At 33.9% G+C, this 72089-nt stretch overlaps 1 long non-coding RNA gene across 1 annotated transcript; it reads left to right on the top strand.

Moving 5' to 3' along the window:
• The first annotated feature begins 12258 nt into the window (after positions 1–12258).
• On the top strand, positions 12259–44867 carry LOC103104940 (uncharacterized). Its single transcript, XR_473296.3, has 2 exons — positions 12259–13352; positions 44362–44867. It is a non-coding gene; the product is annotated as an uncharacterized LOC103104940 (long non-coding RNA).
• Positions 44868–72089: the final 27222 nt, after the last annotated feature.

Here is a 72089-nt window from a genome sequence, read left to right as displayed (position 1 = left end):
AGTAGCTCTTCAATTGTTGCAATCCCTTTGGTAGGTAAGGTATACTCTTTTTATGAAATAGTTTATCGTTGGCTGCTCTCCACATTCAGCTCTCATGAGCTGCAACCCATAAAACAGCTTCATCAATTTCCACTAGTGTAGCGAATTCACAAATTTCCATTGATTTGGTCACTTGTAGCATGGATGTTCACTATCTGTCTTGACTTTGATCTATCTCATGGAATGCTATATTCTCTCAGGAAAGCAAAGGAGGCATTGTGAGACATCTTTGTTGTTTCTGAACTTGAACGGGATATTTAAAGGTAGAAATTGTATTTCTTTTCTCGTTAGTATCTCTTTTAAAGGACTAAATATCTGACAAATTGGAAAAACATATAAAAGTTTTCACACTCCTTTTTGGAAATAATATTACAAAAAGAATTGATGTTATAATCATTAATCATAAATTATTTTTAAATGCATTATTTACTCTTTTAGCATGTGTTAGTTAGATGTTTGACCCAATTAATATATTAAAATTTGATAAAAAGTAACTCATCATTCAATTCAAATTTTCTCTCCAATATTACAAATGATCAATCAATTGCCAAATCTATTTATCTTTTTTTATTCTTAATTCTTCTTGGCCTCTCTTTAGCCTTTGATGATGCTCATCACCTTTTTCCTTCTCGCTAGATTTTTATGATATTGCTCTCTTCTGGTTCTCTTCCTTTCTGTCAGACAATCAGGCTACCCCTTCTGAAAAAAAAAATTGGCTAAATTTTCAACAATATCATGCCCGCCAGTCCTGGCTCCTCTTTTCTTCTTCCTTCATACTATTTAAATTTTTGATAAAATAATTTCTATACAAAAGACCCTTATATCCATTCATCCAGCTCTTTTCTGTCTGCAGACCCTCAGTTTCATATCTACAACAACCTATTAGACATCTCTGATTGAGGGTAACATAGATATGTTAAACTTAACATGTTCAAAACTGAACTCATTATCTTTTACCCCAAAACACTCCCCTCTTCCTGACTTCTCTGTTATTATAAAGGGTACCCTCAACTCCCCACTCTTGCTCTCACCATCACCCCCATATTCAATTAGTTCCCAAGTCCTAAAGCATCATCCTTCATAACATACTTGGGTTTTCCTGCCTGAAATCTCTCCTCACTCCAGTTCATACTCTGTTCAACTGTCAAAATAATCTTCTTTAAGTACAAATCTAATCATATAATATTTCCTTTATATGATCAACACTATTCTAAAATAAAGAGATAACTTTATTTTAATAGGGGAATGTTAGCAGATTTTCAGATGAAATCAAGATTAAAGAATTTCCACTTTACCTGTCACCTTGTAATTTAATACAGTTCTATAATATAATATAGTTCTATGAATGAAAACTATAGATGGGTTTTAAACTGAGGGAATAAAAATAGACAAAATTATTTTTGCACGCAGGTGATAAGGAAGTTTAGAGAATCTTGAAATTCAAAAAATGTAATAAGACAATAAATTTAGTCAAGTTTCAATATAAACAAAAAAATTGTTAGTCCTTATGTATTTTAGATAACATTTATACTGAATTAGAGGATATAGGAAGAAGATGAGGATAGAGAAAAGAAATTAAATTCTAAATTACTATGAAACACATAAATATCAATTTATTTGTTTTCTTATCTGAGAATAAGGAAGATTTTAGTAATTGGGGAGGCAAAACCAAAGGGGGAAGCCCAGAGACCTTAGTTATTGTGTTGGGGAACACTGAAGAGATCAGCCCAATGTGGGTGAGTAAGAAATAGGCAAAACCCACCAACTACCCTCACAATGACCACAGAAGAACAAAAACCATCTCAAAATGAAAATTGGGACTGCAGAAGCTCTACACAGCAGGACAAATAGGTAGTTTCTGCAAAGTCCTCAATCAGGGACTTAGAGAGCTGAGCTGATCCCAGGAACAGTATAAGTGTGGTACAGTACTCTCCCCATTCTGGAAATGGAAGTAAGAAAGAACAAAATAAAGAGAAAAAATAACATCTAAGAAAGCAAAATACAGAGAAAACCCTGGACACTAGAAAACCATCTTAACAAAAGAGATGATCAGAATACAAACTCAGAAAAGAAAAATAAAAAAATGAAAATGCGTTAAGCCTCAAAAGAAAATGCAAAAGATGTCAAGTCCCAAAGGAGCAAATAGAAGAGCTCCAAAGGATAGAAAAACAAATAATAATAAAGCTAGAAGAAAAATAGAATAGGGAATGATAGAAAAAAATCAACAACTTAGAAAAAGTCTTTCTGCAGAAAACAGTCCCCCTCCCCACAAAAAAAAGCACATTACCTTAAAATAAGTAAGGGAACAAAAAACTCCCTGACAAAAGAAGTGCAAAGTCTCAAAGAATAGAATGGCTCACCCTAAATTAGAATGCTGACAAATGGAAGATAACTTCATGAAATAGCAGGAAATAAGAAAAAACGTTTAAAAGAATTAAAAAAGTAGAAGAAAATACTTCTCACTGGAAAAACAATTTCCCCAGCAAATAGATCCAGGAAAGATAATCTAACCAATTCCTTAAATGGCCTGAAATCAATGACAAGAAAGGACCTGTTCACAATATTGAATGAAATTATCAGACAAAACTACTGTGCTGTTTTTTTTGTTTTATTTGCGTTTTTAATTTAATTTTTCAGTTAACTGTAGAAACAATTGCATTCTGACATTCAAGGATTTAGATTTTCTCCTTCCATCCATGTCCCATTCCCAAGAAGGTAGTCTCATAAAGGTTATGCAAATGTTTTCATGCAATACATATTCCCATATTATTGTGAAGGAGGACATATAACAATACACATACAATACAAATATACATATAACAAAAAATTCTGAAGAAAATGAAGTGAAAGATGGCATGCTTTAATCTGCAATCAGACTCAAACAGTTCTTTTTGGCTGTGGATAGCATTTTCCATCAGGAGACCCTGGTTGATTTATTTGAAACTTGCTTTGTTGGCAATAGTTTAGTCCTTTACGATTTATCATCCTATAATATTTCAATTACCATATACAATGCCTGATCATTTTACTTTGCATCAGTTCACATAATAATATTTTGAGTTTTTTTGAACTCATCATGTTCATCAATTCTTACATATAAAGAATAAAATAGTATTCCATAACAACCAAATATCACAACTTATTCAGTCATTCCACAAATGATGGGAAAACTTTCAGTTCCCTATTCTTTGCCACTACAAAAAGAGCTGCTAAAAATATTTTGGTACAGGTAGGTCCTTTTCCCTTATCTCTGATCTCTTTGTGATACAGACCCAATAGTGACATTGCTGGGTTAAAGGGTATGTATAATTTTATGATTCTTTGAACCTGGTTTCTAATTGCTCTCCAGAATGGTTGCATCAGTTCAGTTTCACTCACAGTGTAATAGTGCACCAGTTTTTACCACATCCCCTCCAACATTTATCATTTTCCTTATTGGTCATTTAGATATAAGGTGGAATCTCAAAGTTGTTTTAATTTGTACTTTTCTAAGCCATAGTGATTTAAAACATTTTCATATAACTAAAATAGTTTTAATTTCTTTTTTCTAAAAACTGCCTGCTCATATCCTTTGGCCATTTTTCAATTGGGAAATGCTTATAAATTGGACTCAATTGTTCATGTTTTTGAAAAATGAGATGTTTTTCAATGACTCATATTTTTCCCTTCTAATCTTGGTTGCTTTGGTTTTATTTGTACAAAAGCTTTTTAATTTAATATAATCAAAATTATTTAATTTTTCATAATGTCTCTGATGTCTTATATGGTCATAATTTTTCCCCTTATCCATGAGTCTGACAATTAAACTTTTTCATGTTGCTCTAATTTGTTTATGGTATCACTCTCTATTTCTAGATCAGGTATCCCTTTTAACTTTATCCTGGTACATGGATTGAGATGTTTGTCTATGCCTAATTTCTGCCATAATATTTTCCAGTTTTCTAGCAGTTTTTGTCAGAGAATTTTTTACCCAAAATTTTGGATCTTTGGGTTTTTATCAAACAGTAAGTTGCCATGGATACTAAATATAATCTACCTCCTAATCTTCTCCACTGTATTGCCTCTTATAAGCCTCTGCATGAGACACAATTTACCTACGTCTATTTCTCCTTTTCTCTTTGTCCCATGTGATCTCCTTTCATATTTCTTAATTTTCTTTCTGAATATTACTCTTCTGATTCAGCTTCCTTCCTCCTTTATACACATACACACACACACACACACAATATATATATGTATATATATATATATATATTCCTTTTCATTGCTCTTATATTGATAAAAAATGTAAGTACCTGATATACTTCAGGTATCTTGCACACTTCAAGAACCTTAAGTGTCCCAGGTATCCTGGATATGTCCAATATTCTAATTACCATATTCCCAGGCATGAATATACTTAATTCAATCTTTTGGAAACACTTTAAGTTTTCACTTTATCTTTTTATGTTTCTCTTGACTGTTGAATTTGCTCATCAACTTTTCCTTTTAACTCTGGTTTTTGGTCAGGAAAATCAGAAATTGCTTTATTTCATTAAACATCATTTTTCCCCTCTAGAGGATTATTCTTTATTCTAATTATGTAATTCTTGGTTGTAATCTTAGATCCTTTGCATTTTGGAACATCATATTGTATGCCTTCTGGTCCTTTAACACAGACATTGCTAGGTTCTGTGTAATCTTGAATGTGGTTCCATGATATTTGAATTATTCCCTTCTTGCTGCTTATAGAACCCCTACCCTAGTTATATGATTTCTGGAATCTAGCTATAATAATCCCAAGGTCCTTTATTTTGTGGTCTCTTTCTGAAGGTTATTGATGGATTCTCTCAATTTATATCCTTCTCTCTTTTTCCAGAATAACAGTTTAGTTTTTCCTGATAATTTCCTGTAATAGTGTGTCTAATCTATGGCTAGGTGCTCTGTGCTCTCTCTTTCTCTCTCTCTCTCTCTCTCTCTCTCTCTCTCTCTCTATATATATATATATATATATATATATATATATATATATATATTTACATATCCCCTATATCTCTCTATATATATATATCATGACCTTCAAGAATTTCAGTAATGCTTTGATTATCTCTCCTGAATCTAATTTATAGGACAATAATTTTTCCAGGGAGATAATTTTTATTTCTTCTATTCTCATTTCTTTGGATTTTATCTTATTTTTTCCTGATGTCTTATGCAATCAATACATTTCAGTTTTTAGGAAGTTCATGTCTCTTGACTTTTGTGTTTCCTTTTCTATATGGCCATTATCTTTTTTTTTTTTTTAAATATATTTTATTTGATCATTTCCAAGCATTATTCGTTAAAGACATAGATCATTTTCTTTTCCTCCCCCCACCCCCCATAGCCGACGCTTAAGTCCACTGGGCATTAGATGTTTTCTTGATTTGAACCCATTGCTTTGTTGATAGTATTTGCATTAGAGTGTTCATTTAAAGTCTATCCTCTGTCATGTCCCCTCAACCTCTGTATTCAGGCAGTTGCTTTTTCTCGGTGTTTCCACTCCCATAGTTTATCCTTTGCTTATGAATGGTGTTTTTTTTCTCCTGGATCCCTGAAAGTTGTTCAGGGACATTACACCGCCCCTAATGGAGAAGTCCATTACGTTCGATTATACCACAGTGTATTAGTCTCTGTGTACAATGTTCTCCTGGTTCTGCTCCTCTCGCTCTGCATCACTTCCTGGAGGTTGTTCCAGTCTCCATGGAACTTCTCCACTTTATTATTCCTTTGAGCACAATAGTATTCCATCACCAACATATACCACAGTTTGTTCAGCCATTCCCCAATTGATGGGCATCCCCTCGTTTTCCAGTTTTGGGCCACCACAAAGAGCGCAGCTATGAATATTTTTGTACAAGTCTTTGTGTCCATTATCTCTTTGGGGTACAGACCCAGCAGTGCTATGGCTGGGTCAAAGGGTAGATATTCTTTTGTCGCCCTTTGGGCATAGTTCCAAATTGCCCTCCAGAATGGTTGGATCAGTTCACAACTCCACCAGCAATGAATTAATGTCCCTACTTTGCCACATCCCCTCCAGCATTCATTACTTTCCTTTGCTGTTATGTTAGCCAATCTGCTAGGTGTGAGGTGATACCTCAGAGTTGTTTTGATTTGCATCTCTCTGATTATAAGAGATGTAGAACACTTCTTCATGTGCTTGTTAATAGTTTTGATTTCTTTATCTGAGAACTGCCTATCCATTTCCCTTGCCCATTTATCAATTGGAGAATGGCTTGATTTTTTGTACAATTGATTTAGCTCATTATAAATATGAGTAATTAAACCTTTGTCAGAGGTTTCTATGAAGATTTTTTCCCAATTTGTTGTTTCCCTTCTGATTTTAGTTATATTGGTTTTGTTTGTACAAAAGCTTTTTAGTTTGATGTAGTCAAAATTATTTATTTTACATTTTGTGATTCTTTCTATATCTTGCTTGGTTTTAAAGCCTTTCCGCTCCCAAAGGTCTGACATGTATACTATTCTGTGTTTACCCAATTTACTTATGGTTTCCTTCTTTATGTTTAAGTCACTCACCCATTTTGAATTTATCTTGGTGTAGGGTGTGAGGTGTTGATCTATTCCTAGTCTCTCCCACACTGTCTTCCAATTTTCCCAGCAGTTTTTATCGAATAGTGGATTTTTGTCCCAAAAGCTGGGATCTTTGGGTTTATCGTATACTGTCTTGCTGAGGTCGTTTTCCCCCAGTCTATTCCACTGATCTTCCTTTCTGTTTCTTAGCCAGTACCAAATTGTTTTGATGACTGCTGCTTTGTAATATAGTTTGAGGTCTGGGACTGCAAGGCCCCCATCATATGTGTTTTTTTTCATTATTTCCCTGGATATCCTTGATCTTTTGTTCTTCCAAATGAACTTTGTTATGGTTTTTTCTAAATCAGTGAAGAAGTATTTTGGTAGTTCAATGGGTATGGCACTAAATAGATAAATAAGTTTGGGTAGGATGGTCATTTTTATTATATTGGCTCGTCCTATCCATGAGCAGTTAATGTTTTTCCAATTGTTCAAGTCTAGTTTTAGTTGTGTGGCGAGTGTTTTGTAGTTGTGTTCATATAGTTCCTGTGTTTGTCTTGGGAGATAGATTCCTAGGTATTTTATTTTGTCTAAGGTGATTTTGAATGGGATTTCTCTTTCTAGTTCTTGCTGCTGAGCTGTGTTGGAGATATATAGAAAAGCTGATGATTTATGTGGGTTTATTTTGTATCCTGCAACTTTGCTAAAGTTGTTGATTATTTCAATTAGCTTTTTGGTTGAATCTCTAGGATTCTTTAAGTAGACCATCATGTCATCCGCAAAGAGTGATAACTTGGTCTCCTCCTTGCCTATTCTGATGCCTTCAATTTCTTTTTCTTCTCTAATTGCTACTGCTAGTGTTTCTAGTACAATGTCAAATAGTAGAGGTGATAATGGGCATCCTTGTTTCACTCCTGATCTTATTGGGAATGCATCTAGTTTATCCCCATTGCAGATGATATTAGCTGTTGGTTTTAGATATATACTGTTTATTATTTTTAGGAATGACCCTTCTATTCCTATGCTTTCTAGTGTTTTTAATAGGAATGGGTGTTGTATTTTATCAAAGGCTTTTTCTGCATCTATTGAGATAATCATGTGGTTCTTGCTAGTTTGCTTGTTGATGTGGTCAATTATGTGGATGGTTTTCCTAATGTTGAACCAGCCCTGCATCCCTGGTATGAATCCTACTTGATCATGGTGAATGATCCTTCTGATCACTTGCTGGAGTCTTTTTGCTAGTATCCTATTTAAAATTTTTGCATCTATATTCATTAGGGAGATTGGCCTATAGTTTTCTTTCTCTGTTTTTGACCTGCCTGGTTTTGGAATCAGTACCATGTTTGTGTCGTAAAAGGAGTTTGGTAGAACTCCCTCTTTGCTTATTATGTCAAATAGTTTGTATAGTATTGGGGTTAATTGTTCTCTGAATGTTTGATAGAATTCACAGGTGAATCCATCAGGCCCTGGGGATTTTTTCTTAGGAAGTTCTTTGATGGCTTGATGGATTTCAATTTCTGATATGGGATTATTTAAGAATTCTATTTCCTCTTCTGTTAGTCTAGGCAGTTTGTATTTTTGTATATATTCATCCATTTCTCCTAAATTGGTGTATTTATTGCCATATAATTGGGCAAAGTAATTTCTAATGATTGCCTTAATTTCCTCCTCATTGGAGGTGCTGTCCCCCTTTTCATCTTTAATGCTGTGAATTTGCTTTTCTTCCTTCCTTTTTTTAATTAGATTGACCAGTACTTTGTCTATTTTGTTTGTTTTTTCAAAGTACCAGCTTCTTGTCTTATTTATTAAATCAATAGTTCTATCACTTTCAATTTTATTAATTTCTCCCTTAATTTTTAGGATCTCTACTTTGGTTTTCTGCTGGGGGTTTTTAATTTGATCGCTTTCGAGTTTTTTCAATTGCATTTCCAATTGATTGATCTCTGCTCTCCCTTGTTTGTTAATATGAGCTTTCAGGGATATGAATTTGCCTCTGATTACCGCTTTGGCTGCATCCCAAAAGGTTTGAAAGGATGTTTCGCCATTGTCATTTTCCTTGATGAAATTATTAATTGTTTCTATGATTTCTTCTTTAGCTAAACGGTTTTGGAGTATCATATTGTTTAATTTCCAATTGGTTTTAGATTTGGTTTTCCATGTACCATTACTAATCATTATTTTTATTGCCTTGTGATCTGAGAAGGCTGCATTCATTATTTCTGCTTTTTTGCATTTGTGTGCTATGTTTCTGTGACCTAATGTATGGTCAATTTTTGTGAATGTGCCATGTGGTGCTGAGAAGAAGGTGTATTCCTTTTTATCCCTATTTATTTTTCTCCATATGTCTATTAATTCTAATTTTTCTAAGATTTCATTCACTTCTTTTACCTCTTTCTTATTTATTTTTTGATTTGATTTATCTAAATTTGATAATGGTTGGTTTAAGTCTCCCACTAGTATGGTTTTATTGTCTATTTCTTCCTTCAATTCTCCTAGTTTCTCCATTAGAAATTTGGGTGCTATATTATTTGGTGCATACATGTTGATTAATGATATTTCCTCATTGTCTAGAGTCCCTTTTAACAAAATATAATTACCTTCCCTATCCCTTTTGATCAGGTCTATTTTTGCATTGGCTTTATCAGATATCATGATTACCACTCCTGCCTTCTTTCTATCAGTTGAGGCCCAGAAGGTCTTACTCCATCCTTTAATTCTGACCTTGTGGGTGTCAACCCGCCTCATGTGTGTTTCTTGAAGACAACATATGGTAGGGTTTTGGATTCTAATCCATTCAGCTATTCGTCTACGTTTTATGGGTGAGTTCATCCCATTCACGTTCAAAGTTATGATTGTCATTTGTGGACTCCCTGGCATTTTGATTGCCTTCCCTAATTCTAACCTTTTCTTCTTCGGCTCTACCTTTTAGTCCAGTGATTTACTTTGAATCAGTCCCCCTTGTCCCCTCCCTTGATGTTTCCCTTTTTAGTCCCTCCCTTTTTGTTCCCTCCCCCTCCCCCCTCTCTTTCCCTCCCTTTTTGTTCTCCCTCTCCCCCTCCCCCCCTTGGTTTTCCCTTCTCCTTACCCTTGTTGGGTAAGATAGAATTCAAGATCCCAATGGATCTGGATGTTTTTCCCTCTCAGAGTTGATTTCCCTGAGATTGAGGTTTAAGTAAACCCCCCCCCCTCTCTTCCTCTCCTTCTTATAGGAGTTTTCTTCCCCTCCCCTTCCCCTGTGAATCTTTGTGTGAGAACCATTATTCTATTTGGTCTTTCTTTACCCCCTATTTATACATTACATTTTCCCCACATATTAGTATACATAGGTTGATATAAATGTAGTCCTTATAGAAGAGAGTTTGAGTAAAAGAAGATAACATTTTTCCCCTTTCCTTAATATTTACCTTTTCAGGTATTCCTTGCTCTTTGATTTTCGGTATCAAACTTTCCACAGAGCTCTGGTCTTTTCTTTGCAAAAAGTTGGAAGTCTTCTATTTTGTTGAATGCCCATACTTTCCCTTGGAAGTATATAGTCAGTTTTGCTGGGTAGCTGATTCTTGGTTGGAGACCCAGCTCTCTTGCCTTTCTGAAGATCATGTTCCATGCCTTACGATCATTCAGCGTAGAACTTGCAAGGTCTTGTGTGACCCTGATTGGCATTCCTTTATATCTAAATTGTCTTTTTCTGGCTTCCTGTAGGATTTTTTCTTTTGTTTGATAGCTTTGGAATTTGGCAATTACATTCCTGGGAGTTGTCTTTTGGGGGTTTAGTGTAGAAGGTGTTCTGTGAGCTCTGTCAGTGGATGTATTGCCCCCTTGTTCTATAATCTCTGGGCAATTTTCTTTGATTATATCTTGTATCACCATGTCCAGTTTGGTGTTTATTTCTGGCTTTTCTGGGAGTCCAATTATTCTTAAATTTTCTCTTCTCCCCCTGTTTTCCAGATCTATCACCTTGTCGGTGAGATATTTTATGTTCTCTTCTAATTTCTTGGTGTTTTGGCTTTGCTTTATTAGTTCTTGCTTTAAAGCCTGGTTTTCTTTTACAGTTTGGTCAAACTGGTTTTGTAGATGCGTGAATTTCTTTTGCATCATTTCCCACTTTTCCTCCCAGAGGGCTTCCATCTTTTTGGTCCTTTCTGATTCAAATTCTTCATGGGTTTGTGGAGAGTTTCTATTTCCTTTGGAAGATTTTGGAGAATTTTCTTGTATATCTTCTTCTATCTGCTCTGTATTTTGTATTTTGGCTCCATAGAATGTGTCCAGAGTCGCCCCTTTCTTCTTATTTTTCTTGGTATTTTGGGGCTTCTGTGCTTCTGTGGAATTTGTCATCTCTGAACGTGGAGGATTGGCTTTTCTTGTCTTTGTCTGGTGATCAGAGGCTTTAGTCCTGGGCAGATGTTGGTTCTATGAGCGTTCCCTGGGTTAAACTGAATATGCCTCACTGGAACTGGAATGGAAGGGTCGGACCACGAGGCCACACTCTCCCCCTGGCTCGATTTCCGGAAGTTGCCTTCAGAATCCCTGGCCGTGAGGCTGTTTCGTCGGCCTGCGGGGGGATGGGCTGCCGCTTCCCCAAGCTCCGAGAGCACAGACTTTCACTGAGACTTGGATAGCAGGATCCAGCCCGTGAGGCTGTCTTGCCCGCCCTGAGGGTTGCTGTTGTTTTGACCAGCTCTCTGCAGCGGAGGCCCCAGGCAGTAACTTTCACCCGGACCGACAGGCTCTTTGCAGCGGAGGCCCCAGGCAGTAACTTTCACCCGGACTGGGACTTGGGTAGAAGACCCTGAGGGTTGTTGTTCCTCAGACCCTGCTCTCTGAGCCCGGCGCGGCTGCCGCTTCCGGGAGCCTTGGACTCTGCGCTCCTACCCCTGAGGTCCGAGGGATCTCGGGTTCTGGCTTTTAAGGGGAGCCGTACCTTTTGAACCGGGTCCAGGTCCAGGAGGAGGGTTCCCAGGGTCTGTGCTGTTGATTGTTTTGAATTTCGGCGCCTTAGGAGCTTCTAGTTTGAGATCGGTCGGGAAGGGTTTTCCGGAGATCTGAACTTCAGCTTTCTCTAAGCCGCCATCTTAACCGGAAGTCTACTATATGGCCATTATCACTCTTTAAACATTGTTTACTTCAGTGTGTTTTTTGCTTCTATTTAGATTTAATCCATTGTATTCCTTTGTGAATTGTTTTCTTCAATGCATTTTTGTGCCTCTTATCATATTCTACTTTTTAGGAAGTTGATTTCCCCACTAAATTTTCCCCTAGTTGTTGTGGTTTTCTGTCAGTTCTCTTATTATATGATTTTTTAAATTTCATCTCAAGTTTCCCCAGGTTGGCCTAATATCCATTCACACTTTCTTTTTTTTCCATTTTAGCAGAGTCTTCTTCTGAGTTTGAATTTTGTACTCCCCATCACTAAAGTAACTATATATATATTCAAGATTTTTCTTTGTCTCTTGATCATTTTTCTAGTTATTTTTTCCTATTAGTTTATCTATTTGTTGATGCAATTCTCTGACCCTGGTGTAGAGGGGGCACTGACCCAATTTTTCAGAGTTCTAGCCCTTCTCTGAGGTAAGACCAGATGCCTTTGTCTCTTACAATGTGTTGTCACAGGAGTGGCTTTGATGATTGACTCTGGGGAGACTTACAACTTTTTTTTTTCTTAACTAAATTCACCACTTCAGGTTACTAGTTCCCCTGTTGTTTTGTAGGCTGGACTGGTCCTTGTTCTGTTGATTTTCTGCTTCAGATAAATAGCTTGCAGCTTGGGCTGGGGGAGTCCCTGCCCTGAACTTTGTTGCCTCAGGCACTCTGTTGTTTCAAGGCTTCAGGTACTTTGTTGCCAGGGCCCTCTCCCTTCAATATCCAAGTGGAATGACTTAGGCTGAGCCCATTCTCCCCTCTGGCATTTCATTACTTCAGGCATTTTACTGCCACCTGAGTATAAGTTTCCTGGCTCAACTGACTGGGCTGCCCATGACAAATGGTTTAAGCTGGGTCAGTCTTCCACCCTACCATCTTTGTCTCATATAACTGTATCAAGTGGCTTGCTATGTGCACCTTCTCATTCTGAAGCTTTATTGCCTGTGGCATAGTAACAGAATTTTGGGCTGCTTTGAGTTCTGCCACTACCACTCTCTCCTTTTACCCCAGTGAGAGACATGTTACTCATGCTTCTCTTTATTGTGATGTGTTTTATTTTATTATGTATCTTTGCGTGGGGGAGTTCAAGGAAGTAGAGCATCCTTTAATCCACTATTTTAGGACTCAGTATGCCCTGATGTTCTTCCATAAGAGGATAAAATAGAAATTGAAAGAACCCACTGAAGATCTCCTAAAGGGAATCCCAAATTTAAAAATTATCTGATTCATAGAACAATTTCAGAACTCCTAAGATAAAAAAAAACAACAAGCTGCTAGGGGAAAAAAGTTCAAATGTTATGGAATCACAATCAGGATTACAAAGGATCCAGCAGTTTCTACAATAACAGATCAGATCATGGAATAAGATATTCCATGAGGCAATTGATATTGTCCTACAATCAAAAATCATCTACACAGTGAAACTAAGCATTAAGTAAGAAATTACTCCAGGGGACAAAATGGACATTTAATGAAATGGAGGAATTCCAGGCATTCCTGAGAGATGAAATGACCAACAAGAGAAATGAAGAAGTTTTGATGATCAAATTTAACACTCAAAAGAAGAATAAAAAGATAAGTGAGTCAAAATTTTGAGAATCCAAAGAATATTAACAGGCAATTCTCAGGTAAAAAAAATATTATTTTTAGTCATGGGGGAAATGCTTCAAATCACTATTGATTGGAGGAATTAAATATCAATTTAAAAAACTTTTAAGTACTACCTCAAACCTAAGAGATGATTAATGTAACAAAATCAGAAAATGATAAATTTTGAAGGGGATATGGAAAAATCATGACACTAATATACTGCAGGTGGAGCTGTGAACTAAAATAAACCTTTTAAAGAACAATCTAACATCATGTCCAACGGGTCATAAAACTATGTAGATACTCTGACCCCAATATAACTCAACTGGGTCTATATTCCAAAGAGATTAAGGATAGGCAGAACGAAATTGCTTGTACAAAAAAAATGTTTATAGCAGCTCTTTTTGTAGAGGCAAAGAGCTGAAATATTTAATGGAAATCTAAAAACTGGACAGTGGCTGCACAAATTATAGTAAACAAATATAATGGAATACTATTGTTTCATGAATAAAAATAATGACAAACAAGACAATAACAAAAACCATGGAAACACTTAGGGAAAATACTTAAAAATAAAAACTAATTTTAAAAAAGAAAAAAAAAGACAGGAAATTTTTCAAAGTGAAGTGAGCAGAACTAGAATGTTATAGATAGCAAAAACAAAAAATGTATGATGATCAACTCTGAATGACTTAACTATCAACAGGACAACTATCCATTGCAACTCCAAATTACTCATGACCATGACAAAAAAGGGGAAGAAAGAGATATCCACCTCCATAGAAGGAACAGATAAAATCTGAATATAGGTTGAAACATTCCATTCTTTCTTTCCTTAATGAGTCTGTCTCTATTATAGGCAATGTGTGTCTTCTTTCACAACATGATAAACATGGAAATATATACTAAGTAAAAATATATGTGCAACCTATTAAAAAATGAAATAAACAAAAAATTAATTGGACAGACAACTCAAACTTCAGGTTGTCTAGTAATATAAATTAAAAGCTAATAGTAATTAGAGATTTAGTATAGTACCAACAATATGACAAGGACTTATTTTTTTTTATAGTTCTACACAAAACACTAAAAATCATTGTCTTGAGGAATTAAAGGTTAAGAATCTCAATAAATAAAGAACTACTGAGAATAACTATTATTTTCATATCACTTTAATATTTTAAGCTATCATGTAGTTACATGCAAAATTATTTATGGATGATTAAAAGAATAAAAAAATTATTGGTGCCAATAAATCAGTGCTATAATTTAGATAAACAAATCTCAGAAATAATTAAATATAATCTTCTAGCAATCTATATGCCCAAGTAGAACTACTACTCTTTCTTACAAGTACAGAAAGAACTCTACTAGTTTTATTCACACACACACATACACACAGAAGAGCTTGGAAAAAATAGTTTCCATCAATACCTTTTGCAGTATATGGTAATAAACTCGAGGTGGATAAATGTATCATAAAATTGACACAGAGTTATATAAAATTGACAACTTTTTACTCATGCAAACCCTGACATTATAATGAAAAGACAATGGTTATCTGGGCAAACTATTTGCAGAGGATATTTCTGATAAAGACTGGTCATCCAAGACACAGGAGAAATTGATTTAATTGTGTAAGAACAGGAACCATTCCCCAACTGAAGAGTGTAGAAGGGATATGTAAAAGCAGTTTTATAAGGAGGAAATACCTGCTCTTCAAATCTATCTGAAAGCTCTCCAAATCATTAAGAATGAAAAATTCCTAATAAAAACAAATATGATTTTTCACTGTATACTCAAACTAGCAAAGATGACAAAGAACATAAATAGTAAATTCTAGGAAAACTATAGCAAGACTGTATAGTTAGCTGCTATAGATGAAGCTTAAACTGATGCAACTACTTTAGAAAATAATTTCTATTCATACTAAAAAGAGCAGTAAGAACAACTATAAAACATTTTTAACCTAGAAATATCACTAATGCACATATAGCACAATTTGGTAAAGGAGGGAAAGGATGAGATCACTCAGGGCATTAGTAAAATGTGTAGTTCCTTGGCTTGAGACTCCTCTAGAATCTATGAAGTAAAAAGCACTCAATATCAAGGTTCATAGCAGAGAGACTGCAGATAGTACAGAACAGAGATATACAAGGTTCCAATATTCTCACTACAAATGCATAGAGACTATGTCTATAAGAAAAGGAAAATTCAGGGAATAAGTTGGAAAAAAGTGAATGCTCACAGTGAATTGAATTAGAATTAAAATAAATAGTGCAAAATCTGTCCTATGTAAGCTAAGCTAAAAGAAAATCAGGGGTAGTAATCAGGATCTCTGACAATGGGGCAGAAAAATAAATTTGATTAAAAAAGATAAATGAGGAAAATCTATTATTTTAAATAAAACTATAGATAATTAAAAATAGCAAACCTTAACATATACATACCAAAATGAATGGTTATCTAAATACTTAAAGGAAAAGTTGAATAAGTTATGAGAAGAAATAGCAAAAACTATTATCAGGGTGGAACTTAAATACACTCCTCTTGATCACAGAAAAATCAAGCTAAAAATAATAATAGATCATTGTGTTTTCCTCCTTGTCTGAGCTTACAAGTTTAATGTTCTTATTTTATAGCTATATGTAAAATTTGTAGTACTATATAACATAACAGCTATGATAATAAATAACTTTCTTTACCTTGATCTTATTTGAAAGATCTTCAGTTCTCTTCATGAAATATTTTTCTGATTCTGGGTTTTAGATCTGTTCTTATAATTTAAAAAAATAGTCTATTATTATTTTTCTGTTTTCCCCATAAAATGGCCCCTTTTTATTGAAAAAATCTTGTATTTTCCATTTCTATTAATATGATATATATTTTGTTGTTTTTTTATTTCCCTTTTATTTTCTCCCTCCCTTCTATTTGTCTTCCTTTTGCCCTCCAACCTATCCTTCCCTCCCTCCTTTTTTCTCCTCTTGTCCTTTTCTCTTCTTTCCTTTCCCCTCCCTTCAATCCTAACAATTCATTCATCTATTCATATCTTCATATCTCTTTGTCTTTCTATCAGATTTGTCATATATCAATACATGTAAAAAGTTCTGCCAGTAAGCTAAATTTAAATATTTTAATATTATGTCATATATGATAGTCTAATAAGATATAGGTCATTCCAATCTAAAAAAAATTACTACCATATATACATTTATTTACTCTAGTGAAAGTAGTGTATATGATTACTTTTCAATAGCTACTTTTCTTATTTTTAACTATAATAAAAATTTTTATTGTACTCTCCTCTCCAAACCCCATCACCACAAAACAACATTTATGCATAATATTATAATGTAAGGAATGGAAACACATTTTGGAAATTAGCCAGCTGTTATAAATTTTTGAGTCATATCTGGAAAAAATTAGCACTCTAGACTCCAGAACTCTTTTTCCAGAGTAGACATTTAATGGTATTTTCATAGAAATATCATATAAATTAAACATGGAAGAGAGTTCTTAAGTGAGAAAAATTTCAGTAATATATAAATGGTATATGTGAACATAGATGGAACATTTTTCATTTCTTAAATTGGGACCTGAGAAAAATACAGATCCAAGCTTAAGTCAGTTGCCCTAAATAATAGGCTTTTCCTTCATTTCCATGAAAGCAAAACAAAAAGAAAAACAACAACAAAAACCCTGTATTTCTGTAACACATTTGGACTTCTTCACAATAACAGAACACAGGTAAGGTAAATATTTACTCCCATTTTAAATACCAAAATAAAACTAAAGCTCGAGGGTGATTAATTACTTCCCAAAATACACCTGGCTAATGATTGTTTTTCAAACTACATCTCTCTTCAATACTTAGTATTTGTGAAACTATGATGTAGTAAAAAAGAATACTATGCAATACGTTATTTACAACTTCTTCTACTTAAAAAGAATTCACTATGTGGCAGCAAATATATTTATTTGATTTATGACACAATATCAATTAATAGAACACAATACCTAGTTGCCATCCTATCATAATAGTTTTCTCTATACTCAGTTAGAGGAGTCCTTGGATAACTAGCCCAAAGCTAGTTGCCAATGTTACCTGTCAATTTTGTGTTCCACTTGTTGTCGCCTTCCATTATATTTTATAGAGAATTGTGGTCACAGCTGAACCTAAAGACATTTATTGTGAAGTCAAAAAGATTTATTACTCACATCAAAGCAGTAAAGCTGAGAGAACCAGGCTTCACAATGCTATATCATCTACCTACCTGAACAGAGTTCTGTTGAGATATTAATATTATTTAGTTCCTTCATCTTCTATATTTGTAAAGTTTTTTTTTATCACTTTGATCACTAATACCAACGAGCTCTATTAAAAAATTATTCCATTCCCTGAGGATCACTTACATGCACAGAGAGCAATATGAAACAGTCAGAATGGGTCTTTTCATGATTTTGGTCACATATCTATATATCTATATATCTATCTGTATATCTGTATCTATTTGTCTGTCTATCTGTCTGTCTTTCTATCTATTCATCCATCATCTTATCTCCCTCTCTGTATAACCACATATGAAATATATTCATACATGTGTACATGTGTGTATGCATATTATAGATACACGTGTGTATTTCATTGTATATGTGTGTACATATATAAGGGCAACATAAACATTTGTATGATATGTGTTTACATACATGTATTGTATATATATATACACAATGTGATTATGTATGCATACATGTTGAAATCATTTAGTTGGCATTAGTCCTTTACAAAAGAACAGTTTCATCCTGTAGAACAGAATGTTCCTAGAATTATTTTTTACTAAACATAAACACTTGCATGTCACCACATATCATAAAGATTAGCTTGACACAAAACACTGTGGCATAAACATCAGGCTAACATGGACAACAGGATAAAGTTTATCTTGATATAACTATAAATGATAGTTTGATATATATTATAATAACATGAAGCAAACTCCACAAGCCGTGACTTTTATTTTTAAAAAGGGGGAATTCATCATGTAAATTTTAGCCTCTTTCTTTCATCTCTTTCTACCAAGTACAAAGTTTAGCTTATGAAATAATACAGTATCAATCAATATCATATCAAGCCCAGCACTACCACACACAAAACAAAATTGTATGATTGAGACCTAAAGTAAAATTGAAGCCTTTCCTTCTTGACAAAATATACTAATTTTTTTCACTCATAGATTATCCCAAAAGAAGCTGGAATCACCTTCATGGCATGGTAATTCAGCAGAATATATTTTTTCATGGTACTTAATGAAATGGAAGTTCTTTCTAAATTAAATGTCTGTATATGGTTGGACTACTAGCTTATTAGAGCAAAAGTGAGAATCAATACCAAATTAGTAGGAAAGAGAGAAATGAGAGAACTCTGAGTGAAATTACTCCTGTTAATAACTAAACTAACAGAGAAAAGTAGGTGGAAGAGAGAAAGGAGAGAGACAAAAAGAGAATGGAAAACTCAATGTCAGAAAACAGAAATCAATTAAGCACTAAATGAATTAAGAAGAGGGCCTGTGGATTTGGGCCATGTGGAAATACAAATGAATTCTACCAAACTTTTAAAGAGTATTTATTTTCTATGCTACAAAAAATTACATAAATCCATGTATTAACCTTTCATGAGGCATAAATTGTTGGAGCCCAAACAGTAAGAGATAAACCAGAAACAAGTAACTATGTACTAATCTCAAAACTGAATATTGATGCAAAGTAATAGCACAAAAAATAACGGAACATTATTTTGAAAGGTGCAGAAAAGGTTCTTGACCACATACAGCACCAATATTAATAATGGAATAAGCATGGTAGACTTCTTTACTATGATCAAAAGTATTTATTTAAAACCATGAGCTAGTATTCTTTGTGAACACATAGTGGAGACACATCAAATTTCTAAGTACAAAGAGCAATGTAAAAATGATACTTCCTCTTCCCTCCTCCTCCTCAGTAGCATTTCTAAAAACAGTAGATTTAGCAATAAGAAAAGAGAACTAAATTAAAGATATAAACATCAAAGAAAGAAAGAAAAAAAGTTTGCACATAGCATGATGATGTATATAAATACACATACAAATACTCATACCTATGCACACATATGTATGTGTGTATGTATATGTGTGATTAATCAAGTAAATTGGCTTGGTTTAAAGATAGCTTCTGCAAAACATCAGAGTACAAAAATGATCCAGAAAATCATCTGAATTTCTATAAATAAAATAAAACCAATGAGAAAGATAATACAATAAATTCCATTGAATAACTAGAAAGCATTAAGTGAAAATTTAGTTCAAAACAATATCAATATCAGTACATCTACAAAATAATATTTATAGAAATAAAGGGAGACAAATAGTTGGAGTTAAATTCAAAATTGTTCAAGGTTGGGTGATAATGTTATTAAATATATTATATTTTTACATATGTTAAAATATACATTTATTGAATCATTAATATAACTGAGGGGACTTTTAATAATGATTTAAAATCATAACAATTAATTTGTATGAGCAAAATTTATAGAATCTGTTAAATTTATTATGGTTGTACTTGAATATTTAACTGGTGGTCACCAGAGATTTAATTTCTAAATGCCAAAATGAATTACTAAAATAAAATACAGTTTATGGTAGTTTATTTTACAATAGAGGGAAGATAATAAGGAAGAGATAAAAGGGGAGAGAGAGAGGGAGAGAGAGCTCTGGCTTCCTCAGAGCCAGGAAGAAATTCTAAGCCCCAGCCAGGGGAAAGGAGTCTCAAAATGATGGGCCTTTCTAGGAGGTTCATACCTCCAGAAGGGTAAGGAACTAAGTCAGCCTTTTACTCACCATGGTGACCATCTAAAAAGAAAGCAGTCTGAGGTCTCCTGCATGAGGTCCTTCCAGGGAGGTCCAGTTCCACAGCCAGGTGTCTTCACTACAAGTCTGAGTGTTTGTCTTCCAGTCTCTCCTTAAGTGCCTCTCTTTGCTACAACTCCAATTGTCTTCTTCCAGTAAAACTCCAAGTGACTGAATGAACTTGATCTATTGATTGATTCATCCTTGTGTGCCTTTGTTTCCTCTATTTAAAGACCTTTTTTTCTAGTGTCACTTCCCTTAAATTTTTACATCTACCAATCACAGCAGATGCTCCTCTCCAGAACTGCACACTCAATGTATTAAATGGATGTCACACCTTTTGTAGTTAGTTAACACCTTTTTTGTGGTTAGTTAACACTTTTTTGGTTAGTTAACATCTTTTGTAGCTAAAATGGGTAGATCTACTTTGAATACTGAATTCACCCTTTTGGGGATTACAATCTAAAAATAGACAGGGGATTACAATTTAATCTTCCCAATAAAGGAAGAGCTAAGTACCTCCATTGATAGAATCAGGAGATAGCTAAATCCAATCTTCACAAATTCTGAGAGAAGTCATAAGAAAAAGTATTAATTACAGGGTAGATGATTAGTGACTCAATAGATTAAAATCAAACATCAAAACTATTTGGAACTTTTCATATGAAAATGTAAAAAGATGACTAGAAGACATATAAAGATGATATACACAGAGACAAATGTTCATATATCTATCAAATATACATATAAACATACCACATATATATAGTTAAACAATAATAAGTAGATAAAACTGAGAACATAACATTAATATAAAGCAATTTAGCAGAAATTTGGTCTTGCAAAAATCTTAAACCATACATAATAAAATGCTCCATAAGGATACGTAATCTGAATATTAAAATGTTGAACCATTAAAAAAACAAAAATAATAAAATTAAGCATGTTTCACTATTGTGAATATGGAAAGAATAATTTAGGCAAACAAGAGAGAGAGGAAATCATAAAAGATAAAATAACTAAATTTGATTAGATTAAGTTATATTAAATTTTATAGAAAATCAGTGAAAACAGAATTAGATGAGATATGACATAGTTGGAAAATATTTGCAGGGTATATTAATGATAGAAGTCATAAATACAAAATATACAGGAAATTAAATAAAATGACACTAAGATTCATGCATTCACAGATATGTTGAATAGGTGTGAATTTTAAAAGAATGTATAAATTGCCATATAAAATTATGTTCCAAATCCCTAATGCTGAGAGCAATGAAAGTGAAAGCAATGTTATGGTTTGACCAAATGCTACACTCATTGAAGAAAATGACAAAAGATAGAAACAGTCAATGTCAGAGAAGTTATGGAAAGAAGTTCACTGATGTCCTGCTGGTATAATGACTAAATGTTCTCACCATTATAGGTTAAGTTTTGAGAGAATAAAATTAAAATACAGTTATTTAATCTCAAAAATCCAAGCACTAGTTCACAAATATGTCAAAGATAGAAACAAAGATTTAAACAATACATGTTAATATCCATAGCAGAATTCACTGAAAAAACTGAAACAAAGTGGTGCTCATTATCTGGGAAAAGACAAAAAATAGAAAATTGAATATAAATTTAATGTAACGTGATTCTATGCATTAAAAAAAAGAAATCGCAAATGAAGAATTAAGAGAACTTTGTGAAGATTTATATGAACTGATTCAGAATGAAGTAAGCAGAGGCAAGAGAGCAAGATACATTTACATAGACAATTTAAGTCAAAAGATGAATAAAACCAAGTCAAACTATGGGTAGCTCTGAAATAAAAAGAAAAATCAATGCTAGTATTAGAAAATAGTTAATGAAACGATACCTCTTACATCAAATGAATGAAAACTACTTGCAATTTATGTATATATACACACACTTTTACTTCATATGCACACATATACTTAAATATAAGTATATATGTATACATAGGTATGTATTTAAACACATACATATATACATCTATAAATTCCTAGTAGTCCTCACTGTGTGTGTGCATGGGTGTGTGTATGTCCAGATATGGTTACTTTATTGAATATTTTTCTCAGTTGTGTTTTTCTTAGAAGAGAAGTTTTGATAAGGAGAAGATTATGAAATGCTTGCTGTGAAAATAAAATCAGATCAATAAAACAAGTTTTTTATGTGAAAGGAATTAAATCATCTAGACTGAATAATATAAGTGAATTATTAATTCAGAAAATGGGTAATGGACAAAATATTGCTATAAAACCAATTACCCACATTAACTATATTGCCAATTCCAGAAGGGTTATATAAACAATTATAAGTTAGGAAGTTAGAAAAGTAGAGAAATACTGACCTTAGAGTTATGAAGCACTAGGTTCCAAACCTCAGTTTTTACACAGATAAAGATAACTATGGGCAAATCATTTAAACTGTTTCATCTCTAAAATTAATATGTGCATTCAGAGGAAAAACTGTGGGAGTAGAAACACAGAAGAAAAACAACTGCTTGATTACATGGGTTGAGAGGGATATGATTGGGGATACAGACCTAAATGAACATCCTAGTGAAAACATCAACAACATGGAAATAGGTTCTGATCAAGAACACATGTAAAACCCCGTGGAATTGCATGTCAGCTACAGAAGGGTGAGGAATAATGTTCTAAATGGACTAAACTAATTAATTAATTAAAGAATAAAACCAATATGCATAGCACCAACCTCACAGGAAATCATCAAATGAGATAATGAACGGAAAGCACTATTTATATATATCAACTATTAGTAATCACAGTAGTGATAGTATTAGAATAGACTTAGACAAATAATATTATTTATTACCATACAAAGACTGGAACAATCCTTGATGATTTTCCACTATGGTATAACACTACCTAATCATGTGCTACATGACACACGTGCACATGTGTAAAATACTTATTATCATGATTGATAGGACAATTTCAGTACCTAAATGATTAAACTTGGAATCAAGAGGATCTAATTTTAAACCAACTTTGATACTTTTTGATACTTTTGATACTGATAGCTACTCAGTAGGATGGGGATAGGAAATGTTTCATTGTTTCAGGGAATTCTCAGGTAAGGAAAACCCTTGTATGAGTGCAAATTATATGTATTATCCACAAATTATTGTACCAAGGTACCAAGATTATTAAGAGATTGATTTCCCTATGGTCATGAAGGCAATCCTTCCTGATAAGATTGTCTGAACCAAACCTGAGTCAAAGAAATCTGTAAATTAAGGGAATATGAGTTAGTTCTCTAAAGACTGAGCCCTTAGTAAGTTATATATGATGAGGTCAAGTTGAGGGTGTACAAGGGAAGGAAAAAGGTATTCAAAAGGAGTCTTACTGGACTGGATCCCAGAATCCACTAGCCAGACACTTTCACCTTCCTAGAATAGCCTTGATTTTTTTTTCTTTTTTGACAGACATTGGCTTCCAGAAGGTCAGACGTCTGACTAGGGAAATCACATGCATAATGATGTAACTATTGATTAGCAGGACTTTTTTTTTTGCCCAGAAATGATAAAGTACTATGTTTACACTTAGGGAATATTAAGGACTCTTTGAGTTAGATGGAAGCTATGACTGACCAAAAGAAGGCAGTTGTGCTAAAAATAAGTGATTCATCCTCAGACATTGAAATGGTTCCATGTTTAGAACAACATAGCATCATGACCCCTCAAAGAGGAAGTACACTTATTCTTCACTCTCTGTTTTTGGCATGTCTAATGCTTCATCTAAAACAAAACAAAAATACTTTATGAATATTGAGGCATCAGCAAAATTATTCCACTGGATCTGACACCAATGGTGACAATCTTTGATTCACTTCTTTGTTCTGAAGACTCTAGACCACCTGGCCATCCTCTAGCAACTATCCAGGAACTGAAATATTTTCTGCTTTATTAATTTAAGGCTCTTTCAAATGTGAGCCATATGGCTTAAACCACAAGCCATATTTGGAGCAGTTGCCATGACCCTATCTCTAAGATATACCCTACTACCAGACTAATGATTGAAGTTGAATTGTACATCCCTCTCTGGTAATGGCCAGCCAAGTTAAAGGTCTTTTTGAGAAAAAGGGGATATGCTGCTGAATAGCATGCTTTAGATCTCCTTGGACTATAGTCTTTTCTGGGCCCTATTTTAAAGAAGCAAATTTATAAGTAATTTGGGACAATCATGATACTAAAATGGCTAATGTGAATTCTCGAAAAGCTGAGAATACAATAGTTTGGGAGCATCCTTGCATGATTACTGGAAAATAGCATTAGTTACTTATTCCAGATCATATCCAGAATCTTCTGGGTTTTCTCTTCTCATTGTAGTTCCTAAATATAACAAGACTGGTCCTTGGATTTCTTTTGTGTTGTTTTACCACTCTTTATCTCTCATATGGGTTCTCATTTGATTTAAGCCCTCTGCCACAAAGTCCTCACCGGGCCAAGTTAACATTTTGTCATCCATCCCTATAGAGGTATATACCAAATCCCTCAGTAAAGTAGACCTTTTTCGGGTCTCTGCATGGCAGATTGAGGTAGAGTTCCAGTAGGAATAGGGAAAGACATTGAAAGTATGCTGTACTGCTTCCTGGTCCAAATTAAATGGCTTCTGACAATCATACAACCAGAAGAAAAAAATAATGATGACGTGAATATCCTGGCACCACCTACCCTGGGTCTGGGATGCCTGGGCTATCTGGTCCACAACAGTGATGCAGTGGGGAGGACTCATAGTATGATATTACTCTTTTCAGTTCCCCTTAGTCTATGAATTGTGAGGTGACATATTCCTTCCTCCCTGACAACATAGGGCTGTTGTGAGGGGAACTGGTGGATGAAAGCTGGTGTGATTTCACCTATTTCTTCATTGCTAAAGAAAACATATCTTTCACCCCTTAGGGGCCCCATATTGTCTCTTTTGACTACATGGGATGGTTTGGGCAAATCCTCACAATAACATAGAGATTGCTGAAAGGACCTGAACTTACACAAGCTTCTAAGAGCTCACTATACACCTCTTCTACATGTACTGGCCCCTGTAATGGCCTCCCAATGCCCCTATTTATTGTCAGGGATTTACAGGATATCTTATTTTTAATTTACACTGAAAAGCCCTTACTCTTCTGATGATGAATTTCTCTTTTCAGTTTTACTAGAACTCTCATCAACTGGCCTCCTTGCAACCCATGTTTCAAGGTTTATACCTAAATGTCCCTCTTGAAGTGAAGTCATTGTTGTCTGTCTACTTGTGGTTCAGTGGGTCTTTTCCTTATTTGGAGAGTGCATCGTAACATCAATTCTAGAATTTTCCCAAGTCTCAGGCATCCAAAACTCCTGCTTCACTTTCCAAGGTTTATCAGCTCTTATCTTGATGACTAAATAATGGAGGAGATCTATTCTCATGGGGTTCCACTCAGAAAGCAGAATCTGAATGGCACCAATTTAAAGTAGGAGGAGTGTATGGCACATAGACTCAATATATACATATATATATAATCCATTTCTTTTAAGGAATTTCCTTTCTTCCTTATGGATTTCCACCGAGGAGATAGTTGCAAATGGAATTCATTTTTATGGGGCTTGGCACAAATAAATCCCCATATTAGCCTTTTAAAAAGGGACAAATGGTGGTCACCATCCAGAAACGAATTATTTTAGTTGATTCTGTAACAAGTCTTCAAGAAGTTCCCCAAGCCTATGAAATTCAGTTACCAAAGTGTCACAGTAAAGGCTCCATTAGATTCTGCCTTCAGGAATCATTGCCCCAATAATTCATTCGGTTTGTGTTCAAATTTCTCATGCAAACTTTTCTGATGATGGTTGTGAAGCCCTACTCACCTCTTGCTCCCTTACTGAGGGAAAAACAAAACAAAACAATCCTTTCCTTATAAGAGTAATAAGCTATATCTGGAACTAATCTTTTTTTTTTTTTTGATGACTAGTGGAAATTTCCCAAGACTACTTCTCTTTCATTTATATTTGAATATAAATAAATATATATTCAGATATTTCATTCATATTTATATTCTGGCTCTAATCTCAGTGGCATGTGAATTAAGACTTAATGTAAGATTCTTTCTCCCATTACACAATATGCTTCTTTCTTAAAGAAAGCATTCTGTGCTGGAATCCCCTTGAAAACTGGTTTTATACCTTTCTTCTGATTTCTCCTTATTTCTTTCCCTAATTTTTCTGTCTTTTCTGTTCCCCTTTAGTTCCCCTTTAGTATGCTGAAGAGAACTTGAAATGGCTCGTGAGAGCTAATTGTTAAATTTTCAGTTTTATATCTTAAAAAACAGTAAATACTACAAATGAGAATTTGCCATACTGTCTTAGTGAATGACTAGACCTAGGAAAGTGATAGAGAAATTCTTAATAATAAATACACAATAAACTGAAGCATATGTTTTGTATCCCCTCCCCATTCAGAAAACTTATTATCATATATTTACCAGCACTCCACTTCTTAAACTCCTTGAGATTTGCCTCAGACACTGATAGGTCAAATGCTTTGCATATGGTCATATAGTCAATATAAAATAGAGAGGGAAATCTCCCTAGCATTGGTGCAGTGACCTCCAGTCTCTTTCTCCCATGCCCTCTTATTCTGCAGTCAGCTGAGAGTAAATTTGATGCTACTTACTCTAGGCATATTATTTGTTAGGACTCTGACATTTGGCTATGAGAATAAAAGCAAAGAGGCAAAGCTTAGATTCTTTGTAGATAATTCTGATAGTTGGTGATAGATTAGGTGTAAGACATGGAGGAGAAATGAGAACTATAAGTGACTCAAAGGTTTTAAGACACACAAGCAAGGAACATGATGGTATCATTCACAGTGGGGTTCTTAACCAACTGAACCAAGTTCACCAAATTTAAAAATGTATATATAAATATATCAATATTTCAATTTAATTGACTTGCTTAGTTATGCTTCATATTTTATTGGATTCACTTAAAAATATCATTCTTTTAAAAGGTTCATAGGTAACAATTGACTATCAAAACTAATTTAAAAAGCCGTGACACCTCCAAAAGAATAAGAACCCCAGATTTACAGTGAAAGAGATGTTAAGAATGCCTGACTATTGAGATATACTATGTGTCAGACATAAACAGAATGTTCCAACAAAGATGACTTATAGAATACGAGGGTTTAGAGTTCAATTGAGGGCAGGAGGTCAGTACTGGAAATGAAGATTTAGGACAATGTTGTGCATATGTAATCACTATCAAAATCATGGAAATAAATGAGCTTTGATGCACTGTGGATAGATCTTCAGAATGAAATCTTTGGAGACAGACACTCCAAAAAAAGGACAAAACAGAGAAAACTCTTTCATCACCCCTTTTCTTATATTCATATATTTTTATCTATACTTTTACTAATGTATCTAAATATCAAAATAGTAGAACTCAAAAAAATTTAAGTAAATTGCAATGTAGGCTACTATATTCCCTGGAGCTGAAGCCCCTTCCAAGACACTAGTCTAAGCTGACCATTATATAGGTCACAAATGTGATATTTGTGCATTGCTGTGGGGATGGTGGTCAGGATATGAAGGCCACTGAGGGAAGGGGCTCTGAAACAGTACTTGACATCCAAGCAATAAGTTAGAAATGTCAATTGACGCTGGAGGTAAACATTTATTTTTCAGAGTAAATGTTACAGCTGGTAGCTCTCATGGCAAGGTGTCATTCAAATATACCTCCAAAGGACAGCAGTAAAGCTTGAAAAACAATTCCATTACTAACACATATTTTGTTTAAATATAAAGCCATTTAATCTACCAACTTATTGTGATCTTCAAAACACAGAATATATAAACTCTTTCCTTTAAATAAAAAAATGCTGCTTTTGCCTAAGATTCTTTTTGAATACTAAAGTCTGAAACCCTAGATTAAATTAATCTTAGCTTGCTCAGTCACATTTGGTAAATGGATCAGAAAACAATTTCATCCTTACAGGGGAAGTTGTCCTTGACAGCAAATTAAAATCTTAATAATATTCTTTAGAATGCACATTCATAAACATACATATATACACACTCTCCTTTCTTGGAAATCAGATTTAGCATACAAATTCCTTTGGTTTCTATAGCCTTAACGATACCTTTCTATTCTCAGAAGCCTCCAAAGTTATTTCAACTTGATTATTTTACTTTTGCTTACAAAGTAACTATGTTCAATAGAAGAAAAACAACTGCTTGATCACATGGGTTGATGGGGATTATGATTGGGGATGTAGACTCTAAACGATCACCCTGATGCAAATATCAATAATATGGAAATAGATCTTGGTCAATGACACATCTAAAACCCAGAGGAATTGCTCATCAGCTACAGGAAGGGGTTTGGGGGAGGGCAGGAAAAGAACATGAATCTTGTAACCATATGAAATATTCTAAATTAATTAACTAAAAATTTCCAAAAACAAAAACAAAAAACAAATTAACTATGTTCAATGGCTGTTATTTCATAGTAAAGATAATTATTCATTAAGCACTTATAATGTGTCAAACACTGTGATTTTAAGTCTGGAGTATATAAAGAAAAGTTACAAGAGATCTTGTGACTTTCTATCTCACTATCATATTAGAATTGGGATATACTGGAAAGAGGGCAGGTATGGGAGGTAGACAAGACTGGGCTCGAATGTAAACCTCTGATGTACTGACTGTGTAAACCTGGGAAAGTCACTTACACTCTGTGTCCCAGAACAACTCTCTAAGGATTTATTTCTTTATTTTTAACTCATACTTTCTGTCTTGGAATTGAGTGATATGCTCTTGGAATCAAGCTAGGCATTTGAGATTAAGTGATTTGTCCAGGAAAACCTAAGAAGTTTCTGATTTGAACCCAGGTCCTCTGGACTCTACTCCTGGCACTCTATCCACTGAGACATATAGCTGCCCCTCTCTAAGGCTTTAAATGACAGGGAAGATTCTGACCTATATTCCTAAGGGAACACATTCTACCAGGATAAAATGGCAGATTTAGCCCTTCTCTCTTAATTTAACAGAGGAGCAAAAACTTCACTAGGATGAACTCTCTCTGTCTCACACACACTGTATTTAGGCATCTATAAGTGACACATTTTGATATATAATCATATAATCTTGTAATTATTTTTATGTTTTGCCACCTCAAGGACTTCAGGAAAGGCACAGTGTTTCATTAAAGACTAGAACATTACTAGGGGTCCTCAAGAAGGTTGCTCAGTAGTTAAGAATTTGAACCAAAGTTCAAAGCCCCAAACTCTACATAGAAAAGATCATGGTCTGAATGACTTCAGGGCTTTGACATTTTTAGTTATAAAATGAAATTTTGTCTTACATTATCATAAGACTCCTGCTTATACTACCAATCATGGCTCTACGACAATAAATGGACAGAAGGTTAACAGGAACAATATGTTATCACATCTAAATTATTAAATTATATGTATAGATATACATATATATTTATAATATGCAATGCATGTTATATATATATATGTGTGTATATAAAATACATACATATATAATAAAATATTTTAAAATATTTACACTTATCCAAAAGTAGAATGTATAACTGCAGGGGGTATTAGAAGTTTTGATATAAGTAGTCTTCAAGTAGTGTCTAGGTGGTCAAATTATGCTTTAAATCAGATTTATGCTTAAGGAATCAGTTGGACTACATGACCTCTAAGGTTATGCATACCATTATATAATAATTTCGGTTCCTCAAGGTTGTAATTTTTTTATATTATAAGGATCAAAGGAGGAAGTTATACGGTGACTTTAATGTATTCATTATAGAATTTTTTTTCTGTATCAAGGCACTTTATATATATATGATTAGGTTCAGACAATACCTTTAGAGAAAAGGTAGAGATAATATCATGAACCCTCCACCATTTAGGAGAAAGGAATGGAATCAAGAATATTGAGACACAGCTTAAGTAAAGTATTCATGTCCATGAGGCAAAAGAAATAATTTACCCCTAACATTCTATTCTCCTAATTTCTTGTTTAACTGATTCTACAACTATCTTTTGAAATTGATCATCTGAATTAAAATACACACACACACAACTGCTATATTGCAATGGATAGAGTATTAATACTAAAAGGTATTTGTGAACAAGAAAACAGATAAGAATCCTAGAAAGGTAATTTTTATGCAGGGAAAACAAAATTCTGTATTCCAACTTGGTACCACTTTTGAAAGTTCTCTTTTTTTAGTCTCTTAGAAGATTGGTATGGATATAAGAAATTACAGAATAACTTGTTTTTAATGACAAATGTTGTACTGTTTAAAGGCTTGTTCTTTTTCAGGGTTGCCACACCACCACCACAGTTCATGAAAGAGAGATCAACAATCATCCCTTTGAAACATGATGACTTCATTTCTTTGTGGTTTATCAATTTAATATGAAACTGATTTAACAAATTATCATCATCAAAGTATTCAGTGTTTCTATTTCATGCAGTCACTCTAGGAGATATATGTATAGTATGGATAACTGGCTATCTCTGACATCCAAGACAAAGAAAGCTGTGAAGCAATAGATTGTGACAGCAGTTTTTCAACATAAAATTATATTCAAACAGTTATCATTGGAGAAATATTGGTCCAGAACTTTCGAAATTTCTCTGGCTACTCAATCTAATCTGGTCTAAAAACTTCCAAATCATTCCAAAAATTTAGTCTATTCAATGGAGAGAATGAGTCCAAGAACTTATTTGTAGGTACATTGAGAGAATGAGTGGCTGTTTGGATTTTTCACTTGTTCATTAAGTTGGCAGATGCATTTCATAACTCTCTTCATTTTAATACTAAAATGGATATGTGATCTCATTGATTCAAGGGTTCTCATCAATGATGCAGATTGTAAGTTTCTTCCATGCCCACTTATCTTATGTGACTCCCATTTATTCCCTCCCCAAAGCTTGCCTCATAAAGTATATCTAGAATGCTAGAGAACTTCCCTTCCACATTACTCCTCAAATCAAGAATGTGCCAATGAAGCACTCCAGTCATCTCCCTGTCATCCATCAGTTTTACCATATGCCTAACTCCTCTTCTTGCCATAAAATTATTTGATTACATCCTTTACTCATGTTTTTCAAAGATCTGGGTTGCTTATATATATAATATAGTAGCTCAGTCACACCCACTATTCTAATTGTTCTTTAGGTGATGTTTATCTAAAATTATTCAGTCAATGGTGTTTCTAATTTCACAGCCTGGATAGCAAGAGAAGAAAGATATTTATATAGAAAAGATAGACTTTTGATGTTATAGGAAGTTTGTGATCAGTTAAGAGCTTTGCAACCCCATTTCTGCTCCCCCCAAAATGCATACTGCGATTTCTCTTCAACTCAGAACCTGTCCTTATTATCTGCCCTAGCTATGGGCACTGTTGAATAAGCTCTTTAAAATATCCATTCATCTACACATTGAAATCGGGGGACTAAGCATGCTTCATCCATTTGGTCTTTTCTGTGTGGGTGGACAGGCTAAGGCATTTTGAATGAGTACAAATTTCTTCCAGAAGGCTCTAGAGGCATTCCAGGAAGCAACATTTTGGAACTTGATGCCATCAACACAATGCCACATATAAAGAAGACCTTTAGAATAACTTTCAATCCACAGGGAATCCTTTCTCTACTTATACTCCCCTAACTAGATCTCATCCATCATAGTGATAAGTATTTTGGGTGATTATACATCACGCTATTTATGCCTCACAAAATAGTTATCGTCAGAAGTTCATAGCATAAAATTCTTTCTCTTGTCACATTTTCCAAAAAGCATTGAGTTATTTTAAGGATGTGAGATGTTGTTTCAAAGGAATTTGTAAGATATTTTTTTTCTCTTGAATGTAGACTTTTTCATTAACAGTAAGCATGAGGAGATCTTATATTATCACGTTTAAGTCAACTATGATATGGTCAGACTGTTTTCTATTGTTGAACACATTTTCAAAACCCTGAAATTTCCCTATTCTTCCCTTCATCAAAAATGCACTCAGTGGGTATCTAGATGAATATCAAAAAGATTTTATAAAGATGAAGAATAGGTATATCACTTAAAACTTACCTTTGTTTTCTCTGACACATTATCAGACCATGAAGTCAGATATTTTCACACATTTGGCACTTATTATTATTATTGTTATTATTATTATTATTTCTTGAGAGCTAGTTTCTTAATGCCACCAAAAATGAAATACCTCCATGAAGGATTTTCTCTTTACTTGTTTTGCTCTAGATGCTCATCTCTCTTTCTCTTCTTTCCACCATTTCTACTTCTTTATATAGCACATTGGACAATGAGATATTAGAGTGTAAATGAGGTATTCTAATATCATTAATAAAGAAAATAATTATTAGAAAAGCATTGACATATATGTTGCATGTTACAGGTGTTTTTCTCTTCTGAATTTTATATTCAGTTGCTCCTTGGATAATAAGTCTCACACCAAGTTTTCTTCAAATATTTTTTCTCCACAATTCTTCAATATTGTATGAGGCCATACTGCTCATAATCATTTGCTATTAATTGTTTTTATAGTTTTCCCAGGCCCGATAAGTAGTTGAAATTCATAATTAGAACAAAATCATACTAAAAGTTCATTCAACACTTATCAAAAGAAGATTAATTTATAAAAGAAGGTTAACCTAGTCATTGCAAGTGAAGAATCATCAACAATGATAGCCACTGAGGACACCCCAAACTTGTTTGAGTTGAGCTTTTCCTCCCACCAGATCAAGATGAAAGAGTTCCTTGAGTTCCTCATATCTGTATGATACTCAGGCAACCAGGAAAATATGTTAACACTTGAGCCTTTAGTCTTTAGTCAGTCAGTGCTCAATGAAGTATTAAATTCCTTAAAAGGAAAATAAGACTAACTTGCAAGGTTAGAAAAATAAGGACATTGATGCTATCACAATCTATTCTAACAAGTTCAAGATCCAACTGCACATGGACAGCTTATTCAGAAATGTCTCCCACATTAGTAATTAGTCGTTCCATTTCTGCTCCACACTAGGTTGTAATCTCTTCCATTAATGGAAGAGACTGTCTTTTACCATTCTGTGAATCCTCAGCACTTAGCACAGAATCTGACATTTATGAGCTATTTAATAAGTGTTTATTGACTACCAGACACTTAAGATGTAATTATTTGTTTGGGTATTTGCTTTTTTGCTAAAGTGGCCATTTAACCTAGTGCTTGTGCTCTCCTGATTGGTGAATATATCTCATGATTTATCTAGCCCACAGCCATTTTCTTGTGATTTCCCCTCTCCTTAAACCCTTCTGTTATTGTTATTGTTGTTGCTTTTAATGTTTATAATTTTTATTAGATATGTTCCATTAATATGTTTGTTTGATATATTATTTCATTATAATAATAAATAATATTTAATATAAGAAATGTTTTAAAGAAAATTATAGCCTTTTTATATTTTTTGAGTAAGTGATTGGAATTGAAGGAAAATTTTTAATATTTACCAACGGGGTCTTAAAATGGGAAACTGACTCATGCAATCATCCCCTAAGAATCCTAAATGGCAATAGAAGCTCATAAATTTCTTATAATTGAGGAAGCAGTAGTAAAAACTACTCCTTCATATTATTTTAAAACAAACATTTCACTTTTTACTAAATTTTGGTTAAATTAGATAATTTTTAAAATCTCTTAATTATAATACATTCTGATTTCTGTCTAATCTTTCATAATAACTTCACCTATAATTGCCTATACACTTATTCTAAATTATAGCATAATATATTTATATAACTGTTATATCTTATACCTCTATAAAACTATAAATTCTTTAAGACCAAGGACCATATTTGATCTAAACTATATATGTCGCTCAATGCCTGACACGGTCCTTTGCCCAAAGTATGTACTTAATAAAAGTGGATTGTTGCTCACCCCATTTAGCCCTGGCATGCTACAGCTCAAGAAGTTATATTATCACTATTGCTAAATGTCATTACTTTAAGATGAAGTGCATGGCTACCTTAACACAAGAAATGGGTGAGTGACATGAGACCCCACATCTGCAGTTGTCGTAATTCAGCACTCAATCTCTCTGACACTTCAGAGAGGCATGCTGATTTTATTGGCTGAACTCTAGTAGGGTCATGGGACAAATGATGGACATCTCATGACAACAACAGGGAGAATGATAAGAATTTATCATTGACAGGAGTTTATTTTTAATGCCAAAGGTCAAGACTAATCTTCCATTTCCAACCCTGCTAGGAAGGCAGGCTTGCTTGATTGGGTGATCAGTGTAAAAGTGTTCTGGACCATAAAAGGAATGGCCAGGTTTCTTTTATGATCATTCTTGACACAGTCAAATGGGTCAAGGCTCACCTTCTCTATAGAAAGGCCAAACACTTGCTTGTGTATTGCAATTTAGCCCCTTAACTCCCTGACTCCACACGTGTCCTTTACCTGCTTTCTAATTTCTGACATGTCTCTTTTAGGAGATATAACATTTTTATTTTTTTTAAAACAGGTATGAAGTGCCTATTATGGTGCATTAGATTATTGTGATAAAAAAGATAAAATGAGATGCAACCCTTTCTCTCCTCTTTCCAGAGAATTAGAATAAAATGGAGAGAAAATAATATAAACTATTAAAAACTAAGAAGCACAAATGAGAGATTCAGAGTTCTCTGCCACATTTTCCATGATTGCAAATATTTAAAATATATGTGCTCCTAGGAGAGGAGCATAAATGACTTAAATTGACTTAATTTGATGCCAAAGTGAAAATGACTGATATAAAATCCTTCCCTAAATGCAGGGTTGGGAGAAGAGAGTGGATCACAAAAAAGACACTGAATGCCTGTTAAAGAACAGATACGAACATCTTAGAAAGTAGAGAAAGGGTGAAGAAAAAGACTAACAGAAAACTTTACCATCTTCAAAGTTTGAGCAAGGTCCAACCCCACAGTTGTCTCTATAAAACCTTAAAATACAGTTAATTTCTTCAACAAAAGTATACTGAATGACTACTATGAGACTTAGAAACATAGAAACAAAGAACTGGGATATATGAATAGTCAGTATCATATAATTCAACCATCCCTCCTCCTTCCCATTCCCAAGCATGGATCTCCTCCATCCTCTTTCTCAAGCATTCATGAATCTCTGCTTGATCCCCAACAGAGATAGAGAACTCACTTCCTTCTAGAAAAGACTTTGCTGATTTGGGAAAAGCTCTAATTTCTCTATTAGGTTTAAAATAAAAGGTACAGAAATACCAAAAAGTACAGAAACATCATTTTAAGCCCCATAAGGCTACTGTTGCAGGACCTTCAATTTACACTGTTTTCTTAATTTCCTTTAGTTCTACTAATAGAAAAAAAAACCAGTTATTAAGTCTCACATTTATCTCTTTTCTAAATACTAAAATATTTGAATCCTTTAATCTTTTATTAACCAATATCCCTTTTCCTAAGCCCTGCCATTATGAGATTTTCTGAGATAATTTTACAAAGATGAAAACTGCTTTGGACTTTTCAGAAATAACCATTTGTGACTGATAACTAATGGATTTAAGACCACTTGCCTCTTATGATAATTCTGTTAATTTCTTGATATTTTGCTTATTATTTCCTACTACACAGCTTTCTGTTTGAGCCATGACAAATGAATAGATAGATTTTCGAACAGAGGTTTTTTTTTTTTTTAATAACAAATATATAGTTGTAAACCTCTAAAGATTTGGCTTAATTTCAGCCTTTGCTATTTCAAAAATGTGTAGTTTTGTAAAGTTAGACATTGCTTTCATTAAAATGGACCAAAATTTATCAAAATATATTTTTAATTTAAATAGATAATCTTTTTTGATATGCTACAAAGTCAACAAATCAACAAATATTCATTAGGCACTCACTATGTGCTAGATACTAGGAAATAAAAAATAAATACCAAAGAACTTCTTCCCCTCAAAGACATCATATTTGAACATGGAGACAATGGGTTTTAAAAAAAGCATTCATACTACTTTTATACCATGTGAATGGTAAGGAATCTCAGAGGGAAGGCACTAATAGTTGAGTGGATAAGGTGAACCTATGGAATGTCTGATTTGTGTTGAGATAATGAAAAAAGCCAGAAAAGCCAGGATGTGAAGTTGCTCAAAGAAAGCAGAAACAATCAACCAAATAAATAAATAAATGATTAAATAAATAAATGAAAGCCAATACCCCCTAGAGGTGGGACTTTTCCTGATACAGTACGGCTTGTCCTTAGACAACATAAACTCCCAGCATTTCATATTTGAAAGTCTAACCTTCAAAAGAATAAAACTCACTTCTAAAATATTGCTAGCAAGTAATCAAAAGATATATTGTTCATTATTTCTTTTAGCACAATAGTATTCCATCATTAATATATACCACAATTTGTTCAGCCATTTCCAAATTGAAGGGCATCCCTTCATTTTCCAATTTTTGGCCACCACAAAGAGTGCAGCTATGAATATTCTTGTACAAGTCTTTTTCTTTATTATCTCTTTGGGGTATGTTATGGTGAAAATCACCTTTAAAGATTGTTAAAATATTAATTTATGGTCGCCAGGGAATTCAGCTATGTAATTCCCTAAATGAAACACTCAAGTCAGAATGGAGTTTATGGTGGTTTAATCACAACGGGAGTAAGAAAAGGGAGAGAGAGAGAAGGAGAGAGGAGGAAAGGGAAAGAGGTTAACTCAACCTTCTGGAAGAGCAAGATGGAGTTTTAGACCTGGAAGGCCAAGGTAGAGAAGGGAATCAGTCCTTGACTCATGTGACTGATCTGAAAGAAGCTGTCTGCAGGCCTCCTCCCTGCTCAAGCTCCTCGCACTAAATGCTGCCCAGCCCTCTCTACAGGAAGTGAGCGAATTCCAGAGCTACTTTCTACATCACTTCCTGTGCCTCACAAGTGCCAATGGTGGCTCAAGCTTGGCTTAGGACAGCCCAGGTGGGCAATTAGTCATCTCTGATTTGTCATTGACTAGCACATGCCCATGCAGTGTGGGTGTACACAATTCTGGGTGCTAGACCAAGCAAGATGGAGATTTTAAAATTCACAGGTGCAAACCCAGCAGTGCTATGGCTGGATCAAAGGGCAGAAAGTCTTTTCGCACCCTTTGGGAATAGTTCCAAATTGCCATCCAGAATGGTTGGTTCAATTCACCACTCCACCAGCAATGAATTAATGTCCCAACTTTGCCACATCCCCTCCAGCATTCATTACTTTCCTTTGCTGTCATGTTAGCCAATCTGCTAGGTGTGAGGTGATACCTCAGAGTTGTTTTGATTTGCATCTCTCTGATTATAAGAGATTTAGAACACTTTTTCATGTGCTTATTAATAGTTTTGATTTCTTTGACTGAAAATTGCTTATTCATGTCCCTTGCCCATTTATCAATTGGAGAATGACTTGATTTTTTTTGTACAATTGGTTTAGCTCTTTATAAATTTGAGTAATTAGACCTTTGTCAGAGGTTTTTGATATGAAGATTGTTTCCCAATTTTTTATTTCCCTTCTGATTTTAGTTACATTGGTTTTGTTTGTATAAAAACTTTTTAATTTGATGCAGCCAATATCATTTATTTTACATTTTGTGACTTTTTCTAAGTCTTGCTTGGTTTTGAAATCTTTCCTTTTCCAGAGGTCTGACAAGTATACTATTCTGTGTTCACATAATTTACTTATAGTTTCCTTCTTTATATTCAGGTCATTCACCCATTCTGACTTTATCTTGGTGTAAGGTGTGAGATTTTGATCCAAACCTAATCTCTCCCATACTGTCTTCCAATTTTCTCAACAGTTTTTATCAAAGAGTGGATTTGGGTCCCCAAAGTTGGGATCATTGGGCTTATCATAGACTGTCTTGCTGAGGTTACTTACCCCAAGTCTGTTCCACTGATCCTCCTTTCCTTCTCTTAGCCATTACCATGTTGTTTTGATGACTACTGCTTTATAGTATAGTTTGAGATCTGGGACTACAAGGCCACCTTCCTTTGTATTTAAACAAAATAATCTCTAGTAATTTTCTTAACTTTTAATTCAGTAAAAATAAATATCTCAGCATATAATGACTTAACACCATCACTCATATGGAAGATGGTTTACTTTTATGAGTCAGACACTAGAGCAGGGGCACATCAGGACTGGGTGTCTGTTCCCCAGTTTGGGACGTTAGCTAGATGGTTGATTATCTAGCTGATCTTTTTTCTGGATCAGTTTATTGAATAATCAAAAGCCTAAGGTGGACCTTGAGCTATTTTCTATCTCCTGGATTTCATAACCAGATATTAGAGTGGAAAACTCCCAAATATGATCAGTTTAGATGAAAGAATTTGATGATGAACCAGAAAAATGTAGCACTCAGAAAATGCATGGTGGGATTGGGTGATGTATGCATGGGTAATGAAGTATACCATATAACTAGCTGAATTTTGAATCATTTGATGAGCATTTTGTGGGTATACACATGCCCCCTTACTTTAAAATATATCACTGGGAAAGTATCCATTCATATCATCCCACTTAATATCATCTTTAGAGAAACAATATTGATTACTCACAGCTGGTTGTGAATTAGTCTAAATGATTATCTTTGCCTTCTAGAATTGCTTAACTAGCTGAAATGAGAGAGAAGAAAGAGACAAGAAGAGAAAGGATAATGGATAATTTTAAAGAGAGAGGATTAATTGAGTGGCTAATGTGGGATTATGAAATCATAATAAAATAGTTGATGTCCATATGAAATGAAGATCAGAGAATCTATGCTTATTTACATCAAAACAGGGCAGAGGAAATGTAGAATGGCCCCAGAAATTGGTAGAGATATAGTTCTTTAACTACATTTTTCTGGTTTCTGTTCTCTTGGAATTTACTGTGTAAGGATTATTCCAGCTTCTTGGACAAAAATAGTCATCCTCTGACTGGCACTTCAGAGAAGACATGAAATATTTACAAAGATTTTGTTTTATTTCCTGCTTCCTGTAGATGGAGCTAAACCCCTGAAGTGGGTGGTGAGGGTGTTTACATATCTTTGAATTGCTGGAAAGGACAACTCAAAAGACAAAATTAATGTCTGAAAAGTGAAGGCATTTCATTCTTTCCACTGCAGCGAGGGCTTCAATGTGCAAGTTTAGGAGCTCACGAAAAAATAATGCCTTTTTCTTTCAGCTGAGACAGCACTTGTCCTACAGATCTGGTTTGTATTATATGTCTAGGAGCCTGTTTCCATATAAGAATAGCCCCTATTTACAGTTGAGACGTCTTTTTTTTTTTTATGGCCAAAGGGATTTGAAATTTAAAATGGATAATTATCTATCCATTGCCTGGGCTGACTTGCATTTCCTGTGCTCTGGTTCTGCAGCCTGATTTAGAGAAAGAAGGTATCACATCTGACCATATTTGTTAATGAGTTAATAGTCCTTCCCTCAGTCACTTAACTAAACAAACATTGCATATCTTTGGACACAGAGATACACTTTATTACTTCCACATATGGCTTGAAGGGGATGTGTTCCAGAAGAACACAATGTCCTCGGACCAACAGGAAGCTTAAAAAAGGAAACGTTTAGAAAAATAGCTCCAAAGAACTTGATTGTGTTCCCACCAAGTTCCTTGTGGTACAGTCATTCCAAATGCAGACTGAGGATTCTTTGACTTTAATAAGAAGCAAGAGAACATTCTTAAATACTTGCAATTCCTTGCAGTCTTTAATGGGAGAGAACATTTAGTTGTTTTCTTATTGTTTCAAGTTTAAAAAAAAATACCACACATTTAAGCACATTAAATCATACACTTTGTCTTACATGTACACCAGGCAAACAAGACGTATTTCATTGTCTCCAAAAAGAGAGTTAGATGATCAGTGGCCAGAGTGTCAGACCTGAAGTCAGAGAGAAATGAATCTGAATCCTGCATCAGACGATTAATAGTCGGATGGTCCTGGACAAGTCATTTATCTTTTTCAGATTTATTTTCCTCCTTTATGAAACAGGGATAGTAATATCGTCTAACTCACTAGATTATTTTGTGGAATAAATGAGATAACATATGTAAAGTGTTTTGCAAACCTGAAGAACTCTCTAAGTGCTAGTCATTATTATCTCTCATTAGAATGTTAACTTCTGTTTTTGTGGTAGTTTATTAAATCACAGAAAATATACAAACTACATAAATGTTTAAAATATATGTGACATTATTGACAGTTTTAAAAGTCATGAAGGCTTTGAAGTTCATAAAGGCAGTCAGGTATTGACATTAAAAGAGAATCAATTTTCTGATGGACAGTCTATTATTGCTTTAAACATATTTTGGTATTACCATTTAACCCTACTGTTTATATTTCTTTTCAAAATTATAAAACCCTACCATTAAAATTCCAACATCAAATGGGCAGTATATTTGAATTGGCCATGAAAAGACTCCCATTATCCAGGGATCTGGAGGAAAAAAAGAAATATTTCACTGGTAAATGACCTTCAGAATATAAACTATGACTTATTTTTTAAAATAATTATTTGGTAATACTTAACTGTTTTAGAGAAAAGCCTTTCACATAGTATTTGCTAAACTTTAGATTTTCTATCCCAAGACCCTACATCTTCTAGGAGTATAAATGAATGTAAAGAGTGAGGCTTATGGTAGACAAAAGAGCTTTGCCTGAAGAACAGAAGATATTGAGTCAAAGCCCAACTTTGTTATCTGAAATAAGACATAATGTCGATGCATCATTTTTTATGGATAAAATGAAACTGGACTAGATGATCTCTCAAATTCCTCTCAACTCCAAATCTGTGATAATAAGATATAAAGATACTAGTGAGGAAATGAAATGGCAGTGAGAAAAAGGAAATATTAGAAGGATTCTTTGAACAGATTTTTTTTCTTAGAAAGTAGAAGTGATTTAAAGAATTTCAAAGAAATTTTAATGAAATGTAACATTTCAAAACTGATCATTTCTCCTCTCTGTTGACACTGTTTGTTCAAAAACAACTATGATAATAAAGTGCAAATATTGTAGTTGTAAAAATTATACAATTGTATGTACTGTATTTGATAGATTAATCTTTTCTACGAAATTTTTAAGATCAAAAGGGACAGTGACAGAGGAATAAAATGTGGCTATTGTGATTTATAATTCTGCTCTTAGAAATAATTTTCATAACCACAAAATTTAATTTTCCTGAACAGTTAAAGCTATTATTCTATTACCATTCCCCTTTTCTTATTCCTAAAAGATTAAGACATTAGCAATAATGCTTTTTATAAGCATTTTTGTTAAGAAGCCATTCAAACAAATGACTTTCCGGTTTGTGTCCTTTCTCAGGTCATCTAGCAATTCTATAACCAGTGCAACAAAAGGGATTTCAATTCAAAACCTTTTTCTTATTATCCTGAATTCCAAGTGATTAGGAAGCTTTTGAATCATCTAGGAATAGTCCAATTTCCTTAATGGTGGGAGAGAAATGAATGTCAGAGACAATAAATGCTTGTCTATTCATTTCATAATATGCCCAGGTCCTAGAGGGTGTGAAATCTGTGTATATGTATGTTTGGGGATGGGGGTGTGCAGAAGGGAAGGTGTCAGGAGACAAGGAGTAAGATAACTGAAAAGAAAATGTTACAGTTGAAATTTCTAAGAAAGTAAGGTTCAATTCCATTGTTCTTGCCTACACAAAACACAAAACCATTACTGCCTATTGTTCTATATCCCTTGGCAAAACTGTCAATCACCTACCTCCAGGAGGATTGAGTGGGAAAACCAGCTGTGTGAAATTCATTGGCATAACCTCAAGTTGATGGGTGAAAGAATGCTTAATATCCTGCTCTCTAGAAGTTAAGGAAACATCTTAAAATTATGTTGGAAGGAAATGAGTTTGGACTGGTCAGTTTATCATATATTTACAATGACCCTCAGAATAGGATAAATATCTACATATATGTAAATATGAATATTTACATATATACATACATTTATATATTTCTCTCTATACATGGTCACTGTATTTTGAATACATTTTCTTACATATAATTTTTGTTCAATCATGATGTTAAACCTTTCATATTTGATTCAATGCTTACTTTAGCATTTTACAAATCAAAGACTAATAGCTGTAACTTACAATAATTCTTCCCAGTTTTTTCCTAATCCACCCCACTGCCTGGCTCTAGAAATCCCAATGGCTTGTTATTGTTTCTTAAAAAATGTAAACTTTGGACTTTGGGGATCTCACTTACCTTTCCAGGCTTATTGTCCAATGCTCATTGGCCTACTTTTCTTAAATAAACTCTGTCCTCCATTCTACTTCTTAGAATCCCTTGATTACCTCCAAGATCAGCACAAATGCCACCTCCAGCAAAAGATCTAGCCTGACTCTCCTCCATTCCCAATGAAAAATTACACCACCTTTACTTTGAATATACTTTGGATCTACCTGAATCATTCAATCAGTTAGTCAACCAGCGTTTATTAAATATATACTGTGGGTCAAGCACTGTGTGAAGTACTGGGGAGATAAAGTTAAAGAAAACTTTCCTCCCCTCAAGGACCTGATGCTCTAAAGGAGAACAGCATGTAAATATGTAAATAATTTCACATGGGAGACTATGTAAATAATTAGGTACATTCAATATATATCAGAGGTGAAACTGACATGAAAGAGGAAGGCCTCAGCACTAGAATTAAAACATCCTCCTTCAGATGGTGAGATTTAAACTCAATTTTTTTCACTTTACCTTCTGCTTTAGAAATAGCACCTTATATTAGTTCCAAGGCAGATGAGTGATAAGGGCTTGTTAATGGGGGTTAAGAGAGTTGCCCAGGATCACTCAGCGAGGAAGTGTCTCAGGTCATATTTGAATTCAAGATCTCCTGTCTCTAAGCCAAGCTCTCAAACCCTGAGCAACCTGGCGGCCCCCAATTTGAACTGACTCTGAAGGAAACTAGGGAAAGGAATAGGTATAGGTGAGGGGCCACCTGAAACTAATTATGATGAGTTGGGCTGGCATGGACAGAACATTTCAGAAAACAAATCATCTTTCCAGCTAAAAGGAGGATGAATTGGAGTGAGGCAAGACAAGGTAAAGAGACCAGTTAGAAGGCTATTCCAGTATTCCAGGTAAGAGGTGATGAGGACCTAAAGCAGGGCTGGAAATGTATGAGTAGAGAAAATGGGAAATATACTAGAGTTATTGTCAAGATAAGGTTTGGCAATAGATGGCTATGTGGCCTGAATGTAAGATTGAGTATCACACCAGAGTTGGAGGAATGAATAACACTGAGGGTGATAATACCCTTGAGAGTAAATGTGAAGTTGAGAACTAAGGAATATTTATACAGAAAAAAAAAAGACTTTTGTTACTTATCTTCCTATGTGACCAAGAGAATGTGAACTCCTTGGGGCAGGGCTGTTTTCATTTTTGTTTTAGGGTTACTAATATTTTCCCCAGTACATATTATGTAGTAGGTGGTTAATAAACTCTTCTTAAGAGAATGAATACATATTCCACAGTAAATAAGAAGAAAACATAATGAAGAATTGATTATTAAATGCCTACAATATATCAGGCATTATGCTAAGTGGTAGAGATTAAGAGAAAAGCAAAGAAAACTAGCCCTGGTAGAACACAAAATCCAATAGAGGAGACAACCTATCATCAAATTTATATAAATAGTTTATGTAGGATTAATAGAAAATAATATCACAGGGTAGGATGAAGGATTAAAAGGCATAAAGGTTGATTGAAACTTCTTGGAGAGGTTTAGATTTTACAAAGAAAGGTTGTAATTTCGAACTATTCATGGTTAATACTGGAGTGCCAGAGACCAGATAGGTTAGCATTCCAGTAGAAAACTTGGCGTAGAAATAGAATAATTCTCCACAGACTTATTTCTGCAGAACTTCATACTTAGTTGAGTGAGTCATGGAAACTGGCCCTATGACATCTTGACCCATACACAGCAACTGTCTTTTGGAGATGATGAAATATATACAGAGAGATAATGAACAGTGGTACCAGGACATCATGAGCTGTACTCAATGTGAATTAATTTAAGAAAACCTTCTTGTTTTACATGACATTTATTTTTATTGCAGCAATAATGTTCACATCTTCAGTGACCAGTCCAATACATCTTTCCAAGTGTATACAACGTGACTATATATATGGCTTTTATAGAACATGGAATCCATCATACCTTTTGCTCCCACCAAAAGACATCTGCATTTAATCTCTCCTCCTGGTAATTCTCCCCTATGTGGGATTTCATCTTCCAAAAACTATTGGGATCTAAGAAATTGAGAAGCATCTCAACTGGAGTACTGAATGTCCTTTTGAAAAAAGATACCTTCCTCATGCCAAGAAGATTGAAAAGAACACAAGCTAGAATGCATCAATTACTTAGATATGAAAAATAACTGGAACAAATGTGTCTATTCATTTCATATAAAGAAGATAAATGCTTCTATCTGTCTACAAACTTGGTGAGAGTATCTTCAAATACACCTCTAGATTTTCCAAGAGATGCTATCGAGGGACTGATTAAAGTGTTGAGCAATGAAGGGAATAAAAGGGTCTTCTTTTGAGAAACCTGCTAAAAGTGCATTTTTGCAAGGAGTCATTTTTGCTTTGTTCCCTGTTCATTAACATCTCTTTATTCATCACAACTTTGAACAAAATTATTCTTTTCACAAAACTACTCACATTGTTTCCTATTCCTTGACACAATGAAGCTATACATATGTATGACACATCACTGAGTGTCGTTTTAGGAAAGACCCTGCTATTATGCATATGCACAAGGATGAGAGTTAAGTTATTGTAACCATGGAAGCCACTTTATTGGAGCAGTCTGACATTCTGGGGAAGGGGGAGGAAAGAGAATGCTTATTGAACATGATTCCGGTGTAGGTTTTGCATCAGCATATATGGAGAGCTAGATTACAACGTGCAAACTATTTGCATAGGCAGAATTCAGCCTCAGCATTTCATAATAAATAGATGAGCCTCGTGTTTTTAGAGTAATGGGAGAACAATGTCGTAAAGCAAATGAAGTGCCGCTAATCATTTCACATTTCTTATAAAACCAGTTTTATCTTTCTAGTCCTGGTACTGATCCTATATGGGAACAAGAAATATTCAGAAAACTTGCTTGGCTGAGACCGAAGGTATGAGCAAATAGGAATAAGGGACATTGGACTGTCTCTCATGAGATGGCATCACTTCCACCAGCAGATGGCAGAGCAGCCTACTTTTTTGGAGATAGTGAAGGTAATTCATTGCTGGAATATTTTCCCTTACTTTACAATCAGTAACATTCTAATATGCCATTTTCAGACCCTGCCTGGCCAAGTGCACATAAGTGTATATATATATATACATATATATTTATACATATACATATATGTGAATGTAGAGAGTGAAAAGAGAGAGGGAGAGGGAAAGAGAGAGACAGAGAGACAGACAGACAGAGAGAGAGAGAAAGGGGGGAAGAGAGGGATGGAGAGAGAAAAAGAAAGAAAGAAAAAGAAAAAGAAAGAAAGGAAGGAAGAAAGAAAGAAAGAAAGAGAAGAAAGAAAGAAAGAAAGAAAGAAAGAAAGAAAGAAAGAAAGAAAGAAAGAAAGAAAGAAAGAAAGAAAGAAAGAAAGAAAGAAAGAAAGAAAGAAAGAAAGAAAGAAAGAAAGAAAGAAAGAAAGAAAGAAAGAAAGAAAGAAAGAAAGAAAGAAAGAAAGAAAGAAAGAAAGAAAGAAAGAAAGAAAGAAAGGAAGGAAGGAAGAAAGAAAGGAAGAAAGGAAGAAAGAAAGAAAGAAAGAGAAGAAAGAAAGAAAGAGAAGAAAGAAAGGAAGAAAGGAAGAAAGAAAGAAAGAAAGAAAGAAAGAAAGAAAGAAAGAAAGAAAGAAAGAAAGAAAGAAAGAAAGAAAGGAAGGAAGGAAGGAAGGAAGAAAGAAAGGAAGAAAGGAAGAAAGAAAGAAAGAAAGAGAAGAAAGAAAGAAAGAGAAGAAAGAAAGGAAGAAAGGAAGAAAGAAAGAAAGAAAGAAAGAAAGAAAGAAGAAAGGAAAGAAAGAAAGAAAGAAAGAAAGAAAGAAAGAAAGAAAGAAAGAAAGAAAGAAAGAAAGAAAGAAAAGAAAGGGAGGGAGAAAGAGAAAGAGAGACAAAGAGAGAAAGAGAGAGAAAAAGAGAGAAAGATTAATGTGAACAACAGGCAGTTAACTAATCTCAGAGGCTATAATAAATGAATTAAGTATTATAGTAGCCAAGAAGCAGCATGCCATAGTGTATACAGAGTGAGCTTCCCATTCAGAAAGAACTAGGTTCAATCCTGTCCCTGATACATGTAGACCCTAAGACCATGAACAAGCCAATTAACCTCTCAATGGCCCTAGCAAGTTGAAAAGCAAATGTCATTATGCATTGCTGAAATGTGTTCCCTATATCTAAAAACTAAGTGGTCTGGCCCTGATCATTATTATTGTTCTGACAAAGGTTGGAGAACACTTCCAAAGGTCAAACTTTATTGTAAAAATAATCATCAAAACAATTTGTAATGATTAAAATGAAAAAGTGACCAATGGCATAGAATAGGAAAGAAAGGATCAGAAATAGTCTAATCCAAAAGCTTAGTACTTGAGACAGAAAACAGAGGCTGAAAACAACAGCCTATAATAGAGTCCACAGTCAAATAAAAAATAGATGTAAGGTCTTATATTAAAGATTATGCCATTAAAGTAGAAAAAAGTCAATGTTTCTCATAGGTAGAGGGAAAGTGTGAATTTGAAAACAAGCAAGAGGCAGGAGCAATTACAAAAAATAAAGTAAGTGATGAGGCAGAAAGGTGGTACAGTAGACAGAGAGCCCAGTCTGGAGTTGGGATGATATAGGTTCATATCTGGCCTCAGACACTTCTTAGTTGTGTGAAGCTGGGCAAGTCACTTAAACCTGTTTGCCTAGCCCTTCCCCTTCTGTTTTATAGTTGTTACTAAGACAGAAAGTAAGAGTTTAACAAATAAATAATTTTGAATGTATGATATTAAAAAGCTTTTGTGCAAAAAAATGTATCTAGTATAATAAAGGAATTAGCTGAAATAAAAATATCTGCAAGTAAAAAATCTCTAATAAAGATTAAATCTTAAAGACACTGAGATAGTAAGTAAAAATATGAATCCAAAAGCCCTTCTTCAATAGATAAGATGAAGGGAAGTGGGGGAAAAACAAACAATTCTCAAAGAAAGAATTGAAAGCTTTTAATAACAATACAAATAAGTGACAAAATAACATTATATTTCATATCCAGAAAATTGGCAGAGACAACCAAAGATGGGAAAAATTAAGATTAGGGGTGGGCTTGGAGAGTTAAACACTCCTTATGAATCTATAAATTAATACAAACATCATAGAAAAGAATATGGAATTACAGAGAATCAATACACATTGTCTCAGAGATTTCAGAGTTAGCCATACATATCATAGAAGTAAATGATGTAAAAGAAAGGCTCCATATACACAAAAATATTTATGGTAGAATTTTTGGTGGTAACAAAGAATGAGAAACAAACCATCAAATGATTGGGAAATAGTTAAATCAATTGGTGCTCATAAATGTAATGGAATTTCACTGTGCTGTAACAATTGATGAAAACACAAATGAGAAATTACTTATGTGAAATGATACCAAATGAAATAAATGGAACTAAAAAACCATACAAAATTTCAGTAACAATATAAGTGGAAACTCCACAATAAAAACTGAATGCTTTAAGCATATGATAACCAAACTTTGTCTTTCAAAAGAGACATTAAACAAAATGCCTTGCTCCCACTGATTTTGTAGAGGTGCAAGGGTCAATGAATGTGGGAAGCTGCCTAGAACTTCAGATATTTTTCTATGTGTTAAATGACTTTGCTAATACTTTTTGGGCATAAATCCTCATCAAATTCATACTATTTATTTAGTCCAATATAGTTTGCCCAGAGCTTTTTGAATCTTTATTCTATTATCTATTGTGTTAGCGATTTTTTCCCAGCTTCATGACATCTATAGATTTTATAAGTACTCTATTGAGACTTTTTATCCAAGGCATTGGTAAAGATTGTAAAGAGATCTTGGTAAAATATAATTCCTGAGTGAACTCTACTGGAGATCTTTAAAGATGACATTAAACCATAATATAGTGCTCATTGGTAACAGCTATTTGACCAACTGAAAATGCATATGAGTACTATTGATTAATGTATATCTCTCCTTTTTCCCTGTAAGAAAAGCATGAGCTTTCATCAAATGCTTTTAAAAAATCTAGGCATGTTTTATTGAAAATATTGTTCTTGTCTAATATGCTAATTACTTTATAAAAAAAAGTGAATTAAAGCTAATTAGCCAAATCCTTTACTTTTGTAATATGCTGATTCCTTGAAATCACTATTTCCTTTTCTAAATTTTCAATGACAATCTTTAAAAAATACATTTTAAAATTTTGCCAAATAATTTACTGACTTCCTCATAAGCATTCTTTTTTCCTTGGGAAGAGACCCAAGATATCCTTCTCAACCAAATATTATTCAGTATGCTAAAAATATAATATATATATATATATATATTCTGTTCATTGAGAATAAATATCTCATTTGGTTCAAACAGCTCTATATATGACTCAATTCAAGGCAATTTGAATTGGTTAAATGCCTGCTATGTACCAACTATTGTGCTAGGTGCAAGCGATACCCAGAAATAAAATAGTCCCTGCATTAAGGGATCTTACTCCAGTTGGAGTAATACATTTATGATTTTCATTATTTTCTATGGGCATATAATTATATGTACATAAGTAAAGAGATAAATATAAGTAGATATTCTTTTTCTCAATAATGTTTGGCAAAGAGTCTTCAAATTTCACTATGTTGATTTAATTCTATACAACACACCATTATGAAGCATGTAGTATAGAGCATATATGAAAGGTGCTATGCAAGAGAAGAAAGAGAGAGAAAAAAAAGAAGAGAAAAGAATAACAATTCCACTTGGGTTTGTGTCATACAGGAATTGAGGTGGAGAATTTAAGTTCTATGGTGAAACTTCAGCAATGTTTTCTTGGATTGAGTTGACAGAAAAAAAAAGACATGACCCATTTCTTTTAAAGAAAAACCTTTCAGTCTTCTTCCTCAGCTATTATATATTTTTTCATGGTATACATTTTCCTAACATAATCAAAGACTACTTATGTCATTAATTCTTTCCTTATTACTTCAAAGGGTATAGCTACAATATCAATAGTAAGGTTGCATATTTGAAGGTAGAAAGGATCTGAGTGGCTACTGAATCCAATCTCATTTTAGAGATGAGGAAACTGATGCAATGTGCATGTAAAGTGAGTTAACTAGATTGACAGTTGATATAGCCGGATCTGAATCCAGGTCTTTGTTCATAATTCTAAATTGAGTGCTCTAGTGATTTCAATGTGTTGCCTCTCAAAAAATCTTACTCATATTAAATTTATGAAAAATAAATTCTCCTTCCCCTGGGCAATACTGTAATGGTTTTCCCTTTAATATTAGTAAGCTGTGCATGACCTTCATTTTCCCAGAAGGTGCATAATAAAGCTCTGCCTTCAAGCCATCCAGTTAGAAGGTTAGTCTTTATGTCAGATTACTGATGACAAATATATTTCTATTTTTTAAATAATGGAAAGCTACATAATAAAGAATTATTGAAAGTATGAGTATTGAAAAGTTTGACCTAATATAAAGCAACCCAGTCTAAATATTATCATCATCTGGGCAAATAATAGTAAAAGATATGGAATTTGTAAAATGAACAAAAAAGACCCATTAATATATGCCTAATCTCCTGAATCTTTGCATTCAATTTTATTCCTTTACTGGTTAGCTCAAATATGTTCTCTGGAATTTCATGGCTTGAAGATTGACCAAAGAGACAGAAAATCTGATCAATGGAAAATGATATTTACTTAGAAAATTCAATTCAACAAATATTCAATAAACTGTAGAGCATGGTATTAGTCACTAGGGATATACAGAATTCAATAAGATATTCTTCTGTCCCCTTGTAGAATTTAAAGACTAATAAGGGGATTAGATGAATATAGTGATTAATGAATAGAAATTATGGCAAAAAGGATGCAAGAAAGAGAGACAGAGATAGAGATAGTTAGGCCCTTCAGTAGAAGGATGTGCTTTGTAAAGCTAGAACTTACTTTGGCACTTAACCTAAAGTGTCTCTTCATTAATATTCTGGAAACATAATAAGAGAGAATCAGTATTTTTTTCTTTTCTTTTTAAACTTTACCTTCTATTTTAGTACCAATTCTAAGAGAGAAAAGTGCCAAGAGCTAGGCGATTAGGGGTAAGTGACTGGGCACAGCTAGGAAGTTTCTAAGGATAGATTTGAACTCAGACATGGTGCTTTATTACACTGTGCTACCTAGCTGTCCTGAGAATTAGTGCTTTGATTTCTTATCTAACTCTAAATTCATAAGAATGTCCAAATTATAGGTAAAAGAGTAAAACAGGTTAAAGCAGATCCAGTCTACATGACGAAATACATGAATGTGATCAAAGACAAAAATTCAATGCCAGACTATGCCTAAAAATCACATTTTTTAATTAAATTTGTCTCTTGAAATTTCTAAAAATTTAATTAGTAATCTTGGCTAAGAAGAAGAATATGAATCTACAGGGAACTTGCTGATCAGATTAGACTAACAAAATCTATATAGAAAGATGAGAGCAAAGGTAGATCACAGAAGATAAATCTAAAAGTTCATAAGGTCCTCTTAGATATGGCAGTTAGACTGGTGAGCTGAAGCTACTGTAGAATTGAAAAGCAACTGAAAGGATATTTTAGCTGTAGTGTGAACATACAAAGACCAAAGAAGGGAAGAAACATTATTGGGATGGATGAAGCAATTAACAGTTGAAAGAGGAAAACAAAATCATTCAATCTCCAGTGTTTCTCTTTTTCTCTACAAAGTAGAATGATCTTTGGACAACAAAAATCGATCAATCATTACATTTTTATTAAGTTTCTCCTATCTACCAGGCAGTCTGCTAAGGGCTTTGGATATAAAGAGAGTCAAAAGATAGTCTCTCTTCTTATGAACCTTGCAATTTAATGCAGGATGCAAAATGCAAACTTACAGAGAGATCAAGCTACATACGAGATGAATAGGACATAAATAACAGAGAGATGGTATTAGAATTAAGAGATTTTAGAGAACATTTTCTGTATGAAGCAGGATTTTAATCCAGACTTAAAGGGAGCCAGGAAAGTCAGTAGTTGGATCAGAGGAGGGAGAGTTTTCGAGGCATGGGGACAGTGAGAGATAATTCCCAAAGTTGAGAAATGGAATATCTTATTCCTTGAATTACCAGGTAGCCACTGCCACTGGATTAAAATGCATGTGTCTGGAAAAAAAAGATATAAAACAATTGGAAACATTGAAAAACTGAATATCAAAGCATTTTCAAATATCAATTGCATTTGCTCCTGGAAGCAATAGGAAACCATGGGAGTTTATAGAGTAGGGTGGGGATATGATCAGGCTTTGGCAATAGCTTGGATTCAGTGGATAAGAGATAGGCATCTAGGATGATGCCTATCTTATGAGCATGGGGACTGGAAGGATAGTGTTTCCCTCTATAATAATAGTAAAGCTAGAAGAGATTAGGGTTTAGGGAGAAAGATAAAGCTTTGGACATACTGAGCTTAACACCTGTATTAGGCATCCAGGTTGAGATGTACAAAAAGCAAGTGGGTATGTGTAGGAATAAGTAGAGATAAGACTGGTTTTCTAGGGTTTGTGAAAGAAGGGAATTTTGAGATAAACCCTGGGAAAGGATTCTGGGTAGGAAAGCAATTGTAGGAGTCTAAAACTGAAAATAACTGAACTTCACTTCCTTCTTGGATTTAATCTGAGCTGGCAGTGGGTTTTGTCTCTCTGCCTACAATTTCAAGCTAAAAGAGAAATTTTGCTCTAAGAGATTCTCCCTAGACAGTTGGGATTTCGTGGAGAAATCTTTGGCATCCAGGAACAAGGTTTGCTTGTAGGAAACTAATTTCCCTGAGTCCAGTCTTCATATCTACAAGAATTCCTTTTGGCTGAGGTAATTCAAATCTTTTCATTTATAGCTTTACTCATTATAGCAGCCAAAACTAGGGGTTTTCCTTTTCTTTCTTTATTAATTACTGGTGGAAGATTAGGGTCAGTCAGATAGCTTGGGAAAGGGTTTTAGATAGCATAAAGAGGTGGAGGTAGGGTCCAAAGAAGAACAGAAGGCTCTCCTTAAGCAGAGGACTCAGGAGTCTGGTGGAAATAGTTTGAAGACTGTCAGGGTCATACCTACCAGTTCCCCTTATCCTTTTTGTTAAAATAAACTTTGCTTCCATAATCAAAGAAAGTTGGTGCTTCATTGGCCCTGAGGAGTTCCTAGGTGGATTAAAAAATCTTGCAATGCTCGAGGACACTTTCCCATTACACATGGGAGATAGGGGAGGCAAAACAAGAAGTAGACATCAAAGTTTGCAGGGACTAACAACATAAGGCAGTGAGGTGGTAGAGTACATAGTGTGTTGGCCCTAGGGACAGGGAGATCTTAAGTTAAGTTTAGTCACACACATTTATTAGATGCAGGACCCAGAACAAGTTACTTAACTAGTATTTTGCCTCTATAATAAGACCTACCTTTCAGGATTGTTGTGGGGATCAAATGCAACAATACAAGTGCTATATAAATGTTAGCTTTTATTATTTAGTAGTAGTGGTAGTAGTAGTAGTGGTAGTAATGGCAGTAGTAGTAACTCTACTCCATGGTGGATGTAACTTCCATGCCACTGATAAAGTTTGAAAAGAGCATTTATGGGGGCATCTGGGTGCCTCAGTGGATGGAGATCCAGACCTTGAGATAGCAAGTCCTGGTTTCAAATCTGAACTCAGACATTTCTCAGCTATTTGACCCTGGGCAAGTCACTCAACCCCCATTGCCTAGTCCTACTGCTCTTCTGCCTTGAAACTAATACAAAGTATTGGTTCTGAGATGGAAGGTAAGGGTTTAAGAAAATGGAGAAATATGAACTTCACCATGGGATACATAGTTTTATTTAGAAATGACTTAAATGAATTTTCTAGGAGTAATAAGTAAATTTTCCCAATTTCACCTTGAATCTCCATCTCTAATAGAGTGACTAAGGCATTTATACTTGGTTTTGAATTCCTAATACCTTTACAAAGATTTGGATAATAGAATAGATGGAATTTACATATAACAGAAAGGTGAGAGAATGGGCTAATATTTGGGGACAATCCAGACTCAAAGACATATTTCCCACCCAAATCTCAGTTTTTATAATTGTAAGATGGAGTTCAATAGGGTAAGGTTTAATTTTTTTTTAGCTTCAAAAGAACAAAGTGGGATAGGAATAAATAGGTTGTAGTTTGAAAAAGATCTGGATCTTGGAATGGATTGTAACTTTTATATAATTAGAGACATAATTTTCAGAATGAGAAAGTTTATAATCATTTTGACCTCTCTTGTTATGAGCATGTCTATATTATGTTCAATTCTGAGTAATACATTTAAAAACAATGGTTGAATGGTTCAATGTCAGTGAGAAATTAAGATCTGCCAAATATAATCTAGTGTTAGTCATCTTTATAGGAATGCAACTATTCTGGTAATCAAGTTATATAAATGTATAATAAATTACAAATAAGTCATGTAGGGGTGTACAATGAATAGGAGGGCAAGATGAAGGTAACAAGGAAGCCAAAAGGTCACACAATCATATTTGACAAGGATACAGCCTTAGATGGTCTTTAACTACAGACAGTGGGGGCATTCTATCTCATTTATCATTTTTTTCAGTTCCCTAGTCTTATTTAAAGGACTTCAGTATTTATTTTGACGTTCCTTCAAATAAACTAACTCACTAGTACTTTCAGCCTACTGTAGATTATAAAATACTATGTAATAACTCCAAATATTATATTTAACAAGATATATTCATTAGAAAACTAGAGTGAAAAAGGGCACTAACTCAGCCATGGGTGAGAGACAGACAGACAGACAGACAGACAGACAGACAGAGAGCAGGCAGAGTTTCAAGCAACTATATACAAAATGTGACCATGCAAGAGAGACGAGGGGAATTCTGGAAAATACAAAAGGAATTCTGGAGAATGTAGTTCAGAGGGAGAAAATTTCCACTTATACATTATGCATCTCCTTTTTGCTCTTCTTTAATTTAGCTTACACAATGATGGTCAAACCCTTGATCTTGCTGTTACCTTCAAGTGTTCTATTTCTTTATTCAACAATGAACTTCCTTTACCTGACCATAATATTTTATGTCATTAATCTTTATAGGTGATATAAAGACACAGTTAGACTTATTCTTTTAAGTATGGAATCAATAAAGAGACAATTGGATATGGATATAAATGAAGCACTATTGAAAGAAAAGGCTACTGACCTTTGCATGTAGCACTTAGTTCCTCCATCATTGTGTTGTGATTCTGTATCACAACAAGGTGATTCTGTATTCTTTATTATCAATGATAATAGAAAACAAGGTCTATCAGTTTTTAAAAGGCTGAAAAGATTTCATTTCATATATTATCTGTAAGGGGTAAAATTAGGGGTTAAAGACTGAATATATTATACTAGTGGTCACCAGGGATTATATTCAATCCCAATAAAATGCTCAAGTCAGTTTGGGATTTTTAATGGTGGTTTAATTACAATAGAGGGAAGGAATTAAGAAGAAGAGAGAGAAAAGGGTATAAGTTTTTCTCCAGCCTAGCTTAAGCCAAGGGAAGTTCAGAGAACTCAGTCAGGAGGCCTTCTCAGAAGATTAAAACTAGCTCAGCTTCCAGCCATGAGGTCTACTCTGAGATGAGGGGCCTCCTAAACTATGGGAACCTGCCATTTATTGATAAAATATTATAGGACTGTGATTAATGTTTGTGTCTGATTCCAGGAAAAGGGATAAAAACAAGGAGCACAGACTAAACCTGAATAGTGCCAATAGAGCACACAAGAAATATTAAAGTGAGACTCGAGGTTGTGACGCTTAACTTATGTTTAAGTTGTAGGACTTCCTTGTATCTACACTCTTTAAGAAGTACTCAAACAAGTACAAAGCTTGACTATCATGCTGGCTCCCTATATCGCTGAAGGAAAAAAAAAATCAGACGAGGGAATGACATTTCCCCATCAAAATAGAATTCTAATTTTTTTCTTCTTATATTATGGCAACTTCCTATAGTCTTGGCTACAAATGGCTAAGTGAAATATTACTGCATTCTGTCCTACATACTTGTGGGATAGAAATTACTTTAAACTGGACCTATACAAGGCCTATTTTGAATTTTTCTTATGTTTTTGATTATTTTTCTATTCTTTTGATAATTGATACATACACCCCCATAACTGAACATTGCATTCTGAGCTAAACTTGATATTTTTTTAATACTTACTTCAGGGGGGATTGTTTTAATTTAAAATCTAAGAATTTTTTTTTATTTTTGAATTTTTTTTTTGATGTCACAGGCTATCCTCAGAACTTAATTATTAAGTAGGGGTGTATATATTCCTGGTTGCTAGGATTTTAAAGACTAATCAGGGTGGAGAAAATCTAAAATTCACATATCTAAGATCAGGTCTAGATATGTTCAAAGAAGCTCTTTATCAGGCTAAATAGAAGGGTTTCAAATTTTAAAGCCACATTCATTTTTGAAGAACATCAACTTGTTTGTGAAGGGACTGTTAGTAATAATCACTGGACAGTGTGTAATGACTAATGAAATCCCAGAATATTATAGTATGGAAAAAGAATACCAAATATCTTGGGAACATGGACATATCATTTTTTGTCTGTAAAATATGGAAATTGGACTAAATGATTTCCTAGTTCCCTCAAAACTAAACTTATTCTGATTTTTAATTTCTATATGTACAAGAGGAAGCAAAGAATACCCCCTGTCTTTTCTAAGGCTTCCTAGTAAATGACTTGACACTAAAACAAAGTACAAAGATTTGGAAGGAATTCATACCAAAAGTCGATATTTCAAGTTGGAATCATTTCTCCAGAGGAATGACTTATCTATTACTTAAATCATTAGACATTTTACTGGACAAATAACTGACAAGACATACACTAGGGAACAACTCTGTATGAATTCAGGAGATAGACATGATGACCTAATAGATCTTCCCCACAAACAAATAAAAAATCATAGTTTGGCACATAATGTGTTTTCCATTAGACAAAGCTTGTTCTAATGTGTTAATTGTATTGCAATTCTTTGAGAAAATATATTTGAAATTGAAAATAAGCCAAAATTTGCTACAGCTCTCTTAATATATGCCATAGAAAATATGTGTGTCTTATGGAATTTTATGTGTATATATGTATATTAAATTTATAGCTCTCTCTCACTCTCTCCACATATATATATATACACACATATATATATGCCACACTAAGTTCTCATATTTTATATATTTTATAAAACCTATTTGTTCTTTTTCATTTCCTAAAAAGAACAATAGTCATCCTGTAAACTTAATTGGAATGAAATGATATTAAGAGAGCAGAGACTATCTGGCTTTTCTGTTTATACACTCAGGGCACAGCACAATGCTTTGCATTTGATTTTGTTGTTGTTGAGTCATTCAGTCATGCCCAGGTCTTTATAATCCCATGGACTGTCTGTCAGTTTTTTTTGTTTTTGTCTTTGTTTTTGTTTTGGCAAAGGTACTAGAGTGGTTAAGGCAAAGATTAAATGATTTAACCAATTTCATAAAGTTAGTGACCAACATCAAATTTAAACTCGGGTCTTCCTGACTCTAGTCCCAGCATCCTATCAACTGGGCCACCTGGCTGCTTCCTTGAATATAGTAAGTACTTAATAAATATTTCAGTCATTAAGTCAATGAGCATTTAACAAATGCCTACATGATATGTTCTATAGTATGCTGTAAGCACTTGAGAGTCACAGACAGGCAAAAGATGCTCCCTGATCATTTATATAATACAGAATAATTCTAGAGATGTTCTAAAAAAGTTTCTGAGGAAGACAGAAGTAAAATAAAATTTTATATTTATATAGTTATATGAAGATCTGTGCTTTAATCACTTAAAAAATAAAATTTTGATTCATCCACAATAACACAGAGGGATTAGGTACTAATAATATCCTTATTTTACAATTGAGGAAACTACAACAAATAGAAATTAAGAGAGTTGCCAATGGTAATGTAGCTAGTGTATGAACCAGAATTTGAACTCAAGGCTTCCTGACTCCAAGCCCAAAATTCATTCCATAGTGCAATGGTTATGCTTACATATGAGAGTGTGTATAAAGGTTATACACACATGTAATCATATTATAAAAATAGTTAGAGACACATATATTTAAGTATAGAACTAGTACTAAAGCTAGAAAACAAATACAAATCTGAGCAATATCACCAATTGTATCATCTTGTTCATATCACAACTTTTCTCGTCTCTAATAAAACTAAGTATAAAATCATGTTTTTGGCTTGGATAATATCTAAAGGTCTTTTAAAATACAAAATTCTATGACTCTCTCTGTAGTTGCTTTTTATCAATATTTAACCATTTATTGCTAACCAAGTGATTTTGATGGCCAGGTTACCATAGAAATGAATTTGGAATTTTATGATTTTTTTTTTTTTGTAAAAAGATGAATGGTTGAAAGTTTTAAGTTACCTCACTGATTAGGTATCATCATTGAATAGGAGATTCCCATGAAAAACACCTTCTGATCCTTACCAAAACATTGGCTTTTCACTCTTCAGATAGCACAGTAATTACAATTAAGATGTGTTATTAACCACAAAAAAGGACAAGGTCAAAATTAGAGTGTTTCCCTTGAAATTTTCTTCTTGTTCTTCTGTAATATATATATATATATATATATATATATGTATATATATATATGTGTGTGTGTGTGTGTGTGTGTGTGTGTGTGTGTGTGTGTGTGTGTATAGTAAATGGAAAGGCTTTAAAAGGAAATAATAGTTGAATTTATAGTAAAATGTATTACAGAGAACCCTGAAAAAATCCTAATGCCAGTTGTTAAAAGAGGGGAGAAAAAGCCCCTCAAATGAATAATGTTAGATGGTATAAAAATTGTATTTGAAGTATTTGAAAGAGTTTTTCTTTTTTAACATCCTGTAATGACTCAGCTCAGCAGACTGCTTGTTCCTTATTACTGCCTTTTAAAAATTGACAATATGTGAGTTCTGCCCCTGTCCTTTGTGGGATGTTGGGAATTAAACAAGTATTCACTGAATACACACCACATGTGAGCAATAAAATCCAATTAGTATGTAAATACTGCTACCATATTTTGTACTCTACTCCCTGTAATGTCTCTTGGGTAATGGTAGCTATTTTTTATTTTCCATTTAATATATGCAGATACTGCTTATTTAAGTGAAGTTATTTTTAAGATTGTGGCTTGCACAAAAATTAATTGGCATTTTCACTTTCATTGAGAATTTCAAAGTCATTGTACTATAGATGTTAATCAGTTCTACTAGAATCTCATGGACATAGCCTTCATCTAAGTTTTATAAGTTTACAACTTTAGAGTTGGAAGAGAACTTTGAGACTATTTAAACTAAATATTCCAATTACAGTTAAGGAAACTGAAGCCTAAAGAAAAGACTTTCATATGATCTCATAAGTAGTAAGTGGCAAACGCAAATTGTTGGATGAAATTTAGCATCCTTTCATGCTCTGCCACTCCATTTCCTTCCATGTCTAGTAAACTAAGTATACAAAGTTGAGAACTGGGGCAAATTGTGATTTTTTTTTCTAAATGAAATCAGGTTCTGTTTTATTATAGTCCCATCTCAATTGCCCATAGCAATGGAAAGTCCATCCATAACCTAAAAATGGTAGATGAGAAATAAACTTCCAGATAAAACCAAAGAGTTCATTGATTCTACTTTGCCCAGTTCATAAATGAAGAAACCCAGGGAGTTTCAATGCCTCGCTTTCCCAAAATAGAGAGTTAATGGCAAAAGTTGGACCGTAACTGAAGTCTCCTGATTTCCAGTCCAGGATCCTTTAAATAAACTAGATGCTGTCAGGTTTTGGCCTTAAGAATACCTATATGTACCCAGGGAACTTTTTGAAAAATACTTTGTGTTTACTTTTGAATATATAATGAAACCAAAATAGGAAGATTCAGTAAGAAGCAGGCTGCTTCTCAATGTATCTTAGGATTACTATAGCTATGTTGTTAGTTTGTTTGGTGGTCACCCTTTTGACTCATGGAAGTTTCCCTACTTTAAATTTCCCATATCTTTTATTCATGAACTCTTCTTTAGTCATGCTTAGCATAGTGTTTGGAACACACTTGATTTGTTTGGAACAGTATTGATTTGATAGCTGCTTCTCCAAGATCCTCTGTTATATTGTTTTGTTATTAATTTTTTCTTTTTTTTTTATTGGTCTTCTTGAGCCAAGGGATAGAGCCATAGCTTGGAGTCAGGAAGATGAATTCAAATCTACCCTGGGACACTATAAACAGCGTGACCCTGGCCAACTCACTTCACCTTTTTTAATTCACCAGAAAAGGAAATAGCAAATGACTCCAGTATCTTTGCCAAGAAAACATTATAGACAGCATAGTCTATGGGTTCTTGAAGAGTTGGATGTGAATGAATGACTGAATAACTACACTGATCTACTTGCTCCTCATCAAGAACAGCAGTTGATCTCTTCACCTACATACCTTTAAATAGGTTGTTCCTTCTGTTTCAAACAAGACTTCTTTTCATATCTCTTTCCTAGGATAAAATGTTTCCTTGAAAATAAAAACAATTTAAACACCACATCTGAGAAAAGGCCTTTTCTGTTTCCCCAGCTGCTTGGTAGGCATTCCACTTGGTAGGCATTATTATTATCTCCATTTCACAGATAAGGAAACTTAAGCAGAAAGATGTTAAATGGCTTTCCAAGGTCACTGAGGTCATAAGTGTTAAGGCTGGATTTAAACTCACTCTGAGCAATTGGGCCACCTTGCTGTCCTCTCAAGGGGAATGTCTTCCAAAATCTACTACCATTCTTCTTCTCTAGTTTATCTTGTAAAAAGGAATTCTTTATTCCTTTTCTTAAAATTAATTTAAAGAGGGACCTGGAGGTCCTCTTACCATAGAGATGTGTAGGAATTAACCAGCCCACAGTGATAGGAAGTAGAAACCATAAAGACAGAGAGAAGAAACCATAGAGACAAGAAAGAAAAACCATAGAGATAGGAAGTGAGGTAGAGAAAGTAGATAAAAGGGGAGACCAGTGAGTTGGTGGTTAGTAGCTGACATTTAGGGTTTCAGTTGCTAACAGTTAGAACTGGCAATTGGGGGCTGGCAGTTGCTGACAGTTGTGGGAAGTTGGCTGTTGGCCATTTGGGGGTTAGTTGCTGGTGGTATGGGTTGGTGAATACTTGATGGTTGGTGTTTAGTTGCTGGAATATAAAGGCAGGCCTGAGCTTACTGAGAGGGCTTTTGGCTTTAGCCTTTAGAGGGTTTTTTGTCTTTGGGGTTTGGGGCTTTTGGTTTGGTCTATTAGGTTTTTTTTCCCCTTCCTTGAACTTTTTGGAAGGTGGCTGGTGTTCTTTGACAGACCTAATTGGGGTTGAATTAAACACTAATTGGGTTGTTTTTGATTGGGCTGGATTGGGTTGGAACTTTGTGGGGTAGTTGTTTTTATCAGTAGTTATAGACATTTATAGGTAAATATAGGCAGTTTTAGATAGTAATTATAGGCAGTTATAGGTAGTTATAGGATAACTAGCATAGACATTAGGAAATTTATTTCCCTACCTCTTTCTTATATTTCCCTCTTTTATTATCTCTATTTTAATTAAACTAAATTTCCAATTGTTAAAAGCTGCTAGAAGTTTGTTTTTTTCTCTGACTTAAAGAGATAATATAATATACAACTCTAATATATTCTCATTAAAACTTAAATTATTAAAAGCTGCTCTCTTACTTTTTCAAAAATCCTATTTTAACCCTTACAATCCTTATTTCTATCCTTTATTTTTAGTTGGTGCCTTTTCATGCAGGTAGATTTTACTATTTTCAGTTTCTACCAAGAATGAGGGAAGAGGAAGGGAAGGGAATGGAGCATTCCCTAAATGGCAAGTATTAAAGCAATTCTGAGACATGAGCCAAGCCTCAGGATATGCACCCAGAAATCAACTTTTTTGACAAAAATTGTTGGAGCTGGAAATGGGGAAAGGAGATAAATCGAATAAACCTCAAGTAGAAGCTTTGATAAACAAAGGCCCAGAGGGGAAAAGAACCAAGATACTTAAAAATGATGGAGGAAGGGAGTAAAAGTTACTAAGACACTGGGATGTCACAGTGGAGAAGCTTAGAACTACAAACGAATTATGGCAGACCTAGCTCAGGGAAGAAACTTAGCTGGATTGAGGTCATCAGAAGGGGAAAAGAAAAGAAGTTTGCTGCCTATGGCTTCTCATTTTTTCTAATTATGCTTGACAACCAGATGCCAGATTTTTTTATGAAGAGTAAGAGTTAAAGAAATAAATTTTGATGCCTTTCTTAAAAGCTTTGGTTACACCATACTAGCTATGGCTATGTATATATGACTTTTACAATACTGGTAATGATCTATATATTGCTAGAGCAATATATTAATTCTAAAGCATAGGTTCTTAATATTTAACATCTAATAAAAATTAACATTTGGATAAATGTATTTCAATATAATTGACTTTCTTGACATAGTTTTTATGCATTTGAAAACATTCTGAAAAGTGGTCCAAATTTTTTAGCATAATGCTTTGGGGGTCCATGACATACACACACATACACAAACACACACACATACACCCCCCAAAATAAGAACACTTGTTCTAGTTAGTAGGAAAAAAACAAACATCTTTAAGTTGGAATTCAACAAAAATTAAAAGATAGTGACCAAAAAAGATACCTGGAATTTCTAAATGTAGTAAAAATATATCTGCCAAACATTAAGACAATTTGGCTAAATATTTTTGGTAATCATTATCACTGTTTCTTGAGGCCTTTGGAAAACTGTTCTCACTTGTCATGTCATCTGGTACTCTAGATTTTATTCCCACAAACATATTTTCCCAACCAAAAAAGATGATATTCATATAGTGAGGAATCTGAGGCATAGTGAATTGAAATAGCTTGCCTTACAAACCGCAAATTAGGTGTGGAACAAAAATTGGAACTTTAGAATGCATATTTTCATCTCTTCCTAAAGTTATGAGCTAGCATCCTTCAATGAATCAATCAGTGTTTCACATGTGCCTCCCCTATAGCAATCTTGCAGTTTAAAAAAAAAAGATGGTTCAGCATTTTATTCAGCCCATAAATTCACACTACTTGAACTCACATTTAATATTGAGATCCCTCTTTTATCCTCCTCCCACCACCTCCTATTGCTCTTCAATTCAATAAATGAAGAAAATAGGACCACAGCAAAATACTTGGAAAGTACTTGGCCTGCAAAGTCAGATTCCTAAGGGCACTCAAATATATAAATATATGACTTTCAAATGATCAATAATAATTAAGTTCAATCAACTATAATTCCTACTAGAGACTAGAGTCAAGCCTTAATTCTGTTTTTACCCACCACTACCCCCCGACATCTAAGTCTGCTATTGCCATGCAACTACTTTAAGGATATACCCACCATTTTTTAAGCCTTCATTAATAGATCTTGATGTAACTATGCCAGACACTCCAGATGCAGTCCAACATTCATAATCTCTAAATTATGTGCAATGAAAAGTTTTCAAAATATAGAAATTGAGCAGAAAAGGCCAAAATTATGTCCAAAGAACAAGAAGTATAAATTTTCACTGGCATTCCAACCACTACTAGTGTCCTTTTGAATATGCTTTCAGTAAGTTGAAAAAGGAGGAGTGGCCCTTTATTCCAATACTTTTATTCAATTACAAAAACATTTTATTCTCCATAATAAATAATTGACACCATTAAGTATAAAAATATAATAGCAAGATAGGGTCTTATCGCAGAATTTTTTTTAATTTTAGCATACATAAGTATTAGAAGAATTAAGTAATAATTATTATTTACGCACTAACATTTAGAAAGCATTTAAATATGTTATCTCATTTATATATAAATAACATTTTAATACATTTAGTTGATGCAGTGAATAGAACATGAGATCTGGAATCAAGATGATACATGAGAGTTTAAATTTCACATTCAGCCCTTTAGTATATGACCTTGTGTAAAAATGGAGACTTGAACCTGGGACTCCATTTCCCAGAAGTCCTTGCTCACTTCCCAAAATGCTTTGCACTGAATTCTCACTTGGCCTAGATCACAAATTATTATTTAAAGGAGTTCTCCGCCTACTGAGCAGCTCTTTCCTGTTTCCGCTTGCAAACAGAGGGCTCTCTCATGATGTAGGTGAGGTTAAAATGGGCCTCTCGGCCCACCTAGCATTTGCTTTTCTTACTTGTATATTCTCAAATTCTCAACCTTTAATAAAACTCTAAAACTATAATACTCCTTGCAGAGAGGAACTAATTTCTACCTGCCTCGGTTTCCCCTAAATTTTAATCATAACAGTTGAATTTTAACTGTTATACTTGGGTAAGTCATTTATGTCTGTTTACCTCAGACACCTTATGTGTAAAATGGGGATAGTAATAGTATGTATCTCCCAGAGTTATTGCCAGAATAAATTGAGCATATTTATAAAACATGTCATCTCTTCTTATTATTGTATTCTTAAACCTCCAAAAGCCACCATTAGGTAGGTATTGTGATTGTTATCTTTGTATATATAAGAAAAAATAAGGCTAAAAGAGACTGAACCATGATGTTTTCAAGCAAATTCTTTGAGGATAGGAACATTTTTCTATTTTATCTTTGAAACTTTGAGAAACTGCATTATATCTGGTGTAAATTGCTTAATGAAAATTTGTTAAATTGAACTGAACTTTTGTAAGCAAAATTATGAAAATCATTGTTTTTACTATTATCTGAAAAATTTGGGAATTTTCAGTAAATATTCAGAATAAATTCATTGGTGCTTTCGGCCCCTATTAGAGACATTGAGTGCTTTTTGTGTCTTATAAGCTATGACTAAGCTCTTTATCCTGAAATCTGAATTTGAACAAAATCAGACTTTAACCATTGAGTAGCAAATAGGTATGTAAATATTAAAGCACAGGAAGTAGAGTTGCTTTTTTGTAGAAGGCATTGAAAATATTTCTTGGATCTTGAAATGTTTAGGAAACATTTGTTGCTGGTCAGCACTCTTTCCCATTCTTTATATATTAAATTCCAATTTCCAAGTCTAGTTGTTTTATTCACAACCTTTTGGAAAGTTCACAAAGCCTGAGGCTTTCCAATTTTCTACGAGTAATAAAAGTTTCTTTTTGCACATCTCTTCTGTGCACAATAACTTATTTAATTCTCTTCTTATCTGTCTGTGGCATTTAGAAGTAAACTGTTTGCCTACTCCACTCAGGCTTAAATGATTCTAAAAAAACTATTAATAAGCTTCAGTAGTATCCATATTTCTGTTTTTCTAACAAGGAAGTTTTATAGCAAAAATTACATTCTGAGGCATCAAGATTGTGTTTATTTTCAATAAACTATAGACTCCTTTTTGGCACTAGCTGAAAAACACTCAGATTCCAGATATTATTTTTGATCCAATAGCTTTAATACCTTAAGCAATCAATTAAAAATATGGGTAGGTTTAAAATAAAGTATGTAATTTATTGAATAAAAGCAACAGTTTGATAATTCAAGTCCATTAGTCACATACTCCGAATAACTTCAAGTCTTTGAGAGGCAGATTTACACAGAGAACATACCAAACAATGGTGATTTTTCTGCTTACCTTGATTCATTTTGGGGGAATAAAGATAAGTTTTGTGAAATTAAAAAGAACAAATTTCTTGAAAGTATCTTTTGTCTTGCCCTTATCCCTTTGCCATTTCCCAAATTAAGTTTGCTTGGCACACTCAGATCCTCTACATTGGGACTGAAATAGGACTTTTGATTACATTGTTTAAGGTAACAACCACTGAGGAAAATTCTTTTGGCAATTACTTTTGGTTTAATTTTTGTTGATTTGCAATAATAGTTTATTAAACAATTAATTGCAAGTTGTAATATTAGACATTTGCCTGGGGCACTGATAGATTAATTAAATTGTCCAAGGACACAGAACCAATCTATGTACTAGGTAGGACATGAACTCAGGACTTCCTGATTCAGAGATGAGTTTTCTTTTTTATTGTCATGCAAAACACAATTTCATATTAGACATTGTTATAAGAACAAACTCATAGCCAAAATCCCAAAATAAAACCAAAGATATACTGATGGGAAAGACATGTACAACAGTTCTTTCTCTGGCTGTGGATAGATTTTTTTCTTATAAATCCCTCTGAATTGTTCTGGATCATTGCATTGCTGCTAATAGAGAAGTCTATTATATGGGATTGTATCACACTTTATCAGTCTCTGTGTAGAATGTTCTCCTGATTCTGCTCCTTTCACTCTGCATCACTTCCTGGAGGTTGTTCCAGTTCCCATGGAATTCCTCCATTTTATTATTCCTTTGAGCACAATACTATTCCATCACCAACAGACACCACAATTTGTTCAACCATTCCCCAATTGAAGGGCATCCCCTCATTTTCCAAGTTTTTGCCACTACAAAGAGGGAGGCTGTAAATATATTTTGTACAAGTTTTTTTTTCCCCTTATGATCTCTTTGGGGTATAAACCCAGCAATGGTATAGCTAGGTCACAGGGGAGGGGGACAGCCCTTTAATTACCTTTGGGAATAGTTTAAAATAGCCTTCAAGAATGGTTGTAGTGTGCCAATTTTGCCACATTCCCTCCAACATTTATTAATTTCTTTTGCTATCATATTAGTCAATCTGCTAAGTGTAAGGTAGTATGTCAGAGTTCTTTTGATTTGCATTTCTCTCATTATAAGAGATTTAGAACACTTTTTCATGTACTTATTGATATTTTTGATTTCTTTATCTTAAAATTGCCTATTCATGCCCCAAGCCCATCTATCAGTTGGAGATTGGCTTGATTTTTTTTTGGGGGGGGGAGGACAATTGATTTAGCTCCTTATGAATTTGAGTAATTAGACCTTTGTAAGAGATTTTTGTTATAAAGATTTTTCCCCAATTTGTTTCTTCCCTTCTAATTTTGGTTGTTTTCATTTTCTGTGTACAAAACCTTTTTTAATTTAATGTAATTTAAATTATTCATTATATATTTTTTAATATTCTCTCTCTTGCTTAGTCTAAAAATCTTTCCTGTCCCATAGATCTGACAGGCAAACTATTCGATGTTCACATAATTTACTTCTAGTTTCCTTCTTTATATTTAAGTTATTCATACATTCTGAATTTATATTGGTGTAGGGTGTAAGATGTTGATCTAAACCTAATCTCTCACATACTGCTTTCCAGTGTTCCCAGCAGTTTTTGTCAAATAGTGGGTTTTTGTACAAAATGCTGGGATTTTTGTCATTGAGTAAGTAAATTAATTTAGGTAAGATTGTCATTTTTATTATGTTAGCTCATCCTACCCATGAGCAACTAATGTTTTCCCAATTGTTTAGATCTAGTTTTAATTGTGTGGAATATAGTTGTGTTCATATAGTTCTTGTGTTTGTCTTGGTAAATAGATTCCTAAATATTTTATATTATCTGGGGTGATATTAAATGGAATTTCTCTTTCTAACTCTTGATGCTGATATATTTTTGAAATATGTAGAAATGTTGATGACTTAGGTGGGTTTATTTTGCATCCTGCAACTATACTAAAGTTGTTAATTATTTCTACTAGTTTTTTAGTTGATTCTTTAGGATTCTTCAATTAGGCTATCATATTATCTACAAAGAGTGATAGTGTAGTCTTCTTGTTGCCTATTTTAATACATTCAATTTCTTTTTCTTTTCTAATTGCTACTGCTAGTGTTTCTAGTACAATGTTAAATAATAGAGGTAATGATGGGCATCCTGTTTTCACTCCTGATCTTATTGGGAAGGCTTCTAATTTATTCCCTTTGCAGATGATACTTACTGATGGTTTTAAATATACACTGTTTATTATTTTAGGAAAGGTCCTTCTATTCCTATACTTTCTAGTGTTTTCAATAGGAATGAGTGTTGTATTTTGTCAAAGGCTTTTTCTGCATCTCTTGAGATAATCATGTGATTTCTGTTGTTTTGCTTGTTGATATGGTCAATTATTTGGATGTTTTTCCTAATATTAAACCATCTTTGCATTCCTGCCATAAATCTCACCTGATCATAATGAATAATCCTCATGATCACTTGCTGGAGTCATTTTGCTAGTATTCTATTTAACATTTTTGCATCTATGTTCATTAAGGAAATTAGTCTGTAGTTTTCTTTCTCTGTTTTTGATCTGCCTGGCTTTGGAATCTGTACCACATTTCTTTCAAAGAATGAATTTGGTAGAACTCCTTCTTTACTTATTGTGTCAAATAGTTTATATAGTATTGTTGTTAGTTGTTCTTTAAATGTTTGATAGAATTTACTTGTGAATCCATATGGCTCTGGGGATTTTTTCTTAAGGCATTTTTTGATGACTTCTTCAGTTTCTCTTTCTGATATGGGATTACATTAATCTAAGCAATTTTTTTATTATTTGTAAATAATCATCTATATCACCTAGATTGCCATATTTATTGTTATATAATTGGGCAAAATAGTTCTTAATAATTATCTTAATTTCTTCTTCATTAGAGGTGAGGTCACCCTTTTCATCTTTGATACACTTTATTTGGTTTTCTTCTTTATTTAAAAATTAGATTCACCAGTATATTATCTATTTTATTTGTTTTTTCAAAGAACCAGCTTCTAGTCTTATTTATTAAATCATTAGTTCTTTCACTTTCAATTTTATTAATTTCTCATTTAATTTTAAGAATTCTAATTTAGTTTTTATCTGGGGATTTTTAATTTGTTCTCTTTCTATTTTTTTAAATTTACATGCCTCTTCCCTCCTTGATTTGTTAATATTTGCACTCAAGAGATATAAATTTCCCTCTGAGTACTCCTTTGGCTGCTTCCCATAGATTTTGATATGATGTCTCATCATTGTCATTCTTTTGAATGAAATTATTTTTTCTATGATTTTTTTAACCAACCAATTTTGGAGAATCATGTTATTTAATTTCCAATTACTTTTTGATTTACCTCTCCATATGCCCTTACTAATTATTATTTTTATTGCATTATGACCTAAAAATTTGAATTTATAATTTCTGCTCTTTTGCATTTATTTGCCATTTCTTTATGCCCTCATACATGGTCAATGTACCATGTGCTGCTGAAAAGAAGATATGTTCTTTTTTGTTTCTATTTATTTTTCTCCATACATATATTAACTCTATTTTTTCCAAGATTTCATTCACATGTCTTACCTCTTTCTTATTTATTTTTTGATTTGATTTATTTAGATATGATAGAGGAAGGTTTAAGTCTCCCACTAGTATAGTTTTACTATCTAATTCCTCCTTAAGTTTCAGTACTTTCTCCTTTAGAAATTTGGATGATATACCATTTGGTGCATACATTTCCTCATTATATGTATGGCCTTTTATCAGGAGGTAATTACCTCCCCTATCTCTTAATCAGATCTATTTTATCTTTGGCTTTGTCAGATATCGTGATTGCAACCCTTATTTTCTTTTTCTCAGTTGATGCCCAATAAATTTTGCTCCAGATTTTTATCTTAACCCTGTGTGTCTTCCTGCCTCATTTTTGTTTCTTGTAGACAATATATGGTAGGATTTTGGTTTCTAATCCACTCTGCTATTTGCTTCTATTTTATGGGTGAGTTAATCCCATTCACTTTCAGAGTTATGATTACCAGCTTTGTATTTCCCATCACTTTGATTTCCTTTCCTAGTCCTACCCTTACTTCTATTTCCTCCTACATCAGTGTTTGCTTTTAACCAGTCCCCCTAATCCCCTTCCTACTTTTATTTCCCTTCCCATCCCTTCCCTTCTTATTCCCCTCTTATTTTTCTTTAGGGTTTATTAATTCCCTCCCCCTCTTTTTTTCTCCTGTTAGGTAATCCTTTTCCTAGTTCCCACCTTGGATTTTCCCTCTCAATATCCCTGTATGGTAAGGTACCCCAATGGATTTAGATGCTCTTCCCTCTAAGAACTGATTCCACTGAGAGTAAGGTTTAAGTATTACCAATTAGCACTCTTTTCCTCTCATTATACTAGTATCCTTCCTTTCTCCCACCCATGCACCTCTTTATGTGGTATAATTTATCCTATTTTTCTTATTCCTTCATGTTTCTTTTGGTGCCATCTTCCATTCCCCCCCTCCCTTTTCTTTTTTTACATTTCATCTTAAACCACTATAAATGAATAATTCTTCTAACTACTATAATAATGAATACAGTATCTGAGAGTTACAAATATCATTTTCCTTATATGAATATAAATAATTTGACCTTACTGAAGACCTTAAAAAAGTTGTTGTGTGTTTATTTTCTTCTCTCTTTCTTTTTACTTTGTTTTACTTTTTTTCATGTTTCTCTTGAATTTTTATTTGGATATCAAATTTTCTATTTAGTTCTGGTCTTTTTTTTATAAATACTTGGAAATCTTCTATTTTGTTAAATGTCCATACTTTTCCCTGGAAGTATATAGTCAGTTTTGATGGGTAGGCGATCCTTGGTTGTAGATCTCTGTCCTTTCTGATTATCATATTCCCAACCTTGTGGTCCTCATTGTCTATAGTGCTTTTTATCATGATGTAATTACCTTCCCTATCTCTTTGTACTAGATCTGTTTTTACTTTTGTTTTGTCAGATATCATGATTGCAACTCCTGCCTTCTTTTTATCAGTTGATGCCCAATATGACTACCAGCTGTGTATTTCCCAGCATTTTGATTTCTACTCCTAGTTCTGCCTTTTCTTCTTTCACTATTTCCTTCTATACCAATTTTTTTTGGGTGTACCTTCTAAGTTGAGTCCAATAGGAGGGTTCCTTATCTCTATCTTGTTGTTATGTTTGATTTTCAGTCCCCTAAGAGCATTTAATTTGTAATTGGTAAGGAAGGGTTTTCAGAGGTCTGAACTTTTGCTTCCTCTATGTCACCATCTTCCTAAGACATTCTTGGGGGTTGTCTTTTGAGGATTATTGTAAAAGGTGAACTATGAACCCCTTCAATGTCTATTTTGCTCTCTTATTCCAGAACATCAGGGCAGTTTTCACAGATAATTTCTTGTAGTATGATGTTAAGGTTTCTGTTTATTTCTAGGTTTTCAGGTAGATATATGATTCTCTAATTGTCTTTCCTGGACCTATTTTTCCATTGCAGTCATCTTCTCAATGAGATATTTCATGTTTCCTTCTATTTTATCATCCTTTTGACTTTGCATTATTAATTGCTGCTGTATGGTGAGATAATTAGCTTCTACTTTCCCATTTTTGTCTTTAAAGACTGGTTTTCAGTTATGAACTTTTGATTTTCCTTTTTGTTCTTTATGTCTTTTTATGGCTTCCAGGAGGTCATGTCTGGTCTTCAATTTGCTTGTAATTTCATTTAATTTCTGGGCTTTTTTTTTCCAAGTGGGAGATTCTGTCTTTTAAACTGTTATTTTCTTTTTGAACTATTTCCCACTTTTCTTGCCAAGTTTCTTCTATCTTTCTCATTTAGTTCATAATCTCACATCTGATCTCCTTAAAATCTTGTGAGCAATTTGCATTTTTGTAAGGTTTGGAAGTGTTTTATTGTTTGTCATTCTCTGCTGTATTCTCTGTAGTCTGGGGTTTTTCTCCCTAGATATTATCCAAGGTCAAGTTTCTTTTGTCGTTTGTTTGTTTGTTTTGTATTTGCAGTTTGTATTTCCTGGGTGCTGGTGGCCATTTCTGTGCTAATTCTTTCTTCCCATCCCAGTCAGATGTCTGAGTGATGAAGATAGGCAGTTCTTTATAAGGAGCTACAGAGCAATTATTGCACTGTGGCCACTTTTGACTTTCTGCTGCATCTGCTGTGTACAGCCAATCTCTACCCTATTTCTCTGCCCAGTCTCTGTGGTTCTTAGCCTCCTGGGGTTCCAAGTCTCACTTTTCTCTGGAGTAAGTCTGTGGTGTCCTCAGCCAGCCCCCTAAGAACCTGGCTATTGCTCCCTTCTTGCTCAGGCACTGTAAGTGGAATGGGTGAGGGATCATTAGCTCATGCTTTGGTAAAATTGATTTTACCCCTTTATAGCATGGAAATGCCCAAACCCTGCCTACCTTCAAGGCTGTGACATACAGAAGAGACCCTTTACTTGTCTGGTTTTGGTTTTCACACCTCCAGAAAGGGCAGAGAAAGAAGTCATCCTTTACACTCACCATGGTGACTGTCTAAAAGGAAAGCAGTCTTAGATCTCCTGCAGGAGCTCCTTCCAGGAGTCCAGCTCCACAGTCAAATGTCTTCACTCTAAGCCCTATTGACTGTTCCTCCAATTCAACTCTGAGTGACTGGCTGATTCAACTCTGAGTGACTAAATGAACTGTGTGTAACTGTTTTCACTGTTTAAAGACCCTTTTCTCTTGTGTCACCTTCCCTAAATTTTACATTTACCAATCACAGCAGACACTCCTCTCCACAACTGTCCACTCAATGTATGAAATAGGTGTTCATACTTTTTTATAATTATTTCACACCTTTTTGTATTGTAGTTAGTTCATACCTTTTTGTGGTTAAAATGG

The sequence above is a fragment of the Monodelphis domestica genome, chromosome 5 (genome assembly GCF_027887165.1).
Source record: "Monodelphis domestica isolate mMonDom1 chromosome 5, mMonDom1.pri, whole genome shotgun sequence".
In the NCBI taxonomy this organism is placed as follows: domain Eukaryota; kingdom Metazoa; phylum Chordata; class Mammalia; order Didelphimorphia; family Didelphidae; genus Monodelphis; species Monodelphis domestica.
This window is presented reverse-complemented; position numbering and strand designations above follow the sequence as displayed.